This window comes from Trachemys scripta, chromosome 10 (genome assembly GCF_013100865.1).
Source record: "Trachemys scripta elegans isolate TJP31775 chromosome 10, CAS_Tse_1.0, whole genome shotgun sequence".
NCBI lineage: Eukaryota > Metazoa > Chordata > Testudines > Emydidae > Trachemys > Trachemys scripta.
The window spans coordinates 75600888-75672976 of NC_048307.1; the positions used below are offsets into that span (position 1 = coordinate 75600888).

Here is a 72089-nt window from a genome sequence, read left to right on the forward strand (position 1 = left end):
TCTTGTGTAACCTTGGGCAAGTGGCTTAATCTCTTTCTGATGTCTTGGTTGCCCATCTGTAAAATGGGTATAATGGTTTACAGACTGCAGTCGGCCCCAGGGAACGGGGGCTAGATGATGACTGGCAGTAGGCACAGAGGCAAGGTGGGCTTAGAGGTTTGGGGGTTCCCCTGGGAGGGGAGACCCAGACCAAGGGGATACTGTGGTGGGCAGAACCCCTGGGCAAAGGGCACCAGGGTCTGGGAGGGACACGGGGCCAGCAGCAGGCAAGACACTGGCCTGCACAGGGCGCTCCGGGCTGGAAAGAGCTAATTCTTGAGACAACCAGCAGGAGACACTGTGCCGGTGAGTCTTCACCCCGCAACAGGGCCATATAAGATAGACAAGCTGAAAAACCTGTGGCAGATATGTATGGGCATATGTGCAACATTATTGATTCACCTACAATCCAAACTAGGTTATTAAGATTAAGGTTGTGTGAGAAGAGTTTCCTTTAGAGAAGACCACAACACAATTTTATCACACAATACTACCAAGTGCAAACCTTTAAAAAAATAACACTGACTACATGGACACCACATTTTGTTTAAACTTGTTAATCATTGTCTTCTTGCATGACAGCCCTGGCATTTAAAATATGTTAGGGGTGACACAATCCTTTCACCTGGTGCAGACATATATCACTGGAAGGATGTTCTCATAAACAAAGTGCTGCAGGCTATGATCTTATCATTCTCCTCTTCCTTCTTCTCAGTTCAGTTCAATGACAAACATTTTTTTTCTGTTCTTTGCTCCAGTTTCTGTTCAGGAGAAGCCTCGCATCGGAACAGCAGGTGATGTTGCAAATAAGGATTGATGGACATCGGTCATGGTGTAGTGGGGAAGGAGGGAAAACTTGCAATGAAGTTTGAAATGCTGTATGCAGTGCTTTGACTCTGTGCAATAGCTACTCTTTTACAGTGATAAGCAAAATTTTATTCTCTCACACACACTTCATTTTTTAAAAACTGTATGTTAAAAGTTAAGAGGGACTTATCTACCCTGTGGTGCCCCATGCTGACCTAGCATGGGACTGTAGGCATGTTCTGCCTCAGTTTCCCTTTTCCTCAGGGCCCCTTAAGAACTCCGTAAGACAAAATTCCCCTGCGGGGACTCTACTTAATTAAATCCTAAAAGAAATTTGAAATAAAGTCTCTCCCCATGGGCGTAGATGTGACACAGCCTTCCTTCTTGGGGTCTGGACTTTGGAGTTACTCTCTCTTAGGAGAAATTGTCTCTCTCTCTCAGCACCTCCCTATAACTGAGCCTTGATGGCCTTTTATCAGGCCCAGATATTCCTTAGTCAGTTAGCTGCCTAGATAGACTCTTTCCCTTTAAATTAACTTGTCATGGGTAGACTGGCCCTGGACTCCCCTCAAAGGGGCAGGCAACCCCAAGATAGGGACATAAAACTGATACGAATGTTTGAAGGAAATTATTGCATTACTAGCATGGTTCAGTTGAGTAGATAAGTAGAGTGTCAACTTTTAGATGGGTTTAGACACAAAGAAGGTGGTTCTTCTGGACGAAGCCGGAGGTAATAGGATGGAAGAGAAATTCCACAGTTCAGTGACTTTTAATTTATTGGGGAGGAAAATATTATCATCCATTTAAACCCTTTCATGGCTAGAGCTGTGTAATTCCCTCTTTGTGCTTTGTAAAATTTTTCTGGAACAATTTGTGAAGCAGGTCCAATTTTCACCAATAGCACCAGCAAAAACTGGCACATTTTTCTGCTGTAAAACTACCGTCTCAATCCCTCCAGTGATCTTTCTAACTATATTTGACACTTATAAGTAAGAAGTCTTGTCACTAGAAGTATACAACACATTCAGTTCAAGATGAAAAGCACTCAAAATGTCCCCTTTTTCAGGTTTGTGGTGTTTCCATGAAAATGCCATTTTTTCCAGTATTTTTATTAGTGAAAATGCCATCATATTTTACATTAATTTCCCCTCTTCTATCCTACAGATCAATAATCCAAATGCAGCATTTCACAGTGCTGGAGATGGATTAGTTGAGATTTGTCACATGGTTGAAGTTATATTGTTCCTCATGATTCCATGATGGATTAAGCCTACTCCATGTGACTCTTAGTGGGAAGTATGGTGTTTGAGCCAGTCAGACAAAATCTAGTGTCTCCTTTCCAATGTTTAATTTGAAATACTTCTATAAGTACCCGACCTTGGAACTGATTTTTTCCAGTATTTGACACTAACTAAATTTCACATTGATTATCATTATATCTTCTTGCTGTGGCCTCCTGAGCTTCTGAACATCTATTGCGTTGTGTTATGGTTTTAGCCCTGGTCTACACTGGGGGGGGGGGAGAGGAGGGATCGATCTAAGTTATGCAATTTCAGCTATGTGAATAATGTAGCTGAAGTCAACGTACTTAGATCAACTTACCATGGTGTCTTCATCGTGGTGAGTCAACTGCTGCCGCTCCCCCAGTCGACTCTGCCTGCGCCTCTCGTGGCGCTGGAGTACAGGAGTTGATGGGGGAGCGCTCAGGGGTTGATTTATCGTGTCTAGACTAGATGTGATAAATCCATCCCCGTTGGATCGATCACTGCTTGCCAATCCAGAGGGTAGTGTAGATATACCCTTAGTGTCTTATGTTCCTGGAGGTCTGCACTCATGAGCGGAGTACTTATGAGGCCAGTACTCAAAGAGGGATGATCTAAAGCTCATTGAAGTCAACAACAGTCTTTGCATTGACTCCAAGTGGTTTTTGCATCAGGCCTTGCACCACCTGGGAACTGTTTCTTTTCCAGAGTGGGAAACTCTTAATAAGCTTCACTTTTATTAGTAGTATACTATGTTACGAGGAGAACACATCTCTGATCTTTCCCGGAGGACTTTTTTCTGTTTTGTCATAGCATCAAAGACATTCATCACAAAAGAAAAAAACCCAGGAGAGGTGGATCTATGTTCAGCAAAGAAAATAATATTATTTCTCTAGAAGAGGCACCAATTATCAAGGTCAATAATCAGACTTGGCAGTGAAGAGTCAGGATGCACAGCCAAAGTATAATTTGTTCAGTACTGAGCATCTCACAGATAGACAGTTCTACCTTCATACTTCAGAGAACTGCTGCCCATACATGTAAGGGTAATTTATCATTTGAACAAGACAGTCATGTAGGTATTTGTCAGATACAAAGTATAGGGCAGAATAACTACAGAGGAAGATGCTGAATTTGGAGAGGAGAATTCCTTTGATGCGTAACTTCATTTGGAAATCATAGAATCAGATAAACATTGGGCTAGAAGAGTCCTCAAGAGACCAGCAAGTTCAGACCCTGCACTAAGGCAGGACCATGTGAATGTACACCATCCCTGACAGGTGTTTGTCCAACCTGTTCTTAAAAACCTCCAATGACGGGTATCCCACAACCTGCCTTGGAAGTCTATGCCAGAATTAACTGACCTAATAGTGGGAATGTTTTCCCTAATAACTCTTCTAAATCTCCCTTGCCGCAGATTAAGCCCATTACTTCTTGTCCTACCTCTAGTGCAGTGGTTCTCAAACTAGGGCTGCCACTTGTTCAGGGAAAGCCCCTAGCGGGCCAGGCTGGTTTGTTTACCTGCCGCGTCTGCAGGTTCGGCCGCTCGCAGCTCCCAGTGGCCACAGTTTGCCGCTCCAGGCCAATGGGAGCTGCGGGAAGCGGCACGGGCCGAGGGATGTACTGGCCGCTGCTTCCCACAGCCCCCATTGGCCTGGAGCAGTGAACCACGGCCACTGGGAGCTGCGATCAGCCGAACCTGCGGACGCGGCAGGTAAACAAACCAACCAGGCCCGCCAGGGGCTTTCCCTGAACAAGCGGTGGCCCTAGTTTGAGAACCACTGCTCTTGTGGACATGGAGAACAATTGACCCCCATCCTCTATAACAGCCCTTAACATAGTTGAAGACTGTCATCAGGTCCTCCCTACGTCTTCTTTTCTCTAAAAGAAAACAGGCCCAGTCTTTTTAATCTTTCCTCATAGGCCAAGTTTTCTAAGCCTTTTGTCATTTTTGTTATTCTCCTCTGGGCTCGCTCCACTTTATCCACATCTTTCCTGGATTGTGGCACCCAGAACTAGACACAGTACTCCAGCTAAGACCTAACCAGTGCTGAGTAGATCTAGACAATTGCCTCCAATGTCTTTCATATGACACTCTTGTTAACGTACCTCAGAATGTTATTTGCCTTTTTCACAATGGCATCACATTGTTGACTCCTATTCAATTTTTGATCCACTATTACCCCCCAGATCCTTTTCAATGGTACTACCACCTAACCAATTATTCCCCATTGTGTAGTTACAAATTTGATTTTTACTTCCCAGGTGAATTTCATCTTGTTGACAATTCTCCAATTTGTCCAGGTTGTTTTGAGTTAGATGAACCTGGGGTCCACGAGTGATGTTCAAGAAAAAGGGCAGGAAGGTTCCAATGATGAGTGGGAACATATCAGTGGCCAGAAGGCTGCAAGTGGAGATGAAATTCACTTTCTCTCATGTACTACCAAGACAAGAGCCTCCATTACTCACAAGGCAGAGAAACAGCTACTGTAAAGACACAAAGAGCAAACTGGTTTTGCCTCCACGGTAGCTCCGTTTTTGTTTTCTACTGTTCTGTCATCACTGCTGACATTGTGACAGCAGTTGGCAGAGGAGGGGGAAGATGTGGTCACCTGCAACCATGTAACTTGTATGCAAGCTCTGCACAGGTCAGACTCAAGTTCTTACATTCGCTAAAGTGGGATTGTGCCAGGTGATAAGTCTTGGGGTTCTAACTACTGCTGCTATGTCTGGTTCTGTGTGTGCAGTGGGGCATATACTTTACCCTCTATGCAGTTGAACATAAACATTCCCTTATACAAACTGCCTGCTGTTTTAATTATATTGCTATTGCAGATCTCTTTGCCTTGCCCACCTGGTCTAAAATTCCATTACGCTCACCCTTACTCCCCTTTGCTTTTTAATCCAAACTGATACAAAATCCTGGTACCTGATCGACAGTGTTCTTATTTGTTGACATGGGCAAAGGTCATGCACCATGCAAGTGCAAAAAAAAAAAATAAGTGGCCCATTTCACATACCACGGACACTATGCAATACATGTGGGTCAACACTTGAAGGAAACTTGGACCACATGGAAATACCACCCCAGTAAGAAATATCATAGATCAGTGGTTTTTAATCTATGGTCCGTGGACCCCAGGGGGTCTGCAGACTTCGTCAAAGATTTCCAAAGCGGTCCGCACCTCCATTTGAAATTTTTCAGGGGTCTCCAAATGAAAAAAGGTTGAAAACCACTGTCATAGATAGCTTCATTCCCTTGTTTCCTTCATGCTTCCTTTCAGAATGTCAACAGTAAGCTTAGGTTTTGCATAGAGTTCCTGATCAGAGAAATGAATAAGTCTTCCACATAGCAATATGTTTTACTTTTTGGTTTGCAGGTCAGATAAAAAATGTGATTTGTTTTGTTCTGGTTTTATCAGGAATGTTAAAAATAAACAGCCAAAACCCAACAGTTGCTGCCAACTTTTCTAGTGGTTGAAATAAACCTTTCCTGAAAAATAATCCCAAAGGTGTGAATATCCTGAAGATCAAGAAGCTCTTTAAGATCTACCAGTGGCAGAATCATGCAATTAGAGTCATGCCCCATAAGCGTTAAAGGCTTAAAACGTTAACAGAGCACTTTAATGGGAGCAATTTTTAAAAGTTTTATTTAATTTGCATTTAAATAACACTGAATATGTTATGGACAGCTGACTCCATGAGAGCTATGCAGCTACACAGATATACAGTTTAATAGTGTTTGCAATTCTCTGAGACCTGAGTGAGGATCTAAAATGGACCTTACCTAACCTTTCTGACTATATTTTGGTTAGTTTGCTTTCTGGTCTGATGTGGATAGAGATTCCTTGTTCATTTCTTAAGTATTTTACCTTAAAGAGTAGTGGAGGAGGAGAAAATAGCTTGGGGGGAGAGGGGGAATTAAATGAACCATAAAATAACCCCATAAATGTAACTCAATAAACAAAACAAAATCCTTTATAATACATGGAGTTGTTATAGGACATATTAGATAGTATGGTCCTGATCCAAACTCCCAGTGACCACAGTGGTTCTCTAGATGCTTTAGAAAAAGAGCTCTCCCAAATGTGGAAACAATTATAAAGAAATTAATGACTCATTAGCAAACATTCCATAATTCATTTCTCATTTCTGGGTCAATGTTACTAGTAAAACATAGGCTGCATATTTTAGCTCTTTAGCTGACTTGGTTTCTATTGGGCATTAACCCCCATTGCTGTTCCTATAAAAATGACTTAAAACTAAGTCTCAGTGGCTGGTCCTCTTGAGAAAGGTGGTTCATGAAGATCTTTACTCAAATTCAGAGACATAAATTACTCCTCCAAGTGAATAAGAAACCCTGGCTACCACAACATAGTAGGTCACAAAAAATAGATAGCATGATCCAAACCCTACTGGAATCAATGGAAAAACTGCTGTTGACTTCAATGGGCTTTGGATAAGAAACCACTGAAAATGCATTTGAACAAGCATGTAATGGATTGAATGAAAGGTACACTGTTATTCTACTGGGATATTTTTAATGTCATATTCTTTAAAATGCCTGTATATACATCAGAACTATTGACCTGACCCAACTGTTGTTGAAATTGATGGAAAGACTACCATTGAGTTCAGGGGGCATTGGATTGTGCCTTAAATTTTCAGGTTAACTCAGAAGATTAGACATGGTGTCTTTACGTGTTCAGTAAATGGATATTATGCAGAAGAAACATGCGCCAGAAGTCAAAACGACCATATTATTTGTATTTAAAATAGCAATTTAATCAAGGATATCTATTAGAGACAGCGAAAATATTCTATATCCAATTAACATAAAATATCTTGCATTTATATGATCCTTTTTCTTGTTTTAATGATCAAGCGGTAGGTCCTCAAATGATGGAAATCAGCATCACAATGGTGCTGGGACAATTTACACCATTTCACTAAATTATTTTTGCTAGTAATTAAAAGATAATGACCAGTGTGACTCAGAGGCCCATGGGTGGTTCTTTACTGTGTGTCAGCAACACTTGTCAGGCCTGTCATACTCATTACACCTAATAGCTGGTTGTCATGATGTATACCCAAAAGGTGTCATGTAATATATCATTGTAAAACTAATAACTCACTGATCATTAATGTTCTCGTGTAATATGTATGTATGGAGTGGCCACAAAGAGTTATGTACTAGAATTATGTTCTTAAAAAGTGTTTGGCAAGCAATGCATAAGCACAATCTGCCTTACACAAAGGAATGTGTATTTGCTTGTCTGACCAGCCTAATCGTCTGGAAGAGACAATGAAGGTACATCTAAATCCATGGTAAACAAACTAACAAGTGGGGAGAAGACAGCATGGCATCCAGGGCCGGCTCTAGGATTTTTGCCGCCCAAAGCAAACACAATTTTGGCTGCCCCTCCCCCCCGCGTTCTTTAATTACCCCACCCCCGGCCCCGCCTCCACTCCACCCCTTCCCCAAATCCCCAGCCCCGCCTCCTCCCCCCAGGCTCCTCCCCCCAAGCCTAGAAGGGAGGGAGGGGGAGAAGCGGCGCCCGCGCCGCGGCCACTCGGAGTCTCCCCCTCCCTCCCAGGCTCTCAAACCTGGGAGGGAGGGCGAGTAGCGGCGCGTGAATCAGCTGTTTCGCGCGCCGTGGCAGCAGCAGCGGAGGTGAGCTAGGGCGGCCGGGGCACATTTTTAGGGGCGGCATTCTGGCGCCGGCCATGCCGCCCCTAAAAATGTGCCGCCCCAAGCACCAGCTTGTTTTGCTGGTGCCTAGAGCCGGCCCTGATGGCATCTCTCAGAAAGAGAATCTTGGTCTGGGCTTACTTCTCAAAGAATACATTTCAAAGGTTTGCTCGGCTATAAAGACAGGGGGTCTGACCCTCAGAAGATAAGCAATTGAATCACCTGTTTGTATACAGTATTACTGCATCTGAAAAAGCGGGGGGGTTTACCCACGAAAGCTAATGCCCAAATAAATCTGTTAGTCTTTAAGGTGCCACCGGACTCCTCGTTGTTTTTATGGATACAGACTAACACAGCTACCCCTCTGATACTTTACAGTATTACTGAATTATAAAAGTGAATCAAGTAAGGTCTTTTATGAAAACCTGTGACACACTGGTGATTAACGTCATTGTGAAATGTCTGTATTAACACTATGTGAGGAAGTATGGATACTAACTGCCGTTATACTTTAAAGTCTGTCACCAAACACAGGGAGAAACAGGATTTGTCCCAGACAGGAGAGAAAGCAGCTCTCTACCTGTCTTCAATGTAAATTGTGCATTATAGAAGCAAAACAATGGAAGCCCCATTTACATACAAATCAGCAGAAGGATGGGAAAGTCACAGGACGGGAAGAACAGCAGGAACCCTTCCTGGTTCTTGAAACAGAGAGAATGAATTTTGGGGTGATAAAGGGGTGGGGGAAGACATTTGAGTTATCCATCACTTGAGGGATTAAAGGGCACAGAGCTTTTGAAATCACAGCACACTGGCCCCTTCAGCCAAGAGTTGAAGTCTCTGGAAACTGAGTCGAGGTGAGAAACTTGCTCAGGCCCAGACTGTAACTTGCTGCAATTAAGTTTTAGTCTTAGAAGCATATTTTTACTTGTATTGGCTTGTAACCCTTTCTATCTTTACTCCTTATACTTGGTCCTTCCTTACGGCCTTTTGTTAAATACACTTGTTTTGCTTTTATTACAAATCAATTAAGTGCTATGATTGAAATAAGAGTATTGTCAAACCCCAATTAAATTAACGAGCTGCAGTGTATTGTCTCTTTAAAGGAGCAATGAACTTCAGTGCATGTTCCAGGAGAGGGCTGCAGGGAGATGTCTTGGGGGAACTCGGGAGTTGGGGTTCACTATTTGTTACCTACAAGGTAAGGTGTGGACTGGCAGAGTCCTGGAGAGTTTGCTGACAAGGCAGCCAAGCTGATGCATCAGGAAGTTGCCACACAGCTTAGCAGTAGCAAAGCACTCACTTGCCAAGGCTGAGAGAGGTCACAGTAGCTAACAGTTTTGGGAACCTCAGCAGATTTTCACATTGCAGACAATTTTGTGGAAATTTGGGATGGGGAAGGTGTTAGGGTCACTCTGGAAAAAAAGTAGCCAGGTGGTGAAAGCCGGGGATGACCTGCATGCTTGTATGCTAGCTGTTGGTGTCAGGGCCTTGAGCCCTGCAGCATAGCATGTAAGGTACCCAGAGTGACAGAGCCCCATGCTGATCTGGGTTGAACCCCAAAGCATCACAACCAGGAAAAAGAGAGAGACCGAGATGTATGTTTCATTTTCTTCAGTGGATGATCAATCTTAAACTTGTATTTCATCATGAAAAACTACTCTTGGTATGGACAAAGGACAGTGACTTAAATGGATATGAAGTACGTTTAAATACAAGTGAAAACGGTTTATTTAGGATAAATTTCATTTTCAATGAGAGATTCAAATACTTCAAACTTCAAATAGATATTAAATAACAATTTCATAGAAAAATCTACTCTTTCTCAATGCTTTAGTAACCTGAGTACTATATAAGTGTGATGATTTTAATGCATGGCTTCAAAGAATGACCAGATTTGAGCAACTACTCCTATTGTCTCACTGGGGATAGATGTGGCAGACATAATGCATTTATGTACACCCACAAATACACACCTTTCCTAAGCATTAGTTTGGCTGTCAGACTGGAAAATATTACTATTTTATGGGTTAAAGCAAAAATTAGTAAAACAATCATGAACAATGCATCTTTTGGCAGAAACTAAAATTCATGTGAGTTCTCTGTATGTTTCTTTTAATTACACAACTCAGAACTGCAAACAGAAGTCTAACCCAGAACACAGACTTCAAAAAGTTTGGCTTTCTTCAAAATTCCATAACAAATATTCAGCTGATTTCCTAACCCAAATATTCTGGGTTCTCTCATCCCTAAAAAAAAACATCAGTATCACTTTTTTTTTTTTTTCCTTTTCTTTCTATTGGTTTATTATGTCTGTATTAAAACAAATGTAATTTCTATCACTCAGTAAGGTAATGGAATTAGTCCAATGAAACATCAGAATTTTTACACTGAATTTGTAGTGTAAATTACAGGGGAAAGACATCTCTTAATTCAATAGCCACTTACACTGATATTCTGTACAAACCACATTGATTGCTACAGATATATATAACTCCCATAACATTCCAACCTGATGTTTCTTTTGCAATCTTAAACTTTTCTTTCTGTTGAGAGTGGCTTCTTCTATTTCCCAAAATGGGAAATATGTTTCTTCCTATCCTTGTGAAAATCATTCCTAAGAGTACTGGAAATCTGATCTCTCTATTATGCAATATCCAAGGAGATGCGTGTTTCAAGCAGAACAATCTCAGGGCTAAGAATCCCATGTGATAATGGAAAAATGCTCCAAAGTATGCATTCTGCCAGTGACTTTCCCCAGTGTACAATGCCTGAAGTTCTGACACACTGGATTTTTTTAACCGTTTGTCTGGAATGAACTCACCACATAAGATGCTAGATCTGAATTACATTCAAACAAAACTGCGGCATCTCAAGCTGAAAACTTTAGGATATATCAGAATATTTATCTTCAAATAAAGTGAATTAAAACCACTATTAGCGTTAACGGTAAACATACTGGATGCACATTCCTGTTTGGTCTCAAGAAAAGCAACAGTAAAGTCTCAATTTAAAAGGGTGGGAAGGAAGCTGCTTTGGGATATTTGAACAATACCAAAAACATTGATGGCATTTTGGGACCTGATCCTCAGAAGGAGTAAATCAGCATAGTTCCACTGACTTAGCCCAAACATTTTGATGGGAATCTACACTTCAAATACTCTTTCAGTTTTGATCATCTTATCCCTGCAGCCCCAAAACAACATATACGATATAGGAAAGAGCTCTGTGGCTTTGTGGCTGGGGGGTTGATATTCTATGTGTATAGAAATTAAGCCTAAAATGATTTAGTCCTGAACAAAGAAGAGAGTTAATAGAGCAATGTAACATGATAGTGATGAATGCTGATTGGATACATCGCTTCAAAATGTCCTACAAGTTCAAAACAGCTGGAAACTTGAGAAATTATAAGGGCATATATTTAAAATGGATAGACAAGAATAGTTTAAAAAGCCATATCAGCATGCGAACAACCTATGGGATTCACTCCTGTGGGAAATTATTGAAGAGAATAGTAGTTTTGAGGTGTTCAAGGAAGGGTTACGTATTTATATAAGTACTATATCACTGTATAGATTAAAAAATTACATGGATATCAAATCCCATCATTTGGAGCATACGTTGTTCTAGCATTGGGTTAGCACTAAATGTGTTCCTCGGTGCAGTAGAATTGCATAATTCATCCTACTACATTATGTAGTGTGGAAGGTATACATGCCTCCTCAGGGAGAAAATACTGTGTATTAAGGGGTATTTAATCTAGTGGAGACAATCATAATAAGAACCAATGGCTAGAATTATATCCAGACAAATGCATATTAGAAATAAGACACAAATTTTTACCAGTGAGGGAAAAAACTACCAAGGGAAGTGGTGGATTCTCCATCTTATGAAGTCTTCAAATCAAAATTGGATGCTTTGCTGGAAGGATATGCTCCAGTCATGATGCAATTCTCTGGTCTGTGTTATACATGTCAGACTAGATGAGCTGATAGTCTCTTCAGACCTTAAACTCTATTAATCTAGGTGTTACCAGTAATGAGGCACAAGTATTGGCAACTTCCAGAGTCAGGTTAACAAATTAAATGAATCAGTGGCCTTTTCAGGGTAGCTATTCCTACTGTATGTTTTTTAAAATATAAGGAATTTGAATGTATAACTCCATTATTATACTATAATATGAGACATCTTAACCCTTTTTAAAATTGTAGTGTACACACACCACCAGAATAAATACTGGCAAAACAGTCCATGTTATGGAATAATAAAGTACTGCATATAGGCATGAAGAATTAAGTTCCTTAGCTGTCATTATGGTAGATGTCATAAAATTCTACCCAAATATAATCTACTTTTAAAAAAAAAAAGTAATATTTGTATTACACTAGCACCTAGAGGTCCCATCTCAGAATGGTCATTGTGCTAGGCATTGTACAAAGTCAAACACATCCTTGTACTAAGGAACTTGCCATCTCAATAGATGTAACACACAGAGTGAGGTAAACGTGCTTAGATGAATTAAGAGCACAAGCCACACTGACTCTTAACTCACTCAGGTACTTTTCAAAATCTCACCCTCAATAGATAAGACAGGCAAAGGGTAGGAGGAGAATCAGAGGCCGAGAGAGATGAAGTGACTTACCCTGGGCATACAGCAGGGCAGGGGCAGAGCTGGGAATAGCATCCACATATCCCAGGTCCCGGTCTTGTGCCCTGGGTACTAATCATGCTGTCTCTCAAACGTATCATGATTTGTGAGAATCATCAGCACCATAGAATGACTTGAATATTGCTTGAACCATCAGTTTCTTCCGCAAGTGTCAGGATTCTGAGTGCTCTGGTCTGAGGCCTGGCATGGCGTTGGTGCACATCTGTGCATGAGCACAAATTCCACAATTTCATAGATGTGGCTGGATGCCCAGTCATTGGAGACTTGCACACATATGCGGTGCTGTGTGGACAACGTAGGTGAGCAGATGGACGCACAAACACATGCAATGACATCAGGGCTGAAAATCAGGCCCTTTATATGCTTACTTCACTTCCATGCAGGCAACAAGAAAACTGTGAAATAAATTTGCATTTTATACCTATAGCTAACGCCAGGCCTGTGAAAATGTTATTGAACATTAAAAGGAAAGGTGATACCCTGGCACTTGGACCAGCTACATCTTGGGAGAGGTGCAAATCCACTTCACACCTCAACAATTTATTAGCCACAAATCTGCTTTAATCTGGAAGAAATAAGTACCCAAGGAATAGATTCTCCGCTTGATACAGTTCCCATTCCTGTAAGTTACATAGGCACATTAAAAGAGGAACTTACCTCCTGGAGTCTCTTTTCCTCTGGCAAATATGTTGCTCGGGGAAAAACTGGGCACCTATTCAACTTTAACCTATGTTGGCAAATATTTGATCCAATGTCATGGAGCTCCACAGAATACTAGTCTAAGTTCCCGGGGCAGATCCTCAGCTGCTGGAAATTGTTCTTTCCCTCTTGCCCCCAGTCAATAGAACTATGATGGCTTATATCAACTAAGAATTTTTCCACCTTCTCTTTGAATCTGGGTTTGGCAGACCCTTGCTATTTACGACATTATGTGGAGGGAAATGTGATTTCCTTGTAGCAAACTCAATGTTCTGTGACTTTCCCCCTCAAAGTCAGGGAGGCCTGCACTTACAGATATCAGGCTGCAGATGACATATGTTTGCAAGTCCAGAAATGACAACAGCCTTTCAGGTGCTGGTTTATAGCAAAAGCATTGTGCATTGCTAATTGGGCCATATGGATTTCCATTTTCCCCCACCATTTTTAACAGTACAAGATATTGTGTCCTATGCCTCTAGCAGCTGATCTGTGCTATCCACACCTCCAATGTGTCTCTTGTAATCTGTTTCACATAGAGGCTTGTATTTGTTTCTGTCCTCCTGGGTTCTGACCTGAGATGGGAGCTGTAAATGGTGGTTGGTGGTAAGGAGGCACCATCACTTCCTCTTTATCAGTTTATTTTATTCCTAGCAGTTCTTCACAGCTCTACATTTTACCAAGTTTTCTCTTTATCAGTATCTCTAACAGGTGGCCTCACTGATGCCTCTCAGCCTACAGTTTGATGCCTTGTAGCTTTCTTCCTGGCTGAGAAATGTCACAGATGGAAATGAGCAGTTTCATCTCTTCCTGCCAGCTGTACAGTGATCATGTGGTGGCAATCACTCCAGCCTGCCTGGGACTATGGAGTAGAAGTTGCATGGGAGTATTCCCAGACGGAAGCTGAAACTGGTAGGGCTATTCTATCCTTTTTCTAAAAGGTAAAATGATGTAGGTGAACCTAACATCTCCGCCAAGAGAACCAGCTAGGGTGCCAGTGTTGATGATGGGGATAATTTCTCCCTGGACGTGGAAATGGAATTTTACCTTCATCCCTTAAGTTGGTTTCTCCAGAACAATATAGAGGAGCATTGGTGGGGTGAAGCTGGAAGATTATATTGCTGAGCTTATTCTGTAGATATTCGGTTTTTATTTATTTTGGTTTTCAATTTAGCAGGTGCCTCCCGAAATTTCAACATGTGCTTTTAAAAATGTGTATTGATATTTTTATTCAAATTTCCAGTTACACAAACACCAGTCTATAGGCTCTCCCGCCAAAGAAAATGGAGAGATCCCCTTTACCAATCATATTATTTATTTCTATTATGAGGGCACCCAAAACCCCCAGTCACGATCGGAGTCCCATTTCATGGACCAGGACCCCATTGGGCTAAGTGCTATACCAACACATTGTCAGAGATGGTCCTTGCCCTGAGGAGTCTGAAATATAGACAAACGGTGCAATGAGAGGCAAAAACAAATGATGAGCTGGGCATATGGTGAGCATGGATGCTTAGTTGTTGTTACATTCATCTTGAAGGTTCCACTATATATTCCATGTAGTGGAATCTTCAAGATCTGTATATATGTATCAAGAGACAGATGCATAGATGTATATTGGGTCTGATTCTTCACTGCCTTTTGCAGTCTACTGCATATACGTGTATACAAAGGTGGAAATGGAGACGTGTGTTGCAAAAAATATTGTCTATACTTGAGTGTGGGAGGGTATATGATACTAAAAGGAATTGGAGGCACGGGAGTAGAAGAGGCAAGGACAATATAGATAAAGGGAAGAGGTGGGGAGGGAACAAAGGGGAGGGATAATGGGAGGAAGACAGCAGGAGGCAGTCAGATAGGACAGATCTGAATAGTTTATCATAAGATAGAGGACTTCACTCCCATTGTCCCTAGGATCTTTCATGGCACTAAATTTACCTAATGTTAAAATGCTTTTTCTTCCCTCTTATACCCAAACTAGGCCTTGCAGGTCTCTTGACAGATATTTCCATTCAACTCTCAGATTTCACATCCAAGGGCATATACCCATATGTCCAACAGTGTTACCTCTCCCTTTCATCAGATAGATAATTACTTTTTGCATCACTGTCTAGCTGCACTTGATTAGAGACCTAGAAATGAGAAAATCTGTATCCCATTATCTATCCCCTGGTCCACCTACTCCTCTTCAAGCAATTTCAATTGCAATGGACTTTAGTAAAGGAAATACTATCTTTTCTATGTATATGTTAGACTTAGGTGACTGATGTATTGGTGTATTTCAATCTTCTCATTTGGGTTCCATGTGAGAGGGCTGGAACACAATTATAGTGAGCTCCAAAGATGAATGGCTTTTATATAGGAGTGGAGAAAGTTTCCTCACCCATTTGGGGTCTATCTGCCATGTGTGTCGGACAAGTTTGGAAGCCCCTTTTGCACGTTTTATCAGTGTACCTTACCTCTGTTAGGAACAGTTGCTAGAAAAGACTCAGTTAACTGACTTTGTTTCAAAGAATTGCATAACTACATTGAAAGCTGTGCTGAGCATCACCAATGCTCTGTCTTGAGCAACCATTTAAAAGGATCTTTACCCACCACACCTACCTGTTCACACACAGCCTAGGAGAAAAGATCAGATTTTTCAGCATGGCTTGGGCCCACTGGTTGCCTAAAGTGGGGAGAAATGTGATTCATTGGTGAGGATGCCCCTGCCAAAAGCCCATAGTTTAGTATTTCTGAATTGCTGGGAATTTCAGCAGGATTAGAAAGGTGAGGAAATGGGTTAGTATTACATTGCTTAAGATTATATGGCAAATAGGGTTTTCACACCAGATTTAAGACATTTGTACTAAATTTTCAGCGTGAGATCACATTGGCATTCTATAAAGACTGCTCTCCAGATGGGCTTATTTGTCTACCTGTGTTCCATTTTAGGGCTTGATTTTAACTTTTAGATAATTCCCGCGAATGCCAAAGACAGGGTAGAAAATCCATTAAATATCTACAAGAGTGATTGAAATGGAAAATTCCAAAAGAAACCCTATTAGAGGTTTTTTCCATCAAATCACCATTACAGACTTCTTATGCTTTTCTTAATTATACATTGATATTAACTGGACTGTTGCATGATTTAAATCTGGCTCTTAATCTCAGCTATTCTGTGCTGCTGTAGTTTTTATGACATCCAACTAACAACTGCTTTATGCATTAATCTATCTAGAAAACCACCTTAATATTTTTTGGTCTTTTTTTAGAAGAAAAAAGACCCCAAGAATGAAATGAAAGCTTTTGGGTTCAACCATTAGCAATTTTCTGCTTAGTATTTGAAAAATTGCTTATTTTAATTGCTTCACAGAAGAAAAAGATATCAAAGCTACTGTTCTCTATTTCCAAACTTTGTAATTATTTCACTCAGTCATCTGAAATGGCTTAAAAGTATTTTCATTGAAATGTAGATTTCTTCCATTTCAAATGTACTTTTATTCTCCAGTGTTTCTTTTCCTTTCTTTGGTTACTTCTTCTCTGGTCTCCACGACAGCAAACCTGGACTCCAGTCTCTGGAAACAAAAGCAAATAGAGATCCATGTCTGTGTACACACACGCATGTATATCCCCATTGTTTAAATGCATCATCTCCATCAGAAGCCCACCCTCTTCATGCTCTAAGGATTGCAATAATAATATTGACCTCTTTTATAGCACTTTTTATTAGTCGATCTCAAAACCCTTTACCAAAGAGGTAAGTATCATTTATCCCCACTTTACAGATGTGAAAACTGTGGCACAGAGAGATTAAAGTGACTGGTCTCAGGTCAGCCAACACACAAGTGGCGAAGCCAGGAATAGACCTCAGATCTGCTGAATCCCACTCCAGTGCTCTGTCCACTAGGCAACACCATCTCCCAAGTCACATTTCATTCCTGTACTTCACATCTACAAGTTTTAGTGAGATCATCATGCCAGATGACGAATAAAAACACAGGGCCAGAATCTCAACTGGTGTGAATTGGCATCTGAAGTTAACAAAGCTCTGCCAATTAGCTCCATTATTATTTACTATTTCTATTGAAGTAGTGCCTAAGGACCCCAATCAGGGATCAGGGCCTACCGGCGTAGGCACTGTACCAACAAATAAGACAGTCCCTGCCCCAGAAAACACACAATCCAAAATTGTCAAAAATAGGAGCCTAAAGTTAGTCTCTCCTAAGTCCACATTTAGGTTTCTAAGAGTATAATTTTCATAAACACCTAAATGACTTAAGAGCATAAGTAACATTCATTTCAATGGGACAGGTTTGTGTGCACTAATTAGCCACAACAGTGGTCTCAGTAGTCACAGGTGCCCACCAGCCTAATCATCCCCAGTGAAGAATCTGCCCCTAAAGTCTTTCCCACTAGAATCTGCACCAGTTAACTGAGTCTACAGATAAACCAAATAGTGGCTCCAAAAGCACAAAAGAACAACAGTAAAAACAATCCCCATGAAAGCCCCGGACACAAATGCGAGACATTTTGCTGAGGATACCATAAGATTTTCTCTGTCTCAATCTACTGTTGGCTTTCTCCTCCATTGCATACCTACATCAGCCATATGCAAGGACAGATTTCCCACATTGACATTTAAATCTCTAAGGTTAGCCTCCAAACACACTTACTTGAACCTGGAAAAATGTGAAACTTGATGTTCACAGGGATCTATGACTCTAGAGTAAATATCTTTCTAAAAGAGATGAGCTAATAACTCCACCAGAAGTTATGTGCTTGATGCAGAAATTACTGGTTGTATTTCTGTGTTCCAAGATATGCAAGAGTTCAGACTCGATGATCATAATGGGGTCTTCTAGCCTTCAAATTTCTGAAACACATTATCTTTGGTTTCTATGCATGAGGATCACACTCTTCCCCATTTTACTCCGATTTTCATGTTTAGAATGGACTCTATGGCTAGATCTACACTGGGGTGGGGAAGTGAACCTAAGATACGCAACTTCAGTTACGCAAATAGCGTAGCTGAAGTTGGCGTATCTTAGGTCGATTTACCTGGCCGTGAGGACGGCGGCGAGTCGACCGCTGCCACTCCCCCATCAACTCCGCTTCCGCCTCTCGCCATGGTGGAGTTCCGGAGTCAACGGCAGAGCGATCGGGGATCGATTTTATCACATCTACACTAGATGCGATAAATCGATCCCCGATAGATCAGACGTACCCTATATCTCAGAGCCTAACTCATTCTAAAATCTGCTGCGTATTTTGCCTGATCTTAATGTCAAAACCATAAGAATCTACCGCGGGTGATGGTTCGGCTTCAGTTCATTTGAAAGATTTATGAACATCAGTGAATATTTCAGTGAACCTACACTGAGTTTGGGGTTTGTGATGAAATCTGGAGACAGGTGAGTTCCATGTAGTTTTAGACAGTACAAACCCTGCATGTCTTAGTGTGTGAAGGAATTTACTAACTAAACCCTGCATTTGTTTTTCACTGAACTTGAACATCAGTCACAAAGCCGTGGGGTCTTGTTGAACTCACCACTGATCTTGGATATCAAGGCAGCAACAGTGGCAAGAATTATTTCCTCCTCCGATAGTTTGACAGGAAACTACAGTACTTACTCTTAGATGAGGATCTGGCCACAATGATCTGTGTGTTCATCATTTCTAGGCTGGGCCTTAGCAGTTCTCAGTATCCAGAGTTGAAGATGGAAGTTACTAAACTCACTCATGCAGAATGCAGCAGCTTTCCTTCTGAGCAGGAAAAGACAGAGAGAAAATACCATATGACACAAATGGGCTGAGACCCGGCTACATCAGAGAGTGTCCTCTAGCGACAGCTGTGCTTCTCTGGGATGATGCACCTGCAGGCGGCTAGACAAAACTCACAGGAGCCAGCGCTAAGGCGTTCTTGGTTTCAGTGTCCTCAACTGTGGAACAAAAGTACAGGAAGGGATAAGACTGAATCCAAACAAACCATTCTCCATACTCAGGTTTTACAAAAGCTTTTTAGCAATAACCAAAGATAAGGAATGAGAACAGCAAAAATGAAAGAAAAAAAGAGAGAGACGGGGCAAAGCTTCCTAATGAAGAGGTAGATTTCCTATAGAAATCTCTCTGCAATATTACTGTGTTTTGTGCTCCGGTGCTACAATACTAGATACTTCATCCTAGATATAACTAAATAGATTAACTTATTGCCCACAACAAAAATTAATGCTCCCTTTCTTACCTTAAATGTCTTCAGAGGTAGTTCCAGGACTTGTTGAGGATAGAGAGAGGAAGAAAGGGAGGCAGAAAGTTTGGAAGCTTCTCATCAATGCAAATACCCTCAAGTCATGTTGGCCAGACTTCAGTGAATGCATCAAACCATCCAGAAGTTAGAAAGGCTTTGAGTCTTGATGCATAGATCTAGTTTTGTTGCTATCTCTACCTACATACAACTTTGTCATTATCTGGGAAGCCCTCTGTGTATTAGCTGCAGACACATAAAGTGAAGTCTGAGGATCTCCATTGGAAGATTTAACTGAGTATCTGAATGAATGCTAGCTGGGGCAAGAGTAACCCTTCATGATACCCAGGATAGGACAAATCACATAGTCAAAGAAAGAATGAATTATATTAGTAGTAGTATTGCCATTTCAAAGAATGCATTTAAATAAGTCAAAACTACTTAATAAAGTTTGTTCAAAGTAGCAATAGTAGTAACACTTACTAGAGGTCTAAATTGTGCAACCTTAACTCACATTGAGTAGAACTGTGCTCCCAAGCAGTTCCATTGATTTCTATAGTACACGTTAGTTATGCCATTTCTTGCTTCTTGATTTTGATGGGCCAGCAAAGGTATGAGACTGACGTGAGTGAGGGTCTCACAATCTAGACTGGAATGACAGCTGCCAAAGAAAAGATTGTAATGCATGTAAGTTGTGTCCATATTACATGCCAAGAGCTATTTTTGCATCTTTGTATTATTGCCTTGCAACATCCTAAAATATTCAAATAAAATGCAAGGAGATGTTTCAATGCACTGTAAAATATGAATAGCACAAAAAAATTACTCAACCCATCAGAAGGTAGAGGTAGCATAACTAATGTGTATTATAGGATCCCTCACAAGTGAAATGCTAAATCTCAAGGGGTTGAACTGATAAAATAATTTGATGTATAAATGATGCAGCTGTTGCTATGGTAACAATATATGCTTTATTGAATAGAACAAGAAATGGTCAAGTAAAGCTTTGTGGCTGGGCTGGGAATTAAAGATAAACTTTTGCACTGGGGAAAATCCAACTTGAACATGAATCCACTTGCCCTGATATTTTACTCTTGCTCTAATTGTGTCTAAATTTGGGGCTTTCTTCTTGAGAACCCAACTTTTTTTCCCATTTGATCCCAGAGTGAACTAATAATACTAAACAGTGAATAAATTATGTACTTGTCTTTGCAGTGAATCAAGCATCAGCCATTGCGATAATTCCAAGACGGTGAGAACTCCCATCTGAAATCTTCTTTTGGTATAAAAATGAATCAGTTCCTGCCACATGAATATGCCTGTTTTACTTCAGTCCTTGCTTACTTTCTAATCTTTAATTTTCTCCTTTCAATAGATTACTCAGACCTGTTCCTTGGATGAAGGTGGGGATTGGGCAACAAGAACTTGCACCTTATTGGCTGAAAATGGAAAGCAAGAGTCTTTGTGATTCAAAAGCTGTTGCTATCATAGTGTTATAAAAGTATCACGCAAAGAGCAAATGCAAACTTCAAAGAGAGTCTCATGTCTCTCAGTCAGAAACAGCAAAGAGAAAAAGTGATGGGGAGTCTTTCTGACTGAGTCTGAGAATACAGGTTCATTCAAGCCAGACCAATTCCAATTAATTTGGATTGGTGCTGGCTTGTGAGACTGTAGGAAAATTATCGGATGTGACCTGGTTAGGCCCATCCTTTTCCAGTTCTCAGTACATTCAAGCAACAGAGGTGGATTCTCTTCAATATAACAATACAAACATAGCATGGGTTTCTCATTGCCTCTCTAATATATCACAAAGCATGTATGTTAGTGTTGTCTTATCCCCCACCTTCTTCCTCAGTAAAGTAAAGGAACTTTGAATGCCGTTTATTGTCCACCCAGCATCTTCCATTTGTATGGATATCTTATCTGGATTTTTACTGTGTTATCCCTTGATCCCTTGTGACAATGCCTGATTGTGAACATCTAGACAAGGATGATATCAGCATTTTAAGGTGTATTTTTGACTGCAAGTCTTTCGTTGTTAAATGGCTCAGGCATAGGCATGGGTGTATACAACATAGACACACAGACCAAAAACGTACACATTTCCATTGTATCTCTACTTCTCTCCCTTTCAATGGAAGGTAGGATGCAAGATTGCTCCTCCTCCCCAACAACTGGTACTAAGTTGCTTTCTGGACTGTATTGCATTATACACATAACATACAAATAAGAGAACTACACACTGGCAATTTGTGTTGTTTTTCTTTTCCTAAAGGTTAGACAACAAGAACAAAACAGTGTCTTAAAGAAATTGTCAGTTTCCCTCATCCCCCAAAAGCGCCTTGTGCAGCTCAGTTTGTGGACAGCTGCGGATTCTCTTTGCACCGGGGGAATCCTTGGGCATCATATAGCTGGCAGAGCCCTGTCTTCACAATGTGTGTCATAGAATCATCGAAATATAGGGCTGGAAGCGACCTAGAGAGGTCATCCCTTCTTGCTGCAGATCATCATACCTAGATCATCCCTGACAGGTGTTTGTCTAGCCTGTTCTTAAATACCTCCAATGATGGGTATTACAGAATCTCCCTTGCTAACCCTTTCCAGTATGCAACTATCTTTATAAACATTTTTCCTAATATCTAACCTAAATCTCCCGTGCTGCAGATGAAGCCAATTACTCCTTGTCCTACAGGTGCCATGTATGTTGGTGTCATGTACATGGTAGGGACTGAGGGAGCATATCCAGAGCACATTGCGCTTCAGTAATCCTGCCCAGCTCAGTGACCCCTATTCATAGATTCTAGGACTGGAAGGGACCTCAAGAGGTTACGAGTCCAGTCCCCTGCCCTAGAAAGATGTTGTTTCTGGTGTACTTTAGAGCAGTGTTTCCCAAACTTGGGATGCTGCTTGTGCAGGGAAAGCCCCTGGCGGCTGGGCCCATTTGTTTACCTGCCACGCCCACAGGTCTGGCCGATTGTGGCTCCCACTGGCCGCAGTTCACCGCTCCAGGCCAATGGGAGATGCGGGAAGCTGCGGCCAGTATGTCCCTCGGCCTGCACCGCTTCCAGCAGCTCCCATTGGCTTGGAACAGCGAACCGCGGCCAGTGGGAGCCGCAATCCACCGAACCTGTGGACGCGGCAGGTAAACAAACCAGCCCGGCCCAACAGGGGCTTTCCCTACACAAGCAGAGTCCCAAGTTTGGGAAACACTGCTTTAGAGCATCTCTGAAGCTGCTCTAAATTACTCCACAGGCTAAACTGACCTTGAGATGCCCTGAGGGAAAGTAAAAATGACTTAGATCCATCTTCTCCTTGCACCCATCACTCAAATTATGCCCCAAGCACAGCTTCATCAGACATAAGTAGAAGAATAATAGATACTATTTTGAGAACATCTTACATAGTCTTGCCTCTCCTCCCTATAAAACATTGAGCTTGTTTGGGAACTGGAGCACTGATTGCAATTATTTTTCAGGCACGAGGTTGTGTGTTGTAATGCAACAGCACATTGCTCCTCTCATCCTGGAAAATGGGGATGGCACAAGGTGCAGGGTGTCTTTGACGCTGTTAGAACACCTAATTACTTATAATTCACTAGTTAGCTGCACTCTTAAGGTTTGTGTGCTTTACAGATATGCCTCCTGAGGAGATGTGCGGGAACAGAATGGTGCCGAGAAGGGAACGCCGAAGGTAATGTAATGGATGTTGCTGGTGTTTTTTAATTCTCAGAAAATCATGCTGGCTTTTAAGCGTTCTAGGGCAGCCACTGCAACATTGCTGCAGCCAGCTGCAGTGTTGCTTTAAGGCAGCTGCTACAAATAAGCATTCACAATTGCAGATGTTTCCTCTTTTTTTTTAACTCCTTGCTTACCACTGCCTGGAAGCGTTTGTTTATTTATCTTAATGAAGTGTCTGTTCAGGGGACTGGGTGGCCCACGGGCTTTGCAACACGCTGTATTGCCTTTCATTTCTAGCTCATGAGTTCAAATCCAGCACAGCTGGTAAGGGTCCAAAAGCCATTACTATCCAGAGGTTATTTGGTGACCAGTGTGAAATGAGTTAGGCCATCTCTGTCTGTTTACTGGTAGACAAGTGCCAACTTCACCATAAAAAGTGACACAGTGATCACCCATTTTTGACTGTCTTAGGAGAGAGGTTAAGGACATGGGTGAGCCATGAAGACTGAGCCACCCACTCATCCACAGTGATGAGTCTCATTAGGTCAAGATTTGAGGCACATGGACAAAGAAGCTTGCACGCCTGCAAACCATGCTGCTCCTTTTCCCTTAATAGGGAATTTAAAATCAGAAGTTTTCAAACCTGGCTGGCTGATATTAGGCTCCTAAATCTATATTTAGACACCTAGATGTAAGTGGCCTGGTTTTCATATGTGCAGAGCACCCATAAATGTCAGTGAAGTCAGTGGGAGCTGAAGAGATGCAGCGTCTGTGAACTTTTATTTGGGTGCTTTAAAAGGCAACTTTAGCTCTTACGGTATCAAGTATTTCCAGCCATGCTGGAAATTAAATATATATGATACAGTATATCATTCAGCGCCCATAGAGTTAATATGTTGGGAATTAGCTAGAAGGCATCTCTTCAGATGCTGATCAGGAAAACACTGCACGGGCTATTAAAATAGCTGCTTTTGGTAGGGTTGCAGGTCAGGGGTAGCTGACTCCCATATCCTCCCTTGTAGCCTGACCTGTGCACCACTCTTTTTAAGGTCAGGCCCTTAACATCAGGAACCTGTTAGAAAGAAAGATGGATAGTTTTTAAAGCTGTTGCCATTCTCAGGGTTAAGGTTGGAGGGGGGGGGGATAAGGCCCAATAAACCTTTATCGATTGAAAAATAAACCATACCTAAATTTGAATCACAAACTCATTCAAACCGGTGAGTCCTGGCCAGAAAGTCAAGAAGCCTGATCTTGCCCACAATGCAATAGTCACCATGATTAGTTTCGAACCATGCTTTGCAGCCCTAATGATAACATTCTCATCTATTAGTTACTGTTTCATCTATAATATCTTGATAAATGGGGTTAAACTGGTATACCTGTGTTAATTAAACAGAAGATGGCACAGACAGCTTTCATTTCCGAAATTCTTTTGTGTGGATTATTTCCAAGGGCTTCACAGCTGGGGAAAAAATAACAAATCCAGACACATTCCGCATAATTTTTCAGCCCAGCCGATAAAGCTATTTTACTCATACAATGATCCATGATCTTTTTGGTATCCTGGAATATTTAATTATTTTGCTGCTATATGACAGTTTCCTTTACTCTTCTTTTCTCTGTGTGTGCATGCGTGTGTGCACGTTTGTAACAATGTTTTAATCATAAGGAAATGTGCACATGCATAAGTGCCAGGACTGGGGAGAAAATTGATACAAGTTCATGAATTGTAATTTTCAAACTTTGTCTGCAGATTAGTATGTGTAAACATAAATCTGCCCCTCTTCATCTGGGATAATTGGTCACAAATGCGACTTGACACTTTTCAAAGCAGACACTTTACATACTTCTGAAACATTGCTGAACTTTTTGGCAGGAATTCATTTGCTTTCTAACTCAGCCACTCATTCAGGGCCCAATCCTGCCGTGCCGTTCTTATTCCACCAATTTCAGTGCAGTGTTCTGACCGAGTAAAAGAAGCAAAAGTAGGACCAGATCCTTAACTGGTATAAACTAGCACAGCTCCATTGGAGCTACATCAATTTACACCAGCCGAGGTTCTGGCCCTTGCCAATACTCGTTGAATGAGGTGATGTCACATTGTCAGAAAACACAACAAATGTTAATGCATCTATAGCTATCACACAGCAATACCAGCATCCTCTAGGGAGCTAGTCACAGGTAGACCTGTGTTTCAATTCTCATTCTCCCAGCCTCTCTTTCAAACCATTCCCACGTACAACTCAGCTTGTGGCGGAGGGGAAGCCCATTAATATATATAAAATGGAATATGTAAAGTTTAAATTATTCCACATAATTTTATGCTGTTAATCAGTCCATTGTTTGTGCTGACATTCTGTGACTGCTGTGTGTTTACTTAACATGCACAGTTACTGTAAGAACGGAGCAGACTGCACAACCCACTTAGAAGTGCTTGCCAGATCCCAGGGAGTGTTTCTGTGTGTAATTCCAGTGTTATTTTTAGGTAGGAGCATGTTCCCCTAAGATTGTCACTGAGAACATTTTATTTTATCCGATGACTTATTTCAGTTTTATTCCAGCAGTCTCTGACCACAGTAGTCTTCCATGCACGTGCACATGCACATCCGTTAACATTCAGTGTAAAATATGGGCCACTCACTTTCCATTTACTGGTACACCTCTACCCCGATATAACGCTGTCCTCGGGAGCCAAAAAATCTTACCGTGTTATATCGAACTTGCTTTGATCCGCTGGAGTGCGCAGCCCCATCCCCCCCTTCTCCCCGGAGCACTGCTTTACCGCGTTATATCAGAATTTGTGTTATATCGGGTCACGTTATAGCAGGGTAAAGGTGTATTTGTTTATTTTTCAGTCCATTAAGCACGCGCCCCTTGCACTTTTCAGTTTTGAAGCTGGATTCATTATGGTGCAACACCACTACATTGCTTTCTTCCTCCAGAAAATGGATAGAAAAGGAACAGATTGAGTTTAGTTTGAGAAACAGGTGGAGGCTCAGGTGAAGCCTTATTTTATCTGAAATGTCTTGCCCGTCTCTAATATTAAACCTATTTGTTAGATGTAGCCTGCACAGCACACTAACTTTTGCAGGAACTATTTGGTTCAACCACCTTCTGCCTCAGCCTCACTGGGCTCACACTAAGGGCAGATGGGGAGAGGAGACAAAGGTAGTTTAAGGCACATTTCTGCCACCCCTGGCCCTTTGTGTCAGCAGGGAGCTGAATCATCACCTGGCAAAAGTTATAGCAGTAGCTGGAATGACAGTTCCTTTGGCCTTGTATGTCCTGGCCCCACACCCGCCAGTCCCTGTCACAGACCCCTCTGATCACCAGCCCAAACCTGAACACTCCCATTCTACGGTAGGGGAACAGGTGGTGTAAAGACTGATAAACCAGCTTCATAACACAGAGGGATTCTCCTGCATCAAAAGAACCCCTAACTGCCCTATTGGCACACCATGACGCTGGGCTTGTGCTGGAGCAGTGCAAAGGAGAACTTAGGGTAGGCCAGGAATCTGTCCCCTTGACTTCAAAGGGATGGCACGAGCAGAATTCAGCCCATATTTTTATTACATGGGAGCTCACTAGTACTGTTAGTTAAGGATTTAGGTCTAGGTCTTATAGAGTCCTACATGAAGTAACATGAAGCCCCATGTACAACTAGGCTTATGGAACTACAACTGTTACCTGGGCCAGGGATTTCCCTACACACACACAAACACCCAAACTCCCCCATCAGTCAACAGTTGCAGTGTTGCCAATTTAGTCATTTTCCAACTCTCCCTCATCCCCCTAATTCAAACAGCCCCTGTAATTTCAATTCCCTGGGCTGCGTGTGAGGCCTCTGCATAAGCAGGGCTCTAATTGGCAAGAGAGGCATCGTATATAAAGTTAGCCTTCAAACCCAGATCTTTGACTTAGAAGTATTCGAATTAGTTTGCCTAGTTTCAGGATAGAAAAGAGCCAGAGGAGCCGGAAGTACTGGTAGGGTGACCAGACAGCAAGTGTGAAAAATCAGGACAGGGGGTGGAGGGTAATAAGAGTCTGTATAAGAAAAAGACCCCAAAATCAGGACTTTCCCTATAAAATCAGGACATCTGGTCACCCTAAGTACTGGCTGTGGTCTTCTAGCACTGTCACTGACAGAAATGTTGGTAATTACTCCCAAGGAGTAATAGTTGGTGTTATAAAGAAAAGAAAATTAAGTGTGGTAAAGGACTGCTTCACACAACGGCTACTCTTAAGCAACATATTTTCGGTGTCAGTGTGCATGCTTGCTAGATATGAGTGGCTCAGTAATGCCACAAGTGACGAAGGAGAACCCACAGCACGTCACTGATTCTAGTGCCAAGTACAAACAGGCCATGAGTCAAAGCCCAAAAAGGCCTGACATAGCACTACATCACCGTAAAGGGAGATTTCCAAACTCATGGTCATGAGGCACCAAACTCTCACTGACTTTCATCGGGATTTGGATGCCTAACTGATCTTTGTACTTTTAAAAATGTCCCCTATAAGCTTTGTTTTCGGGACTTGTAGCGAGAGTACAAATAACTCTTTGATCCTGATACAGTAAAAAGATTTTTTTTTCTAGTCGTATGCATTAACAAAATTTCCCCCTAAATCCTTGCCTAAGCTAAAGAGCTGTCTTAAACCCACAAAAGAGCATTCAGAGTCAAGGATGATCCTCCATCTTGAACTCACAACATTGTGCCTAGAATAGGGCAGCCAGCAGGCATACATAAGGTTACCCACTGATGTAAGCCATCTGTTGCAATGCCTCATGAATGCTGTTATTGAAAGTGAGTAAATTGTTGCTTTAATGGGCAAAAATTTGCTTGGTGTACTCATAGTGTTGTGGCCAAATTCCAGTGTTGGTAATTACATTCTGCCTAACAGCAGAATATGTGTGTGGTGGGGAGGAGAGAGGTTCCTTTCTTTCTTACTGTTCTAAATTATAGTCTAATGTTGCTATCCACTGTAAAACAGTTGTTGAGTTTTCCTGTATTTGTGAATCAAATGATTTGTGTACATGCAAAACTGTTTTTTTTAATCCAGCTGGGTAATCCTATTGTATTACTTAAAAGTAATCTGATGATTACAAGATGTCTATATTAAAAAGAACAAGTGAAATTTATCTGTAGTGCACTTCCATTGTCGTCTGTGGCGTTACACCAGAGATAAAATGGGCCATCCATTGTAATAACCATCATGAGTTAGGTTTTTTAAAATCACTGGCTAATTTGTATCTTGAATGATTGGAATCAAAAACTAGTAGGTCGCTCCTATTTGAGAATAGTTTTGTGTCACAAGTAGGCCCTTTTGTTTAACTGTTATGCAAGAAATAAGACAATACTTAATTATGACAAATCAAACATCTGAATCTCTGAATGTAGCGTATATTAATTTACAGTACTAATATAGTAAAGGCTGGATTGAAAAAATGAGTTTATTTGGAAACTTACTTATTCCTAAAAGCATGTATCCAGATCATTTTTATACTGGATCTCTTGTCACCCAGGGGCCACATCACATAACTGGATGCCAATGAAATGTCCACAAATGATAAAAACTAAACAAAACACCATTTTCTTTTTGGTCCCTGGAGAGTTGGGAGAGGGGACAGCGAGAGAGAAGGTACCTGCAGAGGGCAGGGATTCTGTCTGCTAAAATTCATCATCAAATCTGTCCAGCCTCTGGGACTCCATTTGAGTGCCTGGGTCCACTCAAGCTGACCTCATTGCACAATCAGAAGTCTCTTGATCTTAACAGAGAAACCAAAAAGGAAAGTAAATGCCAAGTGTCCAGCTCAGAGGCTGTGACATGAACTTTGGAAAGATGAACGCTATGAGGAACATTTAATATTCCAAAATGACAGGTTGTTGCAGTCGGTGGATTAGGGATGAGACGATTGGGGAATCCAGACTGGTGCACCTTTGAGTTAATTCACTTCTCATGTCTTCAACATTTTGTTTAATTTAGGAGGAAACAGTTCTGAGCTGAGATAAAATCTACAAAAAAAACCTGACACTAAATCACTACACCGGCTAACATAACAATTTAATCTAGCCTGTGTTTCCCCTAGCTTTATACCTACGGTCTGATTTCTTCTTTTTCTGTTTCTGACATCTATTTTTATTTTACTGGGCTAACCTTAACTTGGAAGCTCAAGGAGCTGAGTGGTTTCATTCTGGGTACAGCTGGCCAACATACAAGCTCATTTATGACCAACAATAATAAGCCCAATCTTGAAGTCACTAGGACTTCAGTGGGAACATTAGCAGGACAAATATTTGTATTATATGTGCTAAAGGATCAGTAATTAAATCTCTTGTTTTGGGGCATTAGGTGGCCATAGCAGATGTCACAAAGTGTTTTCCCCCCATGTTCAGCACTGGCCTTGTGCATTATGAAGATATTCTCCTTCCTCTGGTGTATCGGGCCCAGGACACTGTTAGAGCCAGAACACTGAAATTAATGGACTTATAGTTCAACCTGATGTATCAGATCAGTATTTAGCTATTTCCAGTTCTGCATTTAGGGATTTTTTCTTCCCTTACTGCTACTGGGAGTGGCAGAAATTATAAAATTTAGACCAGGCCTGATTAAAATCATGGGCACCGAGCTCTTATCCCTAAAAAAACAGTTTTACACAACCAGTCTTGGAGCCCTGAGTCTCCTAATAAAATATTTGGCTAGGTAAGAGAGCAAATTTAATATTCAGAATCTTGGCCTGTCTTGATCCATCCCCCGTTAGTGGCGTGGGAACTAGTCTTAGAGGGGAAACAGTGTATTTCCGTGATTAAACAGAGTCAGCAGCAATCGTTTAAAATACTATTGGAGTGTCTGGAAAGGGACACAGGGCCAGATGTTTAAAGGTATTTAGGCACCTAAATATGAGGGTAAGCACCTAGTGGGGTTTTCAAAAACACTCAGGTGCCTATCTCCATCTTTAGGCACCTAACTACCTTTAAAATCTAGCCCGTAGATTATTGGAGAGTGCAACATGATGTGGGTCACACAATAAAAGTATCCCAAGCTGCTGCCCAGGATGCTTCAAAGGAATGCTGTTTCAGGTCTGCTCTGATTTCTAATTAGATAATGAATGATGTAGGACTGTAAAGCCAACCTGGAATTTGCGTTAGCACTTTGCATGTATGAATGACAAAGAAACACTGATTTCATATTGATTTAAATGATCCAGCAAAAGACTGTTTAAACATCATGTGCTTGATGCCCAGCTATGCCAGAGCACCTGGAAATATCAAATTAATTCCAGATGTTCTGCCACTGACAAACTTTTCTTTTACAGCCACACAACACGTACACACACACCATGTGACGTCCAGTTCCACAAATAAGACTGAGCCGTTTCTGCTCCTGGTGCGTTGATAACTCTGAATTGCAAGTGCTGGAAAGAATTTTAATCTACATAGTTTTAAAAGAGAGGGGGCTTTTAAATATGCTGCAAACAATTTGTGATGGTCATCTCTAAAATGCCGTTCCATTATCCTTTTCCATTTGGAATGAATGAGGCTAATTAATTTCAGGCCATACTTGATGAGGTCAGCACCATGCGAAGGGTGCGTGCTAGACATTGCTAATCTCTTTCAGCTGAGAGTGATGAATTAAAGATGAAGCATGCCTTTGCAGGCCTAATTTAGAATGTATATCAAAAACCTACAGCAAATAATACTATACCCTACAACAAAGGAAAACTTGTTCTCTCAGGCTCCCATGTAGTGTTGATTTTAAAGCCATTTTCATTTCACTTTGGAATTCCAGCTGTGGATGGGTGAAACAGTTCAGAGAAATCAAGCTTTCTCAGCCTGCGTGGACAAAGTGATGGTGGGGGGAAGAACTAGTCAGTGTTTGATCCTGTATGTATTGTGATTCTAACTGTATGCACTACATTTAGTAAAGCTGTCAGAGTCCTGCATTCCCCAAATGAATAGTCCCTGTGACATATTACCCCTGTGCACCAAAGGAGTTTTCCTAATATATTTTGAAGTCTAAAGGAAAAGCAATAAATTTGTTAATGATGGTTCTTATCAATTTTTACTGGGTTTTCTATGTTTCCCCTGTTGGCGTTTAATTTCTGTTGGGACAGAAATAATAATACACAAGCTTCTAGGCCAACAAAGAGCTAGATCTCTCCACTCTTACTCACATTGAGTAGCACCTTCCTCCTTGAATAGTCCCATTTGCTTACATGAGTTAAGGGTAGCAGAATTTGGCCCAAAAGGCTGCTATGAAAGTCACTGTTAAACTAACCAGGCCCGATCCTCAGACTTGGTGCAGATCCATTTAATTCAACGTAGTTATGCTGATTTATGACTGACTCAGTTCTCATTGATGGCCAAGTCTTTCCATACTTAGGCAAAACTCAGATTGAAGTCAACAGGAGTTTTGCCTGCGTAAGAGACTGCAGGATTTGGCCCCATATGCAGCAAGAAATTAGACATAATTGTCATTGCTGTAAAACAGATAATATGAAATGTAAATCTGTTCTCTGGAGGGAGAGGTTGAAAACAAAAGACCTCCAGCTACCCCAGAACTGTGTTTCTTAGTACCTAGCGATTAGCTGAAATTCTTGACAGGTTATTGTAATGAATCAAAGTTCCCAACTGGTGGCCATAACCGGCTGCTGTCTTTGTATCCCAGTAGTCCTCATTAGAACAAAGCTGCTTCGAATTAAATCCAATCTACATGCCGAATCAATCTTTCAACCCTTTGATTGCTTCTGAAAATATTTATATTTCTTAATAATGCACATTTTGTCCCGCAGCCTGTGATTAAACCCAGACAAGGTCTAGAAAAGCCTAGAGTGTACATGGAAGGAGTTATTTGGGACAGGAAAGGAAAGATAAAGAACACAGGTTTTTCCCATTGTGGAACCATTAGAGTGTATAAATCTAGCAAATTTAGTTGTATAAGCATCAGAGTGGGTTGGTAATAAATACAGATTGGAGTATTATAGTAACCAAATGGAGTTTATGGATTATGCTCAGTAGTTCATAATTCTCCAATGCTGCACTCTAGCTAGCTTCTCACGGCACTGAACTTTATTAATATTCTCTTTGCCTGTTTCCTGCTGAAAAGTTAAAGATTGCAATGATACTGTAAGTAATACCAACCTATTTAAAGGATCTTCCCCTCCAACTAATTTCAGGGAATCATTTTTAAAGGGTTTAATTAGAAGAAACAGATGCTGTCAATCAGCTACTAACTCCATTAAAAGTCACCAGTTTACACTAATTGAGGATCTGGCCTTAAGTTCGTGAAAATCAGAATTTGAACATAAACAAGTAAACCACTATTACTACTTATCCAATTAATTTTGTAGGTGGTCAGTGAGGGGCTTTGGGGTGGGAAACACGAAGGCTTTCCAGCTGCAGCCCATGGTAAACAGCATGTAATATGTTTAGTAAAAGGTGATGTAAACTACAGGTAAGATAAGGTGGCAGGGGAAAGAGGGATATATGCCTTGGCTGAGAAGTTATTGGATGATTATTAAAATTTGCATAGGTAGGTCCTGATTCTGCATAATGGGAATTATGCCCTTGTTTGGGAACATAGATCAGATGTGGGAAAATTCCTTGGCATTCCACCCTAAACACAAGTGACTCTTCTTATCTATAATAATAATGAAAAGGTGCCGGGGGAGCTGACTTTTTAGAAACATGTTAGAATAAATCAACTGGGCAAAATTATTACTATCCCTGGGTAAAGGGAAGAAATTTTTCAGAACTGAATCAAAAATATATTGTTTAATTATAATAATCAAGATGGTAAAGGCAGAGCTAGTAGATTTGGTCCCTTTGCTGGTAAATTTTCATTATAGTTATCCCTTCAGTAAAGGATGGAAGGAAAAATTCTTACTCAAAATGCTTTTCAGTCATTCAACACGCATTTCATTGTATTACGCTGCCATCTCCTAAATATGTTCTTTATTCTCATTAATTATCTTATTAATTCTTATCATTATTATTTATTATATTCTGAGTCTTGATCACTATTCTGCATTAAAATTGGTTAGGATACATGGTCTTCCAAGGTAGGGGAACTTATGTATTATCACCAGGAAAAAAAATCCTTGTGTCAGAAATACAGGACCTGCTCCAAAGGCTACTGAACTTAATAGAAAGACTCCCATTAACTTTAGTAGATTTTGGATCAGGCCCTTAGTAAAGATGTTATATGATGAAGCTGATATTTTATGAATACCTTCTTCTGTTATTTGACAAGCCCAATTTTACACAGCACTTGGAGTTCATTATTTAAAAGAAGCCTTTTGTGTGAGAACTTAAAAATATATCCTTTAGTGAAGAGACACACAAAACACAGAGAGTATTGTCTTACGGGGTGCTTTTATTAAAGAGTTCCAGCCTAAAGGTGTATGCCTATTTTTAAAAGAAATTTTCTGATTGTAGATAACTGCTCAATTTGATTTAGTGTCGAATGATAGTGATGGGGTTGATAACTGAGCATTCATCGGTAATTCATCTTGTGCTAGTAGAAATTTACAGCAAAGCAGTGCTTTCCCAACACTGACAAGTCCTATTAATCTTCTTCAGACACATTTCAATAGGTGTCTCCATCTGTGCCCAACATCTAAACACTCTGGCATCACTAGGGACTTTGAGACACCTTCATTTCAGGTTACACTAGTGAAAATGTGATACTAGATTGCACTCTATTTTTTAACCTAATTCTCTCTTTTCATTCAATTAGCCTTTCTTGCCTGCATTTTTCAACTTATGTGTAATATCCTTTTTCCCACAAAGAGCTTCAACGGAGATTTTATTTCTTATAGAAACAAAATATACTATGTTGAGAGCAACCAAAAACTTTAACTTTTAAAATAGCATAATACAGTTCACAGTTACTGTGGAACTAGAGATACTGGCTGAAAACGTGTCTTCTGTATAGCATGCCCACGAGGCAAAATATGTCTGTCATAATGCAACTCTTACAGGCATTATTAGGCCTGGAGAAAGGAAAGAGTGAAATTGAGTTTATTCTTTTTCCAGGTTACCAATTTTTTAAACAGTTCAGTGCACAGCACTTTGGTTTTGAAATCTAATACAATCCCAAAAGCATCCGTGTGTGTTCAGCTATGTACAGATCACAACCATATAGCACACCTCTCTTTACATGTACAGCTAATACATGAACAAACATTGCACAGTTAAATTAGAGCAATAACATTTATGGGTGGATTATGCTCACTCTTCCTTGCTTGTTATTAAAAGAAAAGTAATTTGCAAACCACATGGACAAAGTATATGCAAAATGTATGTGAATTTCCCCTCAGAACCGAATGTCATTAGCTTCACTTTCAAACCTGCAATGAGTTTGTTAGCAGAGGCAGCATAGCTTTAAAGATTATTCATTTTAAAAAACTTACTCCACATGGACATTTCAGTTGTGTTTTAAAAGAAAAGCTAGAGATACTTTCCTAATTTTGATGTATCATATTAATCTCTAAGTAGCTGCTTCAGTTTCCACAAAAATCTTGTAGTGAACTTTCTCCTTAAAAGATCCAAACAATGAGTAAAATGAATAAATGTGTAGCAGCATTCTAGAACTAAGACAGAGTCTCAGACTTTGTTTCTCGCTTCTATGAAGTTCTCTAAAACCATCCTGTGAGTCATGTTATAGATCTAAATGACCTTATTGTAGGTGGCAAGTTTAAATGTGCCATATTAATAACTTGTTATCCAAGACAAATTAAGTCCTTATGTGTCAAAAGCACTCTGCTCTGGATTACCTACAAGACAAGTATTTATTGAATAAACGTTGGATCCAATTTCATTTTAATGTGACTGACTGTATACTTCAGCCTTTTAGAATGAGATAAAAACACTCAAACCTATAACTCTGTTGCAACATTACACCTAACTTGTCTATTTCTATTATTGTCTCTTTAAAGTGGGATATGGATAGGGTTTTTTTGTTTTGTTTTGTTTTAAAGGTTTTATTATTATTATCATTCTGAAGAGCAAGGGGAGAGATAGAAAAAAGGCTGGCATTCAGCCTAAAGAGAAATCATTGAAACAAATTAATCCTATGCCGTTTAAATTGACATGGTAATCCATCATCAGCAAAGGCAAACTCTGAAAGCAATCTAGAATCTGCAGTGTTCTTTCACTGGCCCTGAGGCACAAAGACAGATAGTAAAAGAGGAGGAAAAAAATCATAAAAGTTAGCAATGCCTTGGAAAAGAGAAGGGGGGCCAGGGAAGAAACAGCTTTCACTTTTCCTGCTTCTAAATATCCAGTTCAGAAAAGAATCCTGATTAACCTTCAACAGTTGTTTACTAAGCTGAGTGTCAAGTCATCATCAGCTGCAAAGCACTGAGAGTTTTTCATATAGTGCCAAGCCTTTATAAACTCTAACATGCAAAACTATACCAAACATCAACTTTGGCAACTCTCTCCATTTGTGCCTTATATCAGCCTAAACTTAGTTATTTCAAATGGACAAAACGGTACCCTTTCTTCAGAACATTGTACTGGCATTGAAATTTAATAGTCATGATTTGTAAACAGTTGATGGAAAAGGCTTGTTTGATAATCTAGTCCCCACCCCTGTCTGTTCAGGATTGTCTACTAAACTATATTTCTTCGGGCTTTGTCTAATCTAGTTTTAAATATCTCTAGTGATGGGACCTTTTGCATTTGTAACCTTTAGAACACATGCTGCAGGGGAACAATTTAAAGGTCTCAGGCCTTGGAAGCCAGTTGTACTGAAGCCACTATCATCATAATATAACGTTATCTACCACCAATCCAGAACTGAGCTATCTAACAGCTTCTACCGCTCCTACTTTTCTTTTAAGCTAACAGATCCATTACTTTTATCCTCACTAACTGGGTCTAGCCATCCAAAGAGTAGAATGTTTGTTATTGAATTAATACTTTGAATTTTAGACAGTAAAATAACATAAAATAAAAGTAGAAAGCTGGGGAAGGAATAATACCTTAGAGTTAGAAACAGACGTAGTATGAAGACAAAGTCAGACACCTTTGTGCCAAAGGCAAAGAGCTAAAAGGCTGGATAATCTGAACCATACCCAACATCTGCCCTATTTTAATTTAGCTGGGATAAAGTTTCTTGTTTATTATTAAGAAAATTTTATGTAATAGAGAAGCCCATGAGCAATGTTATCAAAACTGTTTTATTGGTGTATGACATGCCATACTATTATGGGTGGGTTTTTAAAAAAAAGAATCCCCTCTCATTCTAAAGCAACCCAGTTCTCAGGTTCTACTGTTTGGGATGACAATTTCATCTCCCTGTGAAGCACTACAACTGGATCTGAAACACATAGGAGAGGTTAACTGATCAGTGTCGGTCAAAATGATTAATTTTTAGGTGAAGAACTTCACAAGGTTTAAAAGTGCCAAAATGGCATTTGCAAGTCACTCTCAGAGATGTTTGCTGAATATAAGTGTAAAGAATGGCTGAAGTAAATAACTGTATTTGGCATAACAAAAAATTGCTAGTGTTGAAAATGATCTCACTCGATTTATGAATTTATTTTCCCTCTCTGTAGCAAGACGTCTTAGATTTAGTAACAAAATATACTATAATATAAAGGGGTAAATATAGGGACTGAAATAACTCCACTGGCTTCAGCTACCTGGTCTGTGTCCGAAGAAGGTTGAATACTTAAGTATATCTAAGATTAGGATATGATTGAAACCATAACATTTTTATAAGCACCAATATATTTAAAATCCAAAATAGGGTTATTTCATTATCAGACAATACTTAGATCAAATTAAATACTGTAGCTGGAAATAAAGTTGTATGTAATTGTTTCCTATTAAAACCTAAAACTGGTCCTAGTTTTTAAAATTTGTTCTTCCTGGCACTAGATATAAGGCAAGCTTGTCACGAAAGGCCACACCTTCCATTTTTCACTGTTTGCTAGTATCCCCTTGCTTTAATATTTTCAGTTTAGTTTAATTCTTTAGCATGATAAAATCTCGTCCAATTTACCTCAAACACATAGGATTTTTTTTATATGACTAATTAATTTCTTATAAATAGTAATTATATTTTCATACAAAACTAGCACCATTTTAAATAGTGTCTGCAAAAATAAGGGAGGAAATGTGAAGAAATGTATACCTAGATTGATAGGCAGTTGATTCTTAAACACTCAGTACAGAGAAGGATTTCACTATTGTGTAAAATAGCTCATCTTAATTCAGTTCAGAACAGTCTAAAATATGCATTCAAAATATTTCCAAGAAAGCTTCAGTCTTTAAGAGGAGGGGGAGTTTTAATTAAGAGGCTATAAATATGCAATTGATAAAAAAATCTCCTAAATTCATGTTATGTTGTTCAGCTGTGCTTATGTGTGTACATCTTCTGTCCCTGTCTAGGCTTATTGGATATTTCTGATAGCTGTATTTCTATTTATGTAATGCCTAATGCAGGCCCTAGAATGTAGTAGCTGCTTCCCTAAATAATCTGTTTCTGCTTTAAAAAAAAAAAAAAAAAACCTAAAAAAAACTTAGAATTTTTATAAATAAAAATTAATGTAGCTCAGTTTTCCTTTTTATATTTGATAAGAATGTTATTTTTAAAGCTGCATATTTAAAATGTATATGATTTCATACTTTCAACTGCCTAAGATTCTGCTAATTATTTTTGGACTTGTCTCTTAAAAATCACAAGCCACTAGAAAGTCTTCATTATTAGGTCTGTTGAAAGGAAGACAAGTAAAAATAGAAGGTAATGATTACTATTATTGGGGGGGCGGTTACATTTTTTTTATTTTTGTTTAGCAGAATGATGGATTAAAATATAGTTATATTCTAAAATCAGAGCTTGTTAAATAGACCGGAACATATTACAGTTATCATTCATATTCTTTGCTATTCCGGTTATCTTGTTAATTTGAAAATAAAATAAATGTAGGCAGAGATCATAGTTAAACATACTCACCAAAAATGTTGCCACCTACCTCAATAGTTAACATATTTCTATCTTCATACTGGGAAAAAGGAAACAAGCAAACAAACAAACAAACAATTCAAATGTATAGGTGAAGATTTGTATATGACAAATATTGTGTGAAATACATAGAAACCTGCAAACAATTTAATTGCTTAAAAAGTAGTTTGATAGCATTCAAAGATACAATTCAATATCATGTTAAAAAGATTTAAGAACAGAGAATGTGAAGCAAAAATACAAATTTCTACAGTGTTATTCTGTGTGTGTGTATATATATATAGGCATGTAGATATAATTTGAGAGTTATTAACTTTCAACATCAGTGATTCATCTTGAATCAATACACTGCAACTACCTATTAAAATATCAGCCAGGTGTGCTAGCAGGCAAATATATTTTGAGAATTATTTCTAAATTTCTTCTTTAAAAGTTATAATTTGACTATGGAGAGGAGTCTAAAGTGATGGTTTGGGGGCTGGTAAGTATACTTTTTGCAATATCTGACATTTTTAGAATATTTTCATTTACTCCACATTTTAAAAGTAGTGGAAAAGAAAATCTGCAATGAAGTCAATCAAAAATATTGTTTTACAAAAGTGTGCATATATTTATAAGTTTTATGCATGTGTATGTATAGCATATGTATATATGTATACGTAAGCAGGCAAGACAGTTCTCTTTCCATTTCCATTTTCCTTCGTATTAGAGAAAAAAGGAATAGGAAGGAACAGAGTTCTTAAACCTTGCAGCCACACTGCATCTAATGCAATCTCCTTTCTTCCCTAGCATCTCTCTCTCTCTCACACACATACACCCTCTAGATTAGCGTAGTTAACCTTGGTTCTGTGCTGGAGCGGGAAGGGTTAATGAAACCAAGCTCTTTACGACCTCGAGGGTCAGGCTCTTCCTATCTGCAATCTAAGGAATTAGGTAAAGAGGTTATAAGATTATAGTGGGAGGCGTTATAGGCCCTCCTGGCCTCACACCTGAACATATTGGTCTAATCCACTGGGATTCTTAAAAATCGCTTCAGCTATGGAAAACTGTTAATTAGGCTGTGTCTATCCTGGGGTTTCCTGTTGCATTAGTGATCCAACAGGGCAGTATGAACCCCATAGCCTTACATGAAATTCATCTAATATACCCCTCTCTCCCCACCCCCCTTTCTCCCATCCCACTCCCCAAGACCTATAACAGCAGCAGTCCTTTATTTAGGGCGAAAATAGCGTTTCGTTTAAGGGCATACAAAGGAATGAAAAGCCATATTCTCGGCCACTTCTTAGATGTTTGTAACCAGTTGCCTATTTGTAGCTGTGTCTAACTTCAGTGCTTGCAAAATTAGCACTTGGAGAAGTGAAAAGCCATTTTCCCATCAGTCCTGTTCTTAGATTCCTAGTTCAAGATCCCTTCATCCTTCTCAGAAAACAGCATCATTCGAGCGGCTTCTAAAACTTTCCCTCGGTCGTATTGACTTAGTTCTATTCAGTGACACCCTATTTGGGTTTTCCCCCCAAAGAAAAGATAGACGCTGCAGCTAGTTCCTTTAATATCGCGAAAATACCATTTATTCTAAGCAAAAATTCACCGGGCTCTTTAAATAGTCTACCTTAACGTTGATTGGCAGAGTCATTGTCGATTTCTAGCTTTGTATACTTTGCTGTTTACCATGTCTGTCTGAAGCAGAGTTCTATATAACCTACCACCACGCATAAATTGATACTTATACCTGAGACAGAATTGAATAGTCCTTTAAAAACTGCTGAAATTGAAGATCCTGCATTAAAATCCCCATCCAAATTAAAATACGACGTGTAGAGCGGAGTTTAATCATGTTGTCATTTTTCAGAAGTACTGCTTTTGATGCCATTTGTGGTTACCTTAGAAAAGCAGTAATCTGTAGATTATATACTAGAAGAGCTGTTATTACAGCATAACACGATGTGGTTAAACACTAAAATCTATTTTATTCACCACGTTTATTTTAGGGGGTGGAAACAAACTTGATTTAAAATCTCACAACAGAGATGAATTTCCTGTAGCTGCTGTTATTAAAGACATTCCTGCCTGGTGGAGATAGAGAACTGAAGTCCCTTCAACTTGATCTCAAAATCTGACCATCATTTACTCCAGCCCTCTCCTTTTTATTCTCGCTGTATGTCTTTTGTCACCATTTTCTCAGTGTTTTAGTCATTGCTTTACATGTGGGTGGGGAAAACTTTTATGTCCTTCTCCTAATTGTATTTTCCTTATAGAATTTCTTTTCTCCTCCTATTCGTCTATTTCATGGGTGTTCCTGATTCCACTGCCTAGCTGATGGCATCATTTTAGAAATGTGGGTCTTTATTCTTCTTCTTACCTTCTTCGGGCTGATTAGGTATTATTTTTTCATTGGTTCTGCTACAATGGATTCCTCCCTTTAATCTCCCGATTTCTTTTTTCTCTTTTCCCCATCCCGGTATAACCAAATCCATGAAATTCACAGCCTCTCTCTTTGACACTACTGGGTCGCCTAATCACTTGATATCGATTTCCCTAACTCCTTTCATCCAGCTGAAGACACATCTTAAAACACTCCAAGCCAGAGTGTGCTCTTTGCTTTATACACACTAATAAAATGATTTACCCTTCTCTCTCTACTCTCCTCACAGGAGAAAATCGTTCAAGTCCCGGCTATTTGTGTGTGATCAGTAAATATTTAGTGTGGTGACATCTTCAGCTCCTCTCCTGATCAATACCCAGCCCAACAGGAGGTGGACTTTTGTCCGGGAGGAGACTTGCTGAGAGCTCCTTTAGATGAGGTCTTTGCCTCTCCTACAGTATGTTATGATTTGTCCTCGAATGTACCCAGTAAAGAGAGAAATACAGGGTTTTAAATTGTCTGTTCTCAACCGGTTTACTTTGACATTAAACTACCTACGCATCACCATATCTCCTATCTCCCTGTGATGTTCTAAACCCTTTCAAAGTGCAGCTGTAAAATGAATCTCGAGCAAGCCACCAGACACACTCCATCTGCCATTCTGTACCCCCTCTTGTTTCTCTCTCCTCGCTTTACAATGCAATGTCGAGTGAGGGGGAACGTAGGTGAGGGGGTCTGTTTCCTCAGTCCCACTTGTGCAGGAATCAGGATCTCTTGCTGTAAGGGTTTCACTCTCTAGCAAAGTCATGCTCAGCGTGTTTGTTCGGAAGTGCCTGGGAATACAAGGTGCCTCAAGAACTTCACATCCATCCATACGCTTCTTCTCCTAGCAATCTGAGGCTATGTTCCCCCAACCCCCTTTAATAGGTTAAAATGAGTGAGGGCTGGAATATGGAAACTGCCCTTAAAACAATTAACAACGGACTAGATCTTAAACCCTATTTTCTATAACTATCCACGTTAGAGAGCTTTCTCTAAGGTACTAAAATGGCCAGAAAGAGGAGTTCATGAGTGCTTCTTCTGATCTCTTATTTCTTCCCAGGGAAAGCCCGTGCCTGGAATGTGAAATATTTTCTATTGTAAATGATTAAATCAGTATGTAATATGTGTCAGTGTTTATACTGGTGTATAGATAGGTGTATGTGTATGCACGTGTGTATAAAATATAATACATGAATACATAATTATATATATATCTATTCATGTATTATATTTAGCATGTATGTTTATATGACCTATATTTTATACACAGCTATATATTTTATTACATGTGTGTATTTAGTCATCTGTCTCTATATTAGCTGAATATTACCTGCACTTATATATATATATATATATATATATATATATATATATATATATATATAATTGTAGTACACATACTGCACATGAGTTATATATTCATGTTATATATAATATATATAACATGAATATATAGCTGTATATTACGTATGTGTACTACAATTAAATATTCTACTATACAAACGAGTACATCCACCTGTTAACTTTGTTTATAAACCACTTTACCTAATGGCTTTTAACTAATTTATCCAGTGCCTTATTCAGGTAAAGGAGACGACTGGGGGTGAGAGGGGGGATCCATATCGAAAGGTGTTACACCCTCTCTGCCGGAGAAACTTTACACATCTTGTATAGAGCGATTATCTCCAGAATATATCTTTATACTAATGCATACTTAATTGGTCTGTCTTGACTGTCCATATAAAACAATTTAATTAGGGTGCTTTCTGCTTTGGAAAGAAGAAGAAAAAATCTGCCCAGCATTTATTGTATTTAGCACCAATACAGGCAGAAAATGTTGCACAAGTTTTTGGTTGAAAGAGCACCTATGTGTCCATTGAAGGGCGTTGATCCGAAAAGACAGAGAGGACAAGTAAAATCGATTTGAAGCGACCCTCTCTGTCCCTTTCACACCATTCAGACACTCCATTCCTTCTAAGACAAAGACCTAGCGCCTTGGGAATGCTTGCAAAAAAAAAAAAATAAAAGAAGGCTCCAATCCCACAAGCAAATGGAGCACTTTGAGAAATTCCTTGATATTGCTGTTATTTAAAAAAAAATGATCAACCCCAAGATATTCTTACCCAGCGTCTAACATTTCTTCTGCAGGAATGCCCCTGGAATGAGTGGAGGTAATTATGGCTATTAGTATTGCAAGCCTAGTTTCAACCTTGGTCATTCGCAGGCTTTTAGGGTTAAAATAGCCCTCACCTCTGACCCCTGGAGAGCAGAGTTGCGGCTATCACTACAACTTGGGCCAAAGTTTTCAAACGCTGAGCTGCACACCAGAGGGAAAACGTCTCCCTGGAAATATTTTTTTATTTTAGATTTAAAACATCTTTAGCCGATTTAATTAAATCCCCTCCATACAGCACCTTGGGGTGGGGGGGAGAATCCTTAAAGGTATAGTCCACAATCTATCTCTCTCTTCCTTGTTTCCTTTAGGTTTCATTGGGCAGTTTGTTTTCAAGCATGAAAATTGTTATCATAAAACTGAATTATTAGGTCATCCTTTCCTCCTTGGATTGCAAGGATAAACCGGGGGGGAGGGTTAATTCTCCCTTCCTCTGCCCCTCTCCCTCCCAGCCTTTGGGATTGATAGAAAAGGAACATTTGGGGAAGATAGTGTGTGGGGAGGGGGAGGCGTGGGCTAAGAGAGGAAATTACTTTACTATGTATCATATGCTTGTCAGCACACCTTAGGAATTCTCACCCGTAAGGGGTTTATTTTGCGGAGGAGGGAGGACAGCATGGGGGGGCAATCTGAATGTCCCTATGGCAATAATAAAAATTCATTCAACTGGGCTGTGTCTCCATCTCGCATGTACTGATCAGACTTAACAGGAGTGGAAACTTGTGTAGACCAGAGTTAGGGTATTAATGATCAGTTAAAAGATTTACCCTTCTGGTCAATATTGTGCGTTTATTCCTTCCCGCTCCCTTCCCCACTCTTCCCTCCCCCCAGGCTGTGATGATGGTTGCCTTCATCGTTTTTTCATCATTGTTTGAGGTGCTAAAACCCATTTGTAATTTTCATTAGCTCAGTAAACATGCAATTAACATTCAGAACTGTGGTTAACTTAATTCCTGTTTTAAGGCAAAGACAAGTAAGAGTGGAAGAATGTTTGTTCCATTTGTCAAGTTTGACACACTTCTTACCATAACAGCTTCCTAAAATAAAAGGTCCGTGTGTGCCCCTCCCCCTCTACTCCCCCTCCCCCCTCATTCTTTTCTTAAAACAAAAAGGAAGAAGCAGGAATCCATTAAGTTTAAAACTGTACCAGACTGCCAATCGCAGCATAATGTATTCCAAATTGTCCCAAACTCTCCCTGCGCTAGCGTCTCGTTCATTAGGAAAGGAGGAAGGACTGTTTTAGTGGGTCGGGGATGGGCGTAATAGCAGGTTCGCAACAGGATCCTTAAATTTTAAAAAATGAACAAATTAAACCCCCCAAGCCGCGCTTTGCATTTCTAAAGTTGCCCTGTTTGTGACGGGCTGGGGAAATGTCTTTCTAGGGGGGTTAATTAGCACAGCGATGACCATTCCAGCGGGTTTTATGGATGGACTTATTTATTTTAAAATGAAAAAAAAATTGTGGAGTAACTCCTTCTAGCTGGGATCTCAGGGGCAGAGAGAAAGAGGGATTCCCGGTTAGCTCCGACTCTTTTCCAGCTTGCTTTAGCATGTGCTTGCGTTCCCTACCGACCCTAAAGAGGACACTATCTCTTCGTCCGCCCCCCGCCCCAATCCCCTTTCTGTGCATGTGTTGCTCGCTCGCCTGCAGTTGTTTGCGGTTTTTCTCTTGGCGGGTTTGAAATCGGGTGCACACATCCGACCACAACACTCACTAAGTTAGGAGATTTCACTCTTATTTATCTATATTGTTTCCGGATGGACGAGGGGGGCTGTGGGTTTTGGGGATTTTTTTCCCCTTTGTTTTGGTTTGGTTTTTAAGTCTCGGGTCTTTTCAGCTCCAAACAAGGTGTAGCAAGACGCTCTTCCTTCTAAGGAATGAGATGAGAGACAAGGATCACTCAAAGACATCTCCTACCTTGGGTTTGGGTGGGTTTTTTTTTTTCTTCTTAAAGGCGAGGCGCACATTCCTAAGCAGCTATGTACAAAGCTCTCCCTCAAACCCTGTCTGTGCAAAGTTAGAGTGAGTGTTCAGTTGTTGTTTTTTCCCCCCCAAGGCTGAACGCTAATAACACACGGAAAGCACTTCCCTTTAGGCTGGGGGAGATCTATTCCCTTCAACTCGCTTCTTTCTCTCCCCCTACCCCCCGAAGGTTGTAGCCTCTTTTTCTTTTATTTATTTATTTACTTTTTTTTTTTATCAGTTTGCACAATCGCTTAGATAAACACCAAGAAGGCGATTCTCTTTAATTACCCAACGCACATCTTTTCAGGGGGGCAAACAGCGGTTTTTTTTTGGTTGTTTGTTTCACCTGCCAAACTAAAGGAGAGGTAGAAAAAGAAGATGCAAGCGATTTGGGACCTTGAACAAGGCAAATATGGTTTTGGTATGTTTACTTATAGTTTCTTCTTCTTTTTCACTCTTTTTTTTTAATGTGTTGTGATCTTGTGTTTCTCTTTAAAAAACAATTGTTAGATAACTTACGTATTAAACTATCGTTTCTAAGGTTACGTGGGTTGCTCGGGAAGGGGTGGGGGGAGGAGAGGGAAGAGACCCAGTGTCTGCAATTACAGCACCATCAGTTATCACGTCCTTTAGTAAAAATAAACAAAACGACCCAAATCAGATTCAAAAGCTAATATACAAACGTGCATCAAAGTCATTTCAAACAAGAGTGAAGAACGAACAGCCCTTCTGAAAGGGGACTTTGTTATAGTAACCGACTAATTCTACTTTGTTATAGTAACTGATTATTAAGGATGCAGGGGAACCAAATCTCCTACTTTAGTGCTAGGAATTCTGCACGGAATTTTGTAATCGTGGGAAGTTGGCAGCATTTTTTATTAATTATTATTATTACTATTATTATTATTATTTTGAGAAAGGTTGAATGTGTAGCGCTGAGAACCCATCTTTCTCCCACCAGGAACAATTTCTGTTTAAGCAAGTACAATGGTAAGAAGCAGATGGATACTCACCATCGGAAGGTGCGGTTGGCAGCTGGTCTGCAGCTTTAAGGCAAAGATTTATCCTTCTTTATTGCAAAAGGTGCAGATCTGACTTTAAGCAGCAAAACTGCTCTATTCTGACAAAAGCATGAGAGGCATGGCTTCTCATTTAAAAAAAAAATCACAAACCAGTCCCGTCCCCGTCCCCCCCCCCCTCCGCTTAAAAATACCTATTCAACACAGGGCTTGGAGAAACCCTGATGCAGAAATCTAACTGTCCGCCTAGGAGTGTCCAAGCCAATTAATTTTAAATCCTTAGGAATTAATCAGATTAAAATGCACAGAAGTTTCATTCTCGTATGCATACGTGAGCCAAAAGTCGTTTCCCTTTAAGAGATCCTTTTCTTTTAAAGTTGAATTTTAGGCAGATAAGAGACTTACACTAGGGGGCAGACAGATACTGTACTTGCTCCAATCTTAAGCAATTTTTTTCCCTCTCTCACAGCATATGCTCTGATTTAGCACTGTAAATTTTTCAGAGGACCCAACTCTGACAGCTCCTGGTGATTTTCAAAGTACCACAAGCCAGTGGTTAAAAATTGCATTGACTTGGAAGTTCAGAGTCACACAATAGGAGCCACTTTCCCTATTCATGGAACTTCAGTGTGGTGGAAGAGAAAAACACACACATACTACATTCAGGGAGAAGAGGAATTCATTGCATTCTGTTAGACGTAACTGCTTTCCACTGAGTTCAGAGTGAAACTCGGTATTTGTTCGATGCTGTATTCCTATTGCGATTTAATCTATACAGAATTAGAGGACTATTAGGCAAGTTTCTGCCAGAAAAACAGATCTCCCCCTCTTTCCTAAAGATTTACACGGACGCTATCCCAAACTTTATGTTAATAAAATAAAGCTTTCCGCCCCCCGCTCATTAAAATACATTTACATCTGCAGTAAAATGGCAGGAGGGATTTATTCTTTTTGTAAATAATAATAATTAATAATAATAATAATTAATAATACAATCCTACTTTCCAAATATGACTGTTCTGTTGTGACTCAGCTCCCATAAGGACATTTTAGAATCTTCATCTATCAGCGATACGCTCATTTTTCAAATATTATTCAGCAAAATTAGCTGTAGTTCATCATTATATTCATCTATTCTACATCAGCCTATATCGCAGGGGTGTTTTCAAATAAATAGGAAACCACCTAATAGACAGTTGTATTGTTGTATCCCTCGAAGAGCAAATAGTTGAGCTGGGGCATTCTTCATTATGGTTTGAGTAATCCGAATATACTGGAGCTGTTAAGAATATATAGGTAGATCACATATTCAAACTATTCATAATGTGGACGCTGTTAAAAAAATAAACGCTCTTTCTGCATTTGTTAAGATGTTCATGTTTTTAGATGATGAATTATCCCTGTACACTTTATAAGATTTGAGAGAGGAAACCTTTTCCAAGACATGCCACATAAACTACAGTCAACAACTATGTTTTATATTCTCAACTAAAATGTGTGACCCCTAATGTCTGAGTTATTTGGAAATCATAAGGCAGCTCTCCACATTTTAACCGTAAAAGGTCCCTTCCCCCAACCCCTTTCTTTCTATCTCCCCCTCGATCACTATTTAAGTTAAGGGTTTATATTGCTACATCATGATCAATTGGAATTCTACAGCCTGCCTTTGAAATTGACCAGGCGCGTATCTTTGTTGGTGGAATCTTATTATATTCCAGGTTTATAAACAGGACAGTGTCAAATCTAGGTGCTTTTTACAACTTTCCAATCATCTCAGCACCTGCGGCTTTAGAGACATATATTATTTCTGCGGCAGAAGGGGTGTGTGCATGTGGCAACATGAAAAAGTGTGTGTGGAGGGGGAAAGCTGCAGCAATGAATCCTGTATATAGTTTGTAGGCATCTGGGTTCCCATGTTTCTACTTAGTTTGACTATATGTGTATAAGTCCCTATCTCAGACTTGTGTATATATGTATGTGTATATTTGTATAGAAGTAACTGTCTGCCTGTCCATTTATCTATGTATTTTAAAATTAATTGCTAGCTATCCATGCGTTTGTCTATTCTGGTGCTTGCTGCAGCTATTCAATGGGAAATAAACTAACTATCTCCGTTATGGTGTTTAGTACCCAGGTTCAATAGGATATAAACAATTGTCCCTGTGTACTTAGATCGGTTACCTATTTAGAGTTGCTCCATATATAGTACAGGGATTGTGCTACCGAGTCACAATGCTACCGCATCCCTGTATATTATCCGTGAATTTCTGCTTAGCCTAAAACAAAAAGAATAAAGTTGAATAGCTAGAAATGCATTGCGTTATGACCAACCCGCCTAGGTTTCTGGTCAAAGAAAATAAATTCATATTCTGGAAAACAGCACTGAATTTTTCCAACATACTCAATGAATGTAAGATATGCTGTACTTGATTAAATCATTGCTATTGCTGTAAACACTATGCAACTCAGAATAAATGTGTGGGTATGTGTTCACATATATAGATATTCAGACATGTGTGGTGTGTATTTGTATGCTAATTATTTCCAATTTATGTTTGGGTGTTTGATGAAAAGAACGGTTCTTGAAATGCCAGCGCAGTCAAGAAACAATGAAGTCTATACTCAACTATTCTGTGATCAAGTACCATATTCACTGATGTCTCTGTCTATATACATTGATAGATGTATATCTAATATATATGTAGCATACACACAGACATTTCACTAATGTGTATGGTATGAATACAGGTATCTCTACCTTTGCAAATAATCATTCACAATAATTAGCTAGGGTTGCATATACTGAAATTATAGTTTACAGCTAACTCCATTTTAGAGGGTTTTTTTAATGATGTTGAATAAGGTTCATGATAATGTCTTTTAACTGCAGCATCTGAATGACACAGTTATCTTTTTGTCAGCATCCTCTTCGCGGATTGAGCAATTAAAAAGTTAAATCTACATACCTGCGAAACTTTAACCCTAAAAAGGAGAAGGTAGTCACTGAAGAATATCAATTCTGAAAGCACTCCTTCCCCAATTTTTGATTTATAAGAATTGCATCCGATCACCTTATTTAACCCAGAAGTTGTTATTTTTACCCACCCACCCCCCGCCCCCCGAAAAAAATCCATTAGGAATTTATTTTATGACATTATCACCACAACAGGGGACAGGAACATGTAATGTAACTCTCTGGCTTACAGGTGATGATAAAAGATCAGATTTTTTTTTTCTCGTGCCTGATCAAAGAGTTAATAAAGTCTGAGATCTACAAAGCCTATTTCAGTCTCACTTTGCCATGGATATTTATCTGGGTCTCCAGCCTTATTTCCCCCCAGTCTTTTGAAAGACCCTGCAACTCAGGCAAAGGGAAAGTGCAAAGATATAATAATAACGATCATATTTAAAAAAAAATCATCCCCCACCTCCGTTCTAAGCTGTCCGAGAACCGCTCTCCCTTTAGGACCGGGCAGCCTGCTTTGGCAGCCATGCCAGCCAGCACAAGGCTGAGCGGTCCAATGAGAGGCGAGGGGAGGTCCGGGAGCTTTTGACCAGTCAAACACAGTCTGTTGCCTTATAAGGCGAGCGGTCGCCATGGTAACGTGTGCTAAGTTGCAGCAGTCGTGTCAAAGTTCACTATATAGAGAGCTCAGTGAGCTGATCGCAGAGAAAGCACTCACCACTCTGCCAGCCCCGCTCCTATAAATCGCATTCACTTCCTAACCCCCCTTCTTAGCATATTTGATCACTTTGATTCTCAGTTCTTTTGCTTTTGCTTTTTTTTTTTTTTTTTTTTTTTTTTTTTTTGTTGGTCGTGGGGGGGGGGGGTTGATTGTCCCTCCCGTGTCTCTTCTCGTCTTGCTTTTTTTTTTTTTTTGCATGAAGAATGATGCTGTGTTCTAGGTTGTGATCCGTCTTTCCCTCCTCCTCTTCCTCCTCCTGCTCTCCTCTTTTATCATTATCACTGGCTGAGCTCTAAGCTGGAGAGTTGACTCTTTCCCTTCACCTCCCCCTTCCCCCCCCCCCCCCCCCCCCTCCACCCCATGTGTTGTGTGAACCAACTGCGCTAAGAGCCCCAGTTGCAAAGAAGGAGACGCGGCACAAGGCAGCGAGCAGCAGCAGCAGCAACAGCGGCGGCAGCAGGAGGAGAAGCAGCAGCAAAATAAAGAAAAGAAAAAAAAAAGAGAGAGAGGAAGAAGCAGCGGAAAGAAAGAGGGGGAAAAAAAGCGAAGCCGATCTCGGTTGATGTTTCCACAACCTGGACTTCAAAAAACTACAGCGAACCCCTCCGCTTTCTGCGCCGAGAAAAGTCTTTTTAGTGGGGCAATTTTTTTTTTTTTTTTTTGTCTTTGCAAGCCTTGTGTGTAATCTTTAACCTTTTCTCCATTCTTATTTTGATGGCTTTCCTGAATGGCTGATTGTGAGCTTCCCTGGACCTGGCCCCCCGACACTCGCCTCTCCTCCTTCAACTCCTCTGCAGCAGATCAGCTTTAAGAGAGAGAGAGAGGGAGATCTTTGAAGAGATTTTTTCCTCTCTCTCTCTCTCTCTCTCTCCCCCCCTACCCCTACCACCCCCTTACTTTTCTGTCTTTAAGCCAGACAATCGACTCGCAATCTGCCCCCCCCCCCAACACCCCTCGTCCTCCGCCTTCGCTGGCATTTTTTTCTGCCCCCCCCAACCCCCCTTTTCTCCTTTTTTAAGGGGAAAAAAAGAGAGAGAGAGAAACTGCTGCAAAGCTGATCTGAAAGCAAAGCAAACAAACTTTAAAAATAAAGGGGGAACAGGAAGTTTGGAAACGGTGTCCAATAGATATGGCAATGGTAGTTGGTGCGTGGCGAGACCCCCAGGACGATGTACCCGGAGCTCAGGGAACTCAACCTGCTCAACCCCCTCCAGTGCAAGGACCACCAGCTGGGGCCCCTCACACACCACAAACCCCGGGACAAGGAGGGCCCCCCAGCACTCCAGCCCAGACCAACCAGCCAAGCCAGCAGAGCCAAGGAGGAGACAAGCAGCAACAGCAGCAGCACATTGAATGTGTGGTTTGTGGGGACAAGTCTAGTGGCAAACATTATGGCCAATTTACCTGCGAGGGTTGCAAGAGTTTCTTCAAGCGGAGTGTTAGACGGAACCTGAGCTATACGTGTCGTGCCAACAGGAACTGTCCCATTGACCAACACCACCGCAATCAGTGTCAGTACTGCCGGCTCAAAAAATGCCTCAAAGTTGGCATGAGACGGGAAGGTATTGGGATTTCATTTGTTTTCCAATTTTCAGTCACTGCATTTTGCTTTTCTGGTTTTCTTTTCTCCCCTTCAAACAAATCAGTTTTTTTTTTTAAAGGGAAAAAAAAAAGCCAAATCAACAATAAACAGCGAGTGAGATAAACTTTCCCTTAATTCAGAAAGAGATGTTGAGGGGAGGGGGACTTGCCTGCTTTCTCCTGCCCTCCTCATTGATGTGTGGGATTTGGCTGATGGAGGTTCATTGGAAGTGGCTATTTTAGGTTCAGCTGTTTAAGGAGGGAGATGATTATTCTGAGGCGTGGTTACTTTTTTAATGTTTCCTCCTGCATGTTCAGCATTACCCCCAAATCGTGCGTGTGTGAATTTATAGATAGATAGATGAATACCTACCCCCATCACCCACCCTTACACAGGAGGTTCGAATTACTGTAGCAATGTAACTCGCATTACTGCAGGGTTCTTCTGCATTCCACTATGGATTCTCAGTCTGATTTTTAAAAATAAACCCGTCTTTTTAGTATTGTAATGCTCTCCCCCACCCCCCAGGAGAGACAGCGAGAATGTGGGTAAAAGGGACAGGAGATGGAAGAAAGAAAGAAGTAGCTGAGGGGGTTTTGATCCGTGCAAATCGAGTCTTTGTGATATAAAATTAGACGAGAAATCTGAGCCTCCAGTTTTGCAATGGCGTGTTCTGTGTCTGGACGCTGCTATGTAGGTTAAGGGTTAGGGGGGCTTTGGACTGCCAGGCTTGTCTTTGTGTGTCTGCAAGAGTCACTAACCTTGTTATCTGCTAAATAACAAATCGAAGCCCCGCACATTTCAGCCACTCTCCCTTCTTTCTCCATCTCTGGCTATTATTCCCTTTCCCTCTCCTTTTCTCTCGCTGTCACCATGTAAATTTATGAACAAAATGAAAGGCCCACTTTCCACGAGCAGCTGATAAAGGTGCTTTTAAATAATAACCCGCGCCCGTCGCATGGCTGTATCTACCCGTCTCTGTTGCAGGGGGGTTTTACCTTTTTAAAGGATTGTTGAATAGTCAATAAATGCTGTCTGGGACGAGCACTTTGTGTTTTGAAAGGTGTCTGCACCCTCCCCGCCCTGCAGCCCTAAATCAATAAGCAATATCAGCTGTAATGAAGAGGAATTCCCCCCCCCCCCACACACACACACACATACACACAGACGTTCGGTACATATGAGGGGGCAGGGGGGGGTGAATTCTTGTGTGTTTAGGAACTGAGGATCCGTAGTGTCCTTAAAGCAGTTCAGAGCAGCAGCCTTGAGGCATGTACAGAGCCTTGTTTAGCTTTTATTGCTGCTTTTACTTTAATCAGGAACTGCAGAGCCCTAAACCAGACCCAGGCTGAACTCTGTCCGGGAAATGCATGTCCCCCCGAAGATGCCTTTACCCAGGGTCACACACAAAGCAGAACTTGATTGGAAAAGGATCGTAGCAATTCAGGTATTAATTGCTGTAGTTTCTTCTTTATTTACTGCAGCCGTCCAGAGGGGCAGAATGCCACCCACACAGCCAACTCATGGTCAATTCGCCTTGACAAATGGGGACCCTCTCAACTGCCATTCCTATCTATCCGGATATATCTCCCTTCTTCTGCGAGCAGAACCTTACCCAACCTCCCGCTTTGGCAGTCAATGCATGCAACCCAACAACATCATGGGCATCGAGAACATTTGTGAACTGGCAGCCAGGATGCTCTTCAGTGCGGTGGAGTGGGCCAGGAATATCCCCTTCTTCCCAGACCTCCAGATCACAGACCAGGTGGCCCTCCTCAGGCTGACCTGGAGCGAGTTATTTGTGCTCAACGCTGCCCAATGCTCCATGCCCCTCCACGTAGCTCCTCTCCTGGCCGCTGCTGGCCTCCACGCTTCGCCGATGTCTGCTGACCGAGTGGTCGCCTTTATGGACCACATACGAATCTTCCAAGAGCAAGTAGAAAAACTGAAAGCATTGCATGTCGACTCTGCAGAATATAGCTGTTTAAAGGCCATAGTCCTCTTCACCTCAGGTAGGCAGCATTTATTTGCACTCTTCCCTCCTCCCATCCCTTCCCTTCCCCTCCCCAGCCGCCCCTTTGAAATCGGTTCACTCTGGCAAAGTGTGAGAAGCTGGAAACCCCACCAGAATCATTGCTACATGTGTCCTTTTAGAAAAATGGGATGTGTTTCTCCAAGGAAGGCCTGGCCTATAAGCACCCTTACAGGGAGCCTTCAAATAGTTTTAACAATGATCGGGGGCGGGGGGGGGAACCTTTGAGCACCAATAAGACATGTGAGCCTCTGCCTTCCCTAGTGAAAATATTTGATTTAACCGTATAGCTCTGGCATTTAACGACACCAATCCAAACAGCAGCACAAGCTGTCTGATGTTGTTAAATGCAAGGCTTCCCATCCCTGAAACCACTTGAAAAAAAGAAGGATCATTTTATGGGCAACCGCGAAACAACAACAACAACAACAGCAGCAGTCCTGCGAGATTAAAAAGTGAATTAAAAAAAAGTTAAGCATGCAAAGCTGAATTTAAAATACATTCGTTTCTATCCCATAAAATAAAATAAATCAGATTTCCCAAAGAGCTGTCTCTGAGTTAAATAGAATGTGGCAATGAGCAGTTCTGTATCATTTGATCTAAGGGGGAAAGTTTGCAGTTAGACCCAGCAGGAGTTGTAGGGTCCAAAGTAAGTAGCGGTTTGTAAAAGATAATTCTCCAGTACATACATAGTAATAATATGAAAAGTAACAGGAGAGGATTCTTAGTTGGGGCTTAAAAATTTAATTCGATGGTTACACAGCTATGCCTCTCTCTGGAAGGAAATAATCAAAGCAGTAAGGTGTTTCTTAGATAATTAAAAGTAGAAAATACGTGCCAACTTTTTCAGCATATAAATAGTATATGAGTTATAAAACAATAATTGAATGCATTGTGAAATCTAATTAACTTGCACCGTAGTCTAACCTGTGTGAGTAATAGACTTGATTTTAACTCTGGAGGCTATATATATGTATATATATATGTATATATATATATATATATTTAAATATATGCTTTCTAATTTGTGCACTGCGTTTGTCGAGGCTGCTAACTTTAAGGCGGCATCCGGTGACACACTGTATTGGACCTCTAGAAGTTTTGGATTAAGGTGGTTTTGTTTTCTTAAATGATTTCTTTTGTAACTAATTTGAAAGCTTGGGAAAGTGGCCACGTGATAAACATATGAATGGAAGCAGGACTTGTAAAATAATTACTCATCGGAGTTTTTTAAAGCCTGATATCAGGAAACAGAAAAAAAAATGTAGTTTATGTGGAGTGGGGGGAGGAGGACTCACAATCCATTCCTTGTTGTGTTAAAGGGGGTCTGGGGAACCAAGTCATTTTCTGGACTTTGTCCAGGTTCTGGGTCGTGACCTAAACTTCCTTTTATATATTATTGCTTTACACGTAAAACTTTTTTTTTTTTTTCAAATTACTCGTGGTAAAGTCCTAAGGTGATCAATTAGCAGGGAGCATCTAGCCCTAGGAAAAGCAGAATCTACCGTTTGTTTGTGGGATGCTTATTTTATTTCCCTGTCATTTTTCAAGGATGCATTTTATCCCTCGCTCAAATTTTCATCTGGGATTTTCCCCCACCCCCAGCACACACACTCCCCAACACAACCCTGATGAGTTTATTTCAAATCCTGGATTTCTAAAGAGCACTTTTTTAGCCTTTCAAGAAAACAATCGTCCGACACTGTCGTAACTGTTAAATTTATTACTATTTGCAAAATGTGAGGCCTGGCATGCAAATTGCCTCCCAACTAGATAAAGGTTTCTGTTATCTGATTTTGTGGAAATACACACATGCAAATATAAGGTTATGCACGCAGCTTCTCAGGCGCCCCAATAACGCTCAATGATGTAAAACATACACACATAGATGCATATGATGTTTGCTTTTTTACCCCCCCCCCCTTTTTTTTTTCTTTATTTAAAATCTGGGTCCTAATGACTCGCAGAATATGCATGTGTTAGCCTAAGAAGCCACAGAGAGGTCAGGTCACAACCTGTGCTCTTTCAGTACAGACGTCTCTGATTTAAAGGGAACTGATTGTATTTTAGCGTATCAGAAAAATGTCCAGACCATATCAGGGAGTTTTCGTCTTGTAGAGGATTTGGGTTTAAAAGAAAAAAAAAAGAAAAAGTGAGAAAAAGAAAAAGAAGTGGGGGGGGGGGGGAGAGAGACAGCTCAAATGAACAGAGAGATCACAGTTTGCATGGCTGCCTCTGAATAGGCTAAACTGACAAGATCAGTTTTAAAGGGCCACTTAAATCAGTTTCAAAGACTGAAGAAAAACGCGTTGTCTTCTTTGGGGGAGAATCTATTGCTGGAACCGGGGCGCCATTATTCTTTGCTGGGCCAGTTTTATTATTAATTATTAATAATTATTATTATTTATTATTATTAGTATTCCTTCTAGCCATATGATGAGACTCTTCACAATTATTTTCCGAGTGGGAAAAATAGTGGTTTCTCCCCCGCATGCTTTTCAACCTTTGCAAATAATAATAATAATAATTAATAATTAAATGACACTTTCCCAGCATCTCAGTATTAACGCCTAGGTCAGTAGTGCAATTAAACCCTTAGATCTTGAAGCTGGGTTTGATTCTAGAGTAGACCCTTCCGAAGGGTGGAATATATATATATATATTCACTTTTTGCTAAAAACATGCTTAGCTCTGAGAGCGACATGATCAACCACTATCTACGCCTAATTTTACCAGTTTTTTAAAACAATCTTCTTTAAACTGATTGTTTTCTTTCTTTCTTTCTTTTTTTAACTTTCTTCTAGATGCCTGTGGTCTCTCTGATGTAGCCCATGTTGAAAGTTTACAGGAGAAGTCACAGTGTGCTTTGGAAGAATATGTTAGGAGCCAGTACCCCAACCAACCAACGCGATTCGGGAAGTTATTACTACGTCTTCCCTCACTGCGCACTGTCTCATCTTCTGTCATAGAGCAATTGTTTTTCGTCCGTTTGGTAGGTAAAACCCCAATAGAAACCCTAATCAGGGATATGTTACTGTCTGGCAGCAGTTTTAACTGGCCTTATATGTCCATTCAATAAAATATTGGAGAAAAAATTAAAATATATATATTGAGAAGGGAGATGAAAGAGAGGGAAAGGAAAGCAAATGACATTTGGGTTCTGGTGGTTGCTTATATTTCCTTCTGCTAAGGATGTAAAAGGATGTTACAAGTTTGCTAAAAGAAGACAGGAAAAAAATAATGGACTGTGAATTAAAAAAAAAAAAGACTCTCAAATGAACTTTTACAGAATGCATTAAAAACTCCCGTGTCATTAAGAGAAAAAAAACTTGCTACTTATCATTTCTTTTGTTTAAAAAATAAAGGGAAAAGAAAAGTAAAAGAAAAAAAGAAAGAAGGAAGGAAATACATTAGGGTGGGTTTTTCTTTTTTCTTTTCTTTTTTTTTCTTTTATGGGGTAAACTTTTTAAAGAAAAATATCTCGCTGAAAGTGCTTTTAAAAGAAATTTGGAGAAAATTAGCAATGGAAAAAAGTAAGTCTTTTTTTTCCAAATTATTAATTGTCCTATGTGTCTATGTACCTATAGTTGTTCTTTTTTGTATTTTTCTGGTTTCAAACCAGTTTATTCTGTGGTTCTATAATAATTTTTGATATAATCTTGGCTTCTTTAAAAAAATGTGTATCCTTAAAATATATGTTCTGAAAGAATTAAAACTAAGTCCACGAAAGTATCATAGGAAGAAAGGAAAAGAAAAGGAAAAAACCCCTCAACAACACAATGATGGAAGCGCACTTAGAGGTGGTGACCCAAAATTTAGCTTGAAGCTGAGAGAGAGAGCTATAATTATATAGACCCGAATGAACCACATGTCACTTAACTACCCCAAAAACTAGGTTTTTGATATTTTCAGACAGAAAATGAACTGTGGGGATTTATTGTAGGTAGAATGAATTGTGTCCAAGACACATTATGGTTTTGATTAAAAAAAAACAAAAACAAAAAACTAAAAACAAAAACAAAAAAAAACAAAAAAAAAACAAAGTGAACTTTTGTAATTTGGATTGGGTTCCACATAGTTCTTCATGAATTGTTATTAAACTCCTCTATCTGTTTGTATATTTGCAAGCCCTTTGTATTATAATAATTGTTGATATTTTCCCTTTTTAAAAAAAATATCATTGAAATCAGCATGACAAAATAACACTGTTGGCACTTATAGATAACGTGATTGATTCAGTATCTTAGAGTTTACAGTTTTGTGTTTAAAAAAACTGAAGGTTTTTTTTTAAGTGCAACATTTCTGTATACTGTAAAAGTTATAATAACTGAACTGTTTGGTCGAGTCTTTGTGTGTTATATTCCAAGGAAAATTGAAAGTATTCAGAAATTAAAATATTATTTGATATCTGAAACTTGTTTGGCTGTCATAAATGTCTTTCAGAAACCACATTACTTCTCTATAGTTTGTAGTCCTATAAATCCATAGGCAATTGATTTGTTTAATTATCACAATAAGTTTGTAGCAGACTTATAGTAGTGTATTTACCTGTTTAATTCGGGAGTGGGGTTGGGGGACTTAAATTCATGGTTTATCTTTGGTTTAGGAAGTACTATATTGAAATGGTAAACCATTACCCCCCCCCCCCATTCATCTAATCCTCCTGTTAATTAAAAATGGATTTTCTAGAGAAGGCCCTTATTTTTGTCACACTTAAGTGCCTGCATAGGAAAGGTATTGTTGTGAAAAAGTATTAGAAATCTGAAGATCGGTATCTATTTTATGATCAGAATGGGAGGAAAAATCTTTTGTAAATTTCTGACATACACGCACAAGATCACTGGAGCAAGGTAATAGCAGTATTGTAAATACAGGTCAGTTGTTTGCAATGAGTTTTCTTTAAGCATGTGTGATTTTTTATAATACTCTGTAACTGCCATCTATCGTTGTCATTGAGAGGTCTTCAGATGGAGTGACTTAGCTTGTAGGACTGAGGAGACTGTTTTTAATGTATATTTAATAGCAAGTGGATTAAAAAAAATTGGCCAGTGAAAGCTTGACCAGAGGTCGTCAACATATTTTACATTTGGGATACGTGAATGTATGTGTACCTCTGCTTACACACATACATCTGCAGGGCCCTATATTGGAATACTCGCGCCGGCAAAGGTCCCATTCAGATCAGTGGGAGTTTTATCTGCGTAAGTGCTGCAGGATCGGATACACAATTTGTGTATTTAATACTTCCTATCCCTTGTCATCGCAAATACAATTTGAAGGAAGGAAAGACACGAAGCAGGGTGCTCTGATTTTGAAAGCGGTTGCTTTCTTTTGTGTGTGTGTGTGCGTGTGTGTGTGTGTCCCGTCCCCCACCTATAGTCTATAGCAGATGCTTTGTATATGAAAGATTGCAATTTTGTCCTTGTGTGAGGCTTCCCACCCCCTCTACCACAAGTTACTACACCATGTTGTGGTTTCAAAAAAAAAAAAAAAAAAAAAAAGCGAGAGAGACAATTCTGTAAAGTCGATTAAACCCTGATCTTCCTTCCAGTTAGACCCACTGTGGAGAGGGGGAGCGGGGAAAAATTATATATAGAATTGTGAATTTGAGCAGTTTTACACCTGAACCACGGCTGATTATATATAAATATATAAAGTGTGGGTGTGTGCGTGTGTTACTGAAGGGGATTGCTGACCTCTAGATTTAGCTTTTTCTATTGCAAGTGCTCTACATGTGAGTGAGTGTGTGTGAAGTTTTTATTCCAGCTAAGACCACGGATCTTTACTTGTTTGTTTTGTGTTAGTTTATTGTAAGCAACCGTTTGCTGTACATTGTTATTAGCATTAAATTATAATTTATGATTTTAAATCAAAAGACATTCCCTGGTTTTTTTTTTTTTTTAATGTTTGAAAGCCTGTAAGCTCTATATCGAGATCTATGTATCTTTGGTTCACAAAGAATAAGAGTAAACGGAAAATGCACCAGGGTTGAACAAAAAACCCCATGTATATATGTTTGGAAAGCTCAGAGGAGGATTTGTTTAGGGACTTGCATTAGGTTTAAGTTTATAGCATTTAAAGAAAGTTTTTCTTTTCATGCTGAGTTAGAACAAAAGATCTATCCAACGACTGAGTTGGACAAAAGAGGAGGGCTGAGAATGAGAGGCTTGTGCTATGTGAAATTGACGAGATCTTAAAAAAAAAAAAACTGCTAAACATGGCGACTCTTTCCTCTTAAGTGTCTATCCCCCCCCCCCCCTTTGCGGGGTTTTTATCTGATCTGAGTTCGCTATTTCTCCCACCTCCACCAGTGCTTGGGATGGAAGGGAAACAAACAGCCCAACGCGAACCACAACAATAGTAAAAGCAAAGAGGCGATCGCTGCTTTTAAGACACTTTTTTCAAAACGTGTCTCGAGAAGGACTTTCCCCCCCCCCCTCCCTACCCCCTACCTCCAAACCTTTCCCAGTTAGCTCCACTCCCCAGGTCTGGGCAGGGGGAGGTTTATCTCTAAAGTTAACACAAAGCGGTTTAAAGGACAGACATTGAGGATCGTACCAGACCGAGCGGGGGGCTTGCACTTTAGTTGAAAACGCTGGCTGCAAAGTGCTCTGCACCGCCGGCGCGGCGCATAATTCCGCATTAACCCTCCCCACAGAGCGCGGGGGTACCGGTTCCTCTAAGGCTGCGGGCCCTGGATGTGCGCGCTAAGTGGCATTTTGGGGAGTGTTTGGGAGGGGAGATGAAGCGTGTGGAAGTATGCCTTTAAGCTTGCTTTTGACTTGGTGTCCTATTCGCTCAGCCAACATGGCGTCTCCCAGTAGTGCAATGCAAGCGCCTGGGCTGAGCTACTCAGCAAAGCCAGCGCTTTAGTAATAGGAAACACATTGGGTGCAAAAAATAAAAGAGGCAGCAAGAAAACAAAAGGCAAAGCGAAGGGCCGTTCCATCTGCAACCAGAAAACCGCCCTGAAAAAACTCCCCAGCGAAGCAAGTAAATGCAGGTCCGAACTGATTCTGTAATTAAACAAGCAGGGATCTAATCAGAGAAAACATTAACAACGTCCCTCTCCAGCCATCCCCCCCTCCCCATACAGTGGATTTGAATGCACGCTTTTTTCACTCCCTCCTCTTCTAACGAACAGGTTTGAAAGCCGGTATCAGAAACCGATCTCTCTGCCTGGATCGTGTAGTGAAAATGTGTGTGTGTGTGTGTTCGGGGAGGTGCAGAATAATTTATAAAATTAAAAAAAAAAAAAAAAAGAAAGAAACCCAACACCAAAGACAGTCCCCTATCAATTCTCATTCATACAGGAACTGTGTTTGGTATTTTCATGTGCTGTAGGTAGTAGCACATTTGCATACCCTGGCGTTTAGTGAAGGAGTTAAAAGAGATCCTTTAGTATAGGTGGGGTCAGAGCATTAGAAGACTTCTAGCCAGACACGTGTAGGTAAATATATACATCTGCAGAGAGATCTTCCATCCAGAGATGGTATACAGGCTGAATATAAATTACCTGTGGAAGAATCTCTCCCAAACAAGCTTTTGCTCTTCTTCAGCTCAATGGCCATTGAAATAAAATAAGATCTTTTCAGGGTGTTATATCAGGGCTTGTTCTTCACAGAGAAAGGGGTTCTCGAGAAGGTTCATTTGAAAAAAAAATATGTCAAGACCCTTCATAACCCGTGTCATATACCACTGACAGCAAGCAGGATTTAAAAATATACATGGGTTTTTTTTTTTTAATTCAAACTTTATTGGGTCCTGCGAATCATCCTTTGCTTCACTTCGCTTTGTACAGGGGCAAGAGAGACTCGGAGAAATTCAGGCCTGGTCATGATTTATTGAAGTTGGGTTTAAAAAACGTGCTTCAGATGATTTTTCCCATTTTCTCAGATTTCAAAAGGCTCCCCGCAGTGCGGCTGCCTAATTAATGGTGAAATTCAGCTAAATCTAATTATGCAGTAATTTTAAAGCAGTTAGTCCTGGGCGTTGGTTTGTAATAGGACCCTAGGTTTTTTTTTTTTTTTTTTTTTTTTAAGTTTGCTTAATGTGTTGGTTTAGGGAGGATGGGGGAGCAGCCTTTTGTGTAGCGCAGATATGCAAAAACAACAACAACAACAACAAAAATACGTAGCGGGGGAAAGGGGGAAACGTGCTTTTAAATCGTAGGCGACAGGGGGATTGAATAAGAAGCACCAGGAAAAGTGTCAATAACACACTAGTTAATAGGTGACCATAAAGGTATTTTTGGCCTATGGATTTCCAAGTTCCAGTTATTTTGGATGCTACCGTCAATGTAAATACAGGGACAACAAAATCTCTTTCTATTTCTCCCATTGAACATCTATTGTCATTAAAGCAAGAGGCTTGTGCTCCCGAAGTTATAAATCTTATCGTCCTTTTGATAACGCACTTGTAATCAGTTAGCATCGCATTCAAACCCAATTGTAAAACTGCCCGATTTAATATGTCATACGTGTCATTAAAACTTTGTGGGTTTTTTCCCCTCTGCCCCCCCCCCCCCAAGTAAAACGTCAACAGCTCTGGCGTGGTAGCTCGGAGGACCGCTTGCTCAGGGGCCTGGCTTGGTTTTGAGAGAGATTCCAATATTTTTTTATTATTGATTGATTATTAAAATTATTGTTGACTCTTCCCATCGAGGTATTCGGAAGCGTTTATATGATATTAGGAGGGGTGAGGACAAAAATGGAACCCTTCTCTTTCCTCCCCAGTTGCAAGCTCCAAAAAGAGTTCTTTTTGAAAGAAACGTGTCTTATGATTAGCTAAGCAAACACATCTGCTTTCCTAGTTTGGGCTGAGTTAATTATCAAAACAAAAGGCCCGCTTTTCTTTTACCTTGCTGGAAAGAATATGTTATTTCAGGAGTTCTCTTCTTCACTTCCCCCACCCCCTTCCCAAGCCCTTCCATTGCGGCAGCAAGTTCAAATGATTGGGATTACTGCTGGGGAAATGAGTTTGCGCAGTCCTCCTAATGTAAAGCTTGGTCATTACCCTCCTTGGAACAATATTTTTCCACCGAATATCCTTTCTACTAGGAGGAGGTAGGGGAAGAAGGGGGTTAGAATTGCGGGCCAAGTTAGCAGCAATTTGAATCAAGCCTGCACTGGGTTGATTTTAGTTGACAGAGAGTGTGAAGCTGGACTCCATAATTTGCACTTCTGTTCTTTTATCAGGGTTGGACAACGAACTAATGAGCTTTCCCCCAGCACAGTGTCACTTGTATTTATTTTCTTATGGAAACTTTTAGGTAACGGAAGTGTTCTTTAAAGGGGCGGGGGGATATGGGGAGGAGGGCCTTTTTTGAGTATTTTCTTAAGATTCGGATACCGGCGGTGTGTTTTAGGCTTCAAGTCTCTGGTTAAAGGAAGCCCACAGTGTGTTAAGAAGGATAAACTCCAATCTAGTGTGTGAATTTTAGTCAATATAGCCACTTGTTCTATACCGGAGTATTCAATTCTTGGGAATCGAATTTAGAATCCCTACCAATACATATTATACACATACACACAGAGAGAGTTAGTATCCGCAGTAATCTTCTAATAAAAAAAGATCAGGAAATATACGTGGGATCAGAGTGGTGGAAGGGTAGCAATGCCACCGGAATTTGATCAGATCTCAGCTGGGGACAGCTGAAGAGGCGACTTTTAAAACCTACCTGAACGCTAGTAAAACACGGATCTTCTAATAAGAAATGTAAAGGCACAAGGCAAAATGAAGGATTCCCACAAAAAGAAGGGCGAAGTGTTTACAACTCCGTCCCAACCAACGCGTGAAACGGAATAAATTGTCTCAACTCTGCCATATATGTGAGCCTTTGCAATATTTTGATTTTGGATTCCAGTGTGTTTTCTTTGAAGTGGGCCCTTCGGTTTATTAAGGCAGTGAGAGGAACTCAGCAATCCTCTTTGAACCACGCTTGGTTTAACTATTTTACACAAGTTTGCCTAGGTCCCTGGAGATTCTTCAGTTGAAGAAGATTGAAATGAGAGTTAAAAGCTGGAAGGCGGGTGGGGGCTTGTGTGAAAGAGTGTGATGAGTCTATTGCAAATGGTCATATATCGTCTGATGTTATAGACCGAAATAAAAATATACATAGGTTTGTCTGATACATACAAATAAATGCCATTATTAGAATCCTGAGACGGGTCAGGAAAATATGGTATTTAGGTCATATGTGAAAATGCTTATGAGTACTATGTGGTAGTTTTACTCCAAAACTTTGTCTTTTTCTCTTTTCTTTTCTTTTTCTAGTAAATTGGTGTTAACGTGTGTCTTTATGTTCTGTCTATAACTAGGATGTAATCAGGCGCCCCATGTCTCTCTCTAAAAGCATTTAATAAATGTCTATTAAAGCGCTACAAATGTAAGATAAATTTAGTGGCGCTGCTGTCTCCCTGTTTCCAAACGATAATGATGGATTTATCAACAGGGATTCGCCTTCAGCGCAGTGAGAGAGATTTACTCAACAAATAAGTCGGAAAAGCACCCACCCAAATACAATTATTTATACGGAAACTGATTTCTTACAGCGCCACATATTCTGAACCAAATTCTTTCTTTCTTTCTTTCTTTCTTTCTTTCTTTCTTTCTTTCTTTCTTTCTTTCTTTCTTTCTTTCTTTCTTCAGAATAAACGGAGCCACGAGTTCTGTTTCTCTGCTTTGGGAGATGTTTCGCTGTCTATGGTTAGTGGTGTTTCGCAGCTTATAATAAACTGTATCTCGATGCGTAATTATGCACTGCTTTGCTCTACACTTTCTCTCCCCCCCCCCTTTTGCTTATTTCCTTTGCTTTAGCAAAAATGACGTGTGTATTTGGTATCACAAGTCGTTGAGTTTCCGAGTACAAGACGGACGATAAGAGGGGCAAAAATAACCTTCCATTTTCTATGTATCTCTCCCTAAATATTTGCGACCCGCTCTTAGGAAACCGATCTCCTCAAAATGATTTCGTGTACCTCTGTTTAAATTTCCACTTCAATGTGCTTAACTCTTGCTTCAGTCAACTCCCACCTTTTATCTGAACGCCTCTATTCCTGCAAATGTGAAAGAGAGAAAGAAAAAGAGCCACCTTAATTCAAGAACTGTCAAATCCTGAACAATTTTCTCCATCGTTTTAAAACTTCAGATTCTTTCCGCTTTCTAGAAGCTGTATCATAAACTCAGATGTTCCCTTCTGTCCCCATGTCCATATTTCTCCGATTCCCCCGAAAGATGTTTGTGCTGATTTGGTGGAGTTTGAACAACGGAATTGCTACAGCTGTATTCATTCTGAAACATTTAACCTTAATTTCTTACTTTCTTTTCTGACCATAGCGGCTCATATTTAATTATTCTGGACACCCGAATTAAATATACATCATTCGATGAACCACATCGACGCGTTAGGAGAGTTCTTTTTTATTTGATTTTATTTTGTATTGTACATTTATTTTAAAAAGCCGAGATCTTGTATTTTCCTTTGCAGAGAGTTTTTATTCTTCTCTAGAAATTTCATTGAGATGTCTCTGTACTTTGCTTGTCAGTTATCTTTGTTCCTTTTAAATAAAGGGCTTTTAAATGGACTTATTGCTCCCAGCGTGGGTTCTTCTTTCTAAATGTTAGAAAATTGTGCCATCTACCCGCTATTCTAAGTACTGTCACACTCAGAGACCTCCAAGGACCTTCAAGCCCCAAACTTCAATACAGCTGTGTCAAAGGGTGGGCTAGTAGTGAGAAGAGAAAGGTTTACGTGGATTTTACAGATTTCCAGCTTGAATCGTTCTCTGAAACGCCAAAGTGATCTACAAAGCTGCACTAGGTCTCTGCTTGCTGCTTCTCCCTCCTATGCCCAAACCAAACCCTTTACAATAATTAATGAATTCTCTGTGTTAGCCACATTTCACTTTCTATCCGGTGCATAGTTTTCCTGCTACTTTTAGACACGAAAAGCGTGGGCGTGTAGGGGAAAAAGGGAATGAATCCTCTATCGTGTTTTGAAAAGAAATACCCTGTTATTTATAACCACTGCCTCTAATGATCAAAATATATTATTCTTAATTGGAAAAGTTGGCTTCCTAAGGTTGGTTTTGGCTGGTTAGCGGTTATCGCTGCTGGCTGGGGTTAGTAAGTCAGGGATCAGAAACATGCGTATAAACTTTCAAACGTATTTAACTCCATCCAAATACTTTTTAGAGCCTCTTGGATGATTTGTAAAGAGGGAATCTATTTCCTTTTCAGCAGGCGAGAATCCGAAGAGAATGCATGTTTTCAAATACATTTCGAAATCTCGCTTGTTCGTGGGAGACTGAAAATAGGTTTTATCTTCACCCCTCAAAAAATCATAACTGCCTTCTAAATCAGTTAAAACGGATTAACGGTTTCCAATTTTATGATGTAGTTACATGTCTTTGAAATTATTTTGTACCCCTTAGGAGTATTAAGAAAGATTTCTAAGTGTCGGTTGAGTATTTATGGTTGGGGGGGAAAAACAGTGATACGCTTTATGACTTTTATGACTTGTTTCACACTGTTCAAGAAATGGAGTTTTAAGCAACATACAATTAAAACTATATTGCTCTTTGGATAAATTCCAAGAAACTCCAGAATCAATTAGTTTAGATCTTTGGATACTTGTTGCAAAAAATCAAACTGCAAAAACGATCAGCCAATGCAAGTTTTCCTCCAGATGTTTTATTTTTTTTAATTCTTGCTATAGAAACTATACAGGATTCAGAGAGTTATTTCTCCAATGTCCCTAACTTCGCATTTATTCCTATTTGGATGCCCAGTTTTCAGAGATTCATTTCCCCCAATTATTTCTGTATACATTCACACTTTACCCTTCCTTCACCGTTTTGTGTTTTAGTTCTAATTTATTTTTCCCCTTTCATTCTTCCATTTTTTTTAAAAAAAATTGTCAAATACTAAGGTTAAACCTTTGTTCTTTATTAACCACTACCTAGAGCGTCACACGCAAAGGTAAATTCATCTTCTATTAACCCCAAGACGAAATAATTATCCTAATGTTTTTAAAACGCAGATTTTACTAAGCAATATCTCTCACACTGAATACAAATTGTTTACTCTTATAAAGCATGATCTTCTCCCTTTTCAGACAAATAATTCTACATACTTAATGGGACTCCATTTGCTTTTGGGGCAGGATTAGAGATTTGGATATATTTAACTAGATGCAAGTGCAGTAGTAATGGGTTTTTCTTTGGGGGGGTGGAGGTCAGTTTAGTCATTTGAAGAGATATTATGCATTTCAACCCAAACCTGCTGTACTCCTGGCATACGAAGTGGTCATATTTCTTGTTATTTATTTCACTGAGCTCATTGTCTGTCTCTATTCTTTAGAAGTTTTATTTTTCTTGACAAGAAAGGCGTTCTCAATTTTGTAGACGTAATGGATTCCGCACACAGGTTTTTCCTTCCTACATAATCTAATCCCAGCCAACAAGTTAGTGCCTTAACTCCAGCAACATTACTAATGAACGATTCTTTGGAAATTAACTGTACCCTGGCCTAAAAATTCATTCTTTCACTAGACAGCAAGGCTTAGCCAGCCTTTCGCTGTCGCTCTCTCTAAGAATATGCAGACTGGCTTTCCAAGAAAGACTTCCCCAACACAAAAGAGATATTTTAGAACAATCCTAGTTTTACTTCTAGTATGGATGAAATTAAAACAGCAGGAGAAAGACACAATTGCCAGACAGCAAGTTTGGTATAGTTTATTCAGACAGAAACTTGATCCTGCTGTCACTGTGGTCAGTGGCAAATACAATAGCAGTCAGGTCAGAGCCCATATACTGTACATATTGCTTCTTGAAACATACAGATAACAATGCTACTCTGTTGATCTCTTCTTTATGAAGATCTAGGTCTGGTCAATATTTTCTTTCTCCCTTATTTTCTATTTCCTGCTCCCTTTCCAACATCATAATTCATTTTGCCTGGTCACTGTTACTAATATGGTGGGTTTTCTGATGTCTTATTTAAAGACAAAGAAATAGAAGAACAACTACATCAGTCCCACCCCAATGGTATCATTATCCTATGCGGATTGCTTTTTAAGGCAGCATTTCTCCCCTTCTAAGCCATTCATCTCCCCGTATGTTTTATTTCGAGGTTTCACTGAAAACATTCAAACCAGAAAGGTCAAACTCTTTGCTTAACCAAACTGTCTCTGAAAACACTTCCCCAAAAGCTTCTTCAGCGCTCCCTTTCCCCGGGGTCTGTCGTTAAAAAGCTGACGGGCCTGAAACTTTGCACGCTGAATTAATAACTTATTTTCTCTACTTGGAATACAGAAGCTGCCCCAAAGTCCAGGTTCCCCATTGCTTTCCATCCATAAATGGGATGCTCCCTTTTTTTCCCGCTCTAAACAAAAGAATAATGTCTTCAGTAATGAGAGGAATTTCTGGTGATAAAATCAGAGGATTGCAGGGCTGTGTGGTGCTGTCTCTGTTCGGGACAAGAGGTAAGAAAGCGACATGAAGACATTCCTAATTTCAAGGCATATCCTTTTTGCACGAATGCCCCAAAGTGCGAATGGCAACCCATGTAAACACCTTTTAGTGGTTTATCTCCCGGCACTTTATTTAAAGGGCTTTTTTTTTCATTTAAAATGATATTTTCATATTTCTCCCTGTGTGTCTCAGCACTAGTGTGTTGCAGGGCGATTATCTCATATCTTTCCTACAGAAGTAAGCTATCCCTTCAGCCCCTGGGTCAGGCATTGATCCCTCTGCAATGTAACAAACGGCCGGGTTAATTTTCCTTCATTAGCATTTCCATAGTTTAGGCTCCACACACAGGATTCTGCCCTAAAGATTCAGAGCGCTTGTCTGTCTCTCTCTGTGTGTGTCTCTCTCTCTCACACACACACTCGCACAGAAAGACAGATCGACACATGTGTGTGTCATGACAACATTCTACGCCTCACACCGGAGTGGGGGAGGAGGGTGCAGACTTTAAACCATCTAAACCATTCTATTGGCTTCTGATGCGTTTGATTTCTTTCCTAACATTTGTCCCCTTTCTTTATTTTTTCTTTGCATGGATCTTTCTTGCTTTTTTTAAATTCTATTTTATTTTATGTGTTCCTATTATAGTTAAAAACATTCTTCTGATCACTATCAATTAGAAGGCTGGGATTTTTTATTTATTTATTTATTTATTTATTTTGCTCACCCCGTTTACTCCCCCCCCCCTCTCTCGCTCTCTTTCCCTAGAGTCTTTTCATTCACTGGTTGCAAAAGAAAAGGGGGTTGGTCAACACCAAAATGGCAAAGTTCAGCTTGGGAAAAAAAAAAACCCTCCAGCTACCTACAAAGGGGCTCAGGGCTTTGTAATGGCAGAAAGAAACAAAAATGAAAAGAAAATTGCAGTTGAGACTAAAGTGTGAGAGTGTGTTTGTGTGTATGTATATCTGTGTGTATTTTTAAAGGTTTCTTTGAACTGCCTTTGTGCTGACTAGGCAAAGCTCCTTGCCAATGCTAGTCACGGTTTAAGGAACTTTGAGTTAACCTCTTATATCGAATGAATCTTTTCATTTGGAAACCAATAAATCTCAATCTCTAGCCACCTTTTGTAGAACAGGCTGGGGCTTACCAAGGCAAGGCTGAAGCTTATAATAAAGAAGAGATAAAGTTTGCCAAAGTTCCCCCCCCCCTTCTTCTCTTGTAAATAAAAGTTTTGGAGATGGCAGCACTTGGGAAGCAATCCGGAGAAGGACTTGGATCTATGCATTGTTTCACAGTAAGCGTATTTACTTAAATAGAGTCTTCAAGGTTTCATACACGAAAATGATTTATAGTTTTCCAACAAGTCATTCTTTTGTTCCTTTTTTTTTTTTTTAGGGTCGGGGTGGAGAAAAGGGGGATGGTGTGGTCCATATAGTGTAATAATCAATGTATGTCTATGGGGGAAGGAAAAGGGAGGGGGGTTGTAGTAAATGTGAAGATAGGTAGGGTTAACACTATACACATTAAAGACTATTGAGTTTCCCTCTCGGAGCTGGAGTTTGGGAGAAGGGGTCTTTCGTCACATTTAGAAAAAAGGAGAAAGAGAGAGAGACATTTCTCAAATCAATTTGGAGTTACTTCTTGATATCTGCCATGCACTGTTCCTACTGGGTGTAATTTCTTTAAAACACTTTGCAATCCAACATTGCGTTTAATCTTTGGACGGGAGATGTGACTTCTGTAATCAATGCTCTGAATTATTTTTTTTTTTCCTGTACTTATTTCCTGTCTGGCTTTTATCTGTTTCTGTGTATGCGTTCATATTTACATCTTCTTTTAAAAGAATCATTTTTATGTTTTCTGGCCCTGACACATAACTTACTTTCAACCCCTTTCTTTACTCCATTTGTATGTAAAGACAGTGTGCTTTTCGTTTTCAAATTGTTCCTATTCAAGAATTATTAATTACTCTTACAAGGCGAGAGATTCTTAACTAATAGCAAAGTTGTAAATTACCACCTTCTCTCAAATATTTCTCATTTGTCAACCTTGATTGATTTGATTAATATTCCACTAGTTGAGATAATTTCAAGCTGTACTTTATTATCAGCCATACCAATGCTGTTAAGGACAAAGCTTCTGCTTTCGGAAGGGAATTACTACAACCTTTAAACCGAAGTGTATTTTATATTTGCAACAGAGAAGGCAAAAGTGGTACTACCTCTAAAAGGTCATTAAAAGACAGATACGCTGCAATTGTGTCCTGAAATAAAATGAACCAAGTGTGTCCTTTTATTGAAAAAAACTAACAATTCTACAAAAGAAATCATAAATGACATATAATCCAGTGTGAATTCTAACACAATGTTTCTCACTGCTTTGCTTCCAGAATGCCACGTTTACAGAAGCAAACAGTTAGGACTTCGGTTTATGTGTAGGGATAAGAACACAACATAAAATAAGCACACCCTAAAATAACAGACAATAAACTTGGCTTCGTGCTCTTACCCCTCTCTGAATGTAACTGAATTTCTTGGGCAAGGGCATCATAATGACTTAATTATGTGTCTGCAAATAATCTATCAGTTTTCTCTATATATGAAGTAAGACGTTGTTGTTTATCAGAGGGCAATTTAAGAAAAAAAAAAAAACCACACACACACACAATGACGTTCAGTCATTATATTCAGAATGTTATTCTTGCAAGCCATCAATATATGTTCCCTCCAATACCACTTGAGTTTTAATCTTAATTATATTAACTGAAGTACCGGGCTGTCATGGAACTGAACATGATGCATGACGTCTGCCTATTAAACGATCGATTGTTAATATCGCTCCTATCGCATCTTTCAATATTCACAATATGTCTTATCTCACGCTGGCAACGTGGTGCCACTTTTTAATGTAAAAATGATAGACTACAGCGAAACAACATTTCGTCCCGTCACCTGCAATTCAGTGTGCACGCAAGAGACGCCAATGTATATGAGACGATTTTAATTATGATTAGGAGCTGCACTCTGCGAAAGAGAATAGATTTGGAGGGGTGGGTTTGGAAGGCGCCTGAATGAAATCTTTCCTGGCAATACTAAAAGAAACAAGTGGTTGATACAACGAAGGTGATTTGTCAGAAAACCCTAAAAGGGGGAAGGGGGAGAGAATCATATTTGATGATCATGCCTGCTTCCCCTTTGAAGCAAAATAATATGTCATGATGGCTGCTTAGCGGGCAGGTCTGCAGACCACGCCTATGCTCGGCTATTACACCCAATGTCGATATTAAAGTTCCCCGTTTTCCCCCAAATAAAAGTAGAGCTGCAACCTTCATAGGGGCTTCATATATAATGTGGAATCAGATCCCTAGGCCGTAAGTAGATTGTATTTGTGCACACGAAACCTTTTGTCTTGGCCTTCGGATCGCCTGCCTTTTCAAACATAGCCGAGAAACAGTTCAGGGTCACTGGTAATTTCCAGCCCCAGTGGTATAAAGATGGGGGTGGGGATGGCAGGCCGAGGTGAGCCTTGAAAGCGAGCCGGCTATCACCAAGTTCCAGTGCTTGGTCGATGTTGGGATATTAGGAGCCCAAGTGGCGGCATCGTACTGATGGAAGGAAGCAAAGAGTAACGGTGAACTGGATTGGCTGGAAAGAATTCTACCTTTAGCACACTTCTTTCGGGGCGAGCGTGTGCCTTTAGTTTGTGGGACCAGGGGGGTTAACGTTTATAAATGACATTGGGTCAAGCTTCCGCCAGCATTTCACCCAGATCACCTCTTTGCAGCAACATTTGCAAGGCGCTTTTAACAGAATAGCCTCCTGGCCCTTTTCCTCCAGAATAAAGATGCTCCCAGGAGAGCGGCTACGGTCCCCTGGTCCTGGCTGTAGCGCGCTCTGGGCTAAGATGCTCGTGGGGATTTGGGGAATTTACAGATGCATCCGAAATGCTGCCTACTTGGCACTTGGGTGTCACCAGCGTTACATTTAAACTCCGGCGTAAGGAAGAAGAACTTGTCCGGATTAAACAGCCCTGAGAGAAATCTTGTTATGATTATTCCTAAAAGAAATAGGGGTTTAAATAAAATCTTTTCTTTCCAGCCTCGCTGGAAGGAGTCCTGATGCTAAATGTAGCCGAGGGTGTTTAAAAAAAAACAACAACACACAACTCGAGGGGCTTTTAATCTTTCATTCAATTGCATTTCTTCTTACTCGTGGTTGTTTACATGGAGCAAGTTCCCACATCCCATCGATAAGGCTCTGCAAAAGGCATCTATTTTTCTCAGGATGTTACTTCCAAGTGCCATAATCTGTGGGAGTGTGAATCTGTTCTCGTTATGTTTGTGCCCTTCAGTATCTCTAAATGAGTGGTGAGGGTTCCCCCCCCTCGTATAAATTAACCCAGATTAAAGCCAGCAGATTGCTCCAACCAGCCTAACTCCTTATTACTTAATTTTTAAAACTTTAGTGCCCCACTAGCAATCTGACAACACCTGTTTCCTATGCACCGCGACCCCAGAAGCCCACCAGACCTCATAAATGTAGCTTTTTTAACGGGATGACGTAAATATGGAGAGAGGGCAGGGAGAAAGCAGATGTAACTAGGTTATATTTAAAACTTTTATTTTCCTTGTCTTCATAATAGCTCTGGCTAGGAAAGATCATTTGGACACCTCCCCCCATCTTGATCGTCGCTGGCAGCTATTTCTTGCTCCAGCATTC

At 40.1% G+C, this 72089-nt stretch overlaps 1 protein-coding gene and 1 long non-coding RNA gene across 32 annotated transcripts; one reads left to right on the plus strand and one right to left on the minus strand.

Moving 5' to 3' along the window:
* Positions 1 to 13979: 13979 nt before the first annotated feature.
* Positions 13980 to 49084, minus strand: LOC117883795. Of its 29 annotated transcripts, none has more exons than XR_004647398.1 (10): positions 45595 to 46257; positions 45101 to 45208; positions 38030 to 38078; positions 28707 to 28829; positions 24445 to 24527; positions 20733 to 20827; positions 19903 to 20049; positions 19389 to 19634; positions 18779 to 18910; positions 14073 to 16722 (listed from the first exon to the last, which is right to left on the minus strand). It is a non-coding gene; the product is annotated as an uncharacterized LOC117883795 (long non-coding RNA). The 29 variants fall into 29 exon arrangements; XR_004647397.1 differs by having other exon boundaries at positions 38049 to 38078; positions 45595 to 46252; XR_004647402.1 differs by lacking the exons at positions 45101 to 45208; positions 45595 to 46257 and adding an exon at positions 49029 to 49045 and having other exon boundaries at positions 38049 to 38078.
* NR2F2 (nuclear receptor subfamily 2 group F member 2) lies at positions 44316 to 57792 on the plus strand. Of its 3 annotated transcripts, none has more exons than XM_034783549.1 (3): positions 44316 to 45002; positions 52353 to 52880; positions 55705 to 57792. In XM_034783549.1, exons 1-3 carry the CDS (start codon positions 44960 to 44962, stop codon positions 55977 to 55979), a joined length of 846 nt encoding a protein of 281 aa, XP_034639440.1. In that variant the 5' UTR covers positions 44316 to 44959; the 3' UTR covers positions 55980 to 57792. The 3 variants fall into 3 exon arrangements, with proteins under 3 accessions (XP_034639440.1, XP_034639438.1, XP_034639439.1); XM_034783547.1 differs by lacking the exon at positions 44316 to 45002 and adding an exon at positions 49637 to 50848 and having other exon boundaries at positions 52332 to 52880; XM_034783548.1 differs by lacking the exon at positions 44316 to 45002 and adding an exon at positions 49640 to 50848.
* Positions 57793 to 72089: the final 14297 nt, after the last annotated feature.

Excerpts from the sequence above, each read along its gene's own strand:
- NR2F2 (XM_034783547.1), top strand. The coding sequence starts at position 50,416 with ATGGCAATGGTAGTTGGTGCGTGGCGAGACCCCCAGGACGATGTACCC. Across the intron at positions 50,849-52,331 it reads AGTTGGCATGAGACGGGAAG|TTTCTTCTTTATTTACTGCA; the intron begins GTATTGGGATTT and ends TAATTGCTGTAG. Across the intron at positions 52,881-55,704 it reads CATAGTCCTCTTCACCTCAG|ATGCCTGTGGTCTCTCTGAT; the intron begins GTAGGCAGCATT and ends ACTTTCTTCTAG.